The sequence below is a fragment of the Dryas octopetala genome, chromosome 8 (assembly GCF_963921425.1).
Source record: "Dryas octopetala chromosome 8, drDryOcto1.1, whole genome shotgun sequence".
Taxonomy (NCBI): Eukaryota; Viridiplantae; Streptophyta; class Magnoliopsida; order Rosales; family Rosaceae; genus Dryas; species Dryas octopetala.
The window spans coordinates 20,672,858-20,738,065 of NC_141373.1; the positions used below are offsets into that span (position 1 = coordinate 20,672,858).

At 37.4% G+C, this 65,208-nt stretch overlaps 5 protein-coding genes across 10 annotated transcripts; 3 read left to right on the forward strand and 2 right to left on the reverse strand.

The window, feature by feature from the left end:
* Positions 1-210: 210 nt before the first annotated feature.
* Positions 211-15,108, forward strand: LOC147277926 (putative DEAD-box ATP-dependent RNA helicase 29). 2 transcript variants are annotated; one of them, XM_086254918.1, is made up of 12 exons: positions 211-701; positions 823-1,205; positions 1,556-2,717; positions 2,886-2,943; positions 3,747-3,851; positions 4,912-4,957; positions 5,889-5,965; positions 6,157-6,209; positions 6,701-6,782; positions 6,865-6,921; positions 13,454-13,583; positions 14,634-15,108. In XM_086254918.1, exons 2-12 carry the CDS (start codon positions 839-841, stop codon positions 14,852-14,854), a joined length of 2,358 nt encoding a protein of 785 aa, XP_086111044.1. In that variant the 5' UTR covers positions 211-701; positions 823-838; the 3' UTR covers positions 14,855-15,108. The 2 variants fall into 2 exon arrangements, with proteins under 2 accessions (XP_086111044.1, XP_086111045.1); XM_086254919.1 differs by having other exon boundaries at positions 211-513.
* A 1,260-nt stretch (positions 15,109-16,368) lies between these two features.
* Positions 16,369-21,667, forward strand: LOC147277927 (DNAJ heat shock N-terminal domain-containing protein). The gene is made up of 10 exons (XM_086254125.1): positions 16,369-16,662; positions 17,265-17,324; positions 17,686-17,768; positions 18,263-18,416; positions 19,021-19,150; positions 19,947-20,105; positions 20,235-20,413; positions 20,541-20,621; positions 20,975-21,118; positions 21,384-21,667. The coding sequence occupies exons 1-10, from the start codon at positions 16,576-16,578 to the stop codon at positions 21,462-21,464; spliced, it is 1,158 nt and encodes a 385-aa protein (XP_086110251.1). The 5' UTR covers positions 16,369-16,575; the 3' UTR covers positions 21,465-21,667.
* A 1,723-nt stretch (positions 21,668-23,390) lies between these two features.
* LOC147277928 (serine hydroxymethyltransferase 3, chloroplastic-like) lies at positions 23,391-28,949 on the forward strand. The gene is made up of 12 exons (XM_086255172.1): positions 23,391-23,550; positions 24,213-24,465; positions 24,913-25,108; positions 25,201-25,375; positions 25,461-25,578; positions 25,685-25,797; positions 25,960-26,082; positions 26,303-26,407; positions 26,560-26,646; positions 26,726-26,833; positions 27,317-27,389; positions 28,393-28,949. The coding sequence occupies exons 2-12, from the start codon at positions 24,246-24,248 to the stop codon at positions 28,665-28,667; spliced, it is 1,593 nt and encodes a 530-aa protein (XP_086111298.1). The 5' UTR covers positions 23,391-23,550; positions 24,213-24,245; the 3' UTR covers positions 28,668-28,949.
* A 322-nt stretch (positions 28,950-29,271) lies between these two features.
* Positions 29,272-33,893, reverse strand: LOC147277929 (F-box protein SKP2A-like). Of its 2 annotated transcripts, XM_086255174.1 has the most exons (6): positions 33,774-33,847; positions 33,063-33,116; positions 32,406-32,749; positions 30,784-31,132; positions 30,566-30,707; positions 29,272-29,863 (listed from the first exon to the last, which is right to left on the reverse strand). In XM_086255174.1, the coding sequence occupies exons 3-6, from the start codon at positions 32,669-32,671 to the stop codon at positions 29,490-29,492; spliced, it is 1,131 nt and encodes a 376-aa protein (XP_086111300.1). In that variant the 5' UTR covers positions 32,672-32,749; positions 33,063-33,116; positions 33,774-33,847; the 3' UTR covers positions 29,272-29,489. The 2 variants fall into 2 exon arrangements, with proteins under 2 accessions (XP_086111300.1, XP_086111299.1); XM_086255173.1 differs by lacking the exon at positions 33,063-33,116 and having other exon boundaries at positions 33,774-33,893.
* Positions 33,894-39,651: 5,758 nt separating this feature from the next.
* ACR3 (ACT domain repeat 3) lies at positions 39,652-45,679 on the reverse strand. 4 transcript variants are annotated; one of them, XM_086254011.1, is made up of 11 exons: positions 45,259-45,679; positions 45,066-45,129; positions 44,866-44,887; positions 44,664-44,724; positions 44,028-44,125; positions 43,383-43,428; positions 42,919-43,033; positions 42,277-42,344; positions 41,318-41,938; positions 40,718-40,822; positions 39,652-40,119 (listed from the first exon to the last, which is right to left on the reverse strand). In XM_086254011.1, the coding sequence occupies exons 5-11, from the start codon at positions 44,096-44,098 to the stop codon at positions 39,799-39,801; spliced, it is 1,347 nt and encodes a 448-aa protein (XP_086110137.1). In that variant the 5' UTR covers positions 44,099-44,125; positions 44,664-44,724; positions 44,866-44,887; positions 45,066-45,129; positions 45,259-45,679; the 3' UTR covers positions 39,652-39,798. The 4 variants fall into 4 exon arrangements, with proteins under 4 accessions (XP_086110137.1, XP_086110135.1, XP_086110134.1 ...); XM_086254009.1 differs by lacking the exon at positions 44,866-44,887; XM_086254008.1 differs by lacking the exon at positions 44,866-44,887 and having other exon boundaries at positions 45,066-45,141.
* Between the last annotated feature and the right edge of the window lie 19,529 nt (positions 45,680-65,208).

A 65,208-nucleotide genomic window follows, 5' to 3' on the forward strand; every position in this document is an offset into this window, starting at 1 on the left:
CCCTAAACCCTAAGCTTTATATAAATGAAAAAACATATATTTGTTAGATTATATTTTAAGTAAATTAACAAATATATATGTTTAGGGTATTAATATGTATTTTTGTTAAATGTATTAACATATATAAATGTATGTTTGTTAAATTATATATTTATATATATGTTTTAAAACTTCAAACTTCCAAACCCCAATACACCAAACCCTAAACACGAAAAAAAAAAAAAAAAAACACTGTGATCTAAATTATCTAATCTCTCACTCTCACTCTCTATCTCTCTCAGTCACTGGGTCTCTCTCGCAGTCTCGCGCAGTCGCGCCGCCCTCTCGCCAAGTCGCCAGTCGCCACCATCTCGCCAGTCTCCACCATCGAGCCGCTCTTGGAGATTTCGCCAGTCGTCCCTCTGTCTCGCACTCTCTGTCTCGCCCTCTCGCCACCATCTCTGTCTCGCCGCTCTCTCGCCACCATCTCTGTCTCGCCGCTCTCTTGCCACCATCTCGCCCCTCTGTCTCGGGGTTCGCCTCTCTGTCTCTCCCTCTCTCTGTCTTATCTCTCCCCCTTTCTCTGTGATTTTTTTAATTTGGTGTTGTAGTCGGCACCCCCACTCTCCGACCGATACCGCCACTCTCTTCGGTATGGGTGTTTCGGTACGGTACTTCTTCTTCTAGAAATGCTAGGGTTTAAGAAAAACGAAAACTCAGTGGTAAATGCTTCAAAGTTTGACACTGAATTCTGTTTTGTTTCTTCAATTGAAGTTCTTGGTTGTAGAATCTGAACAAAATCTTGATCAATTTTTGGCATTGCAAAAAAAACCTGAAACCCAGAAAACAGAGAAATCCAATGAGTCATCCATACGTGAGCTCGAAAGCGGAGCTGAAACGCAGGGAGATTCAGAAGAAGAAAGCCAAGTCCGGAGGGTTCGAGTCTCTGAACCTGAGCCCCAATGTCTTCAGAGGAATCAAGCGCAAGGGCTACAAAGTCCCCACTCCCATCCAGCGCAAGACCATGCCCCTTATTCTTGCTGGAAACGACGTCGTTGCCATGGCCAGAACTGGTTCGGGCAAGACTGCGGCGTTTCTGGTTCCCATGCTTGAGCGCTTGAAGGAGCACGTACCTCAGGGTGGTGTTAGGGCTCTCATCCTGTCTCCCACTAGAGACTTGGCGCTTCAGACGCTCAAGTTCGCCAAAGAGCTCAGCCATTTCATGGGTACGTACCCATATTGTTTTGAATTAGTAATTTTTTTTTTTTCTGAAAGAAAGTTGAGGAAACTAGAAGAATTTTAAGTACCCAGTTCATGAAAACTGTTGGTTTTACAAAGGAGTGAATTTTATGTTCTGCATTTAAGGTCATAGACTCATGTTAACTTGGTAAGTATGAACCAATATTGTTTAAGTAGTACTTTTATTTATTTTTTATCGAAAAGTGTAGAAAATGGAAGATTTTGAAGTACCTAGTTGATGAAAACTGTTGGTTTTACAAAATAGCGAATTTTAAGTTCTGCATAAAGGTCATAAACTCATGGTAAGAATGAACCAATATTGTTTTCTTTGTTGCAGATATTCGTATTAGTTTATTAGTTGGTGGTGATAGCATGGAAACTCAGTTTGAGGAATTATCCCAAAACCCTGATATTATAATTGCAACTCCCGGTAGGCTGGTGCACCATTTATCTGAGGTTGATGACATGTCATTGCGCACTGTGGAGTATGTTGTTTTTGATGAAGCGGATAGTCTCTTTGGCATGGGTTTTGCTGAGCAGTTGCATACGATCCTTGCGCAGCTCAGTGAGAATCGCCAGACCTTGCTTTTTAGTGCAACATTGCCCAGTGCTCTTGCAGAGTTTGCAAAGGCTGGTCTGCAAGACCCTCGGCTTGTGCGTCTTGATTTGGATACTAAGATTAGCCCCGACTTGAAGCTTATGTTTTTCACCTTGCGACAGGAAGAAAAGCATGCGGCAATACTTTATTTGATACGGGAGCATGTTAGGTCTGATGAGCAGACTTTGATATTTGTGTCCACAAAACACCATGTGGAGTTCCTCAATATCTTGTTTAGAGAAGAGGGCATTGAGCCTTCTGTATGTTATGGTGACATGGATAGTGATGCTCGCAAGATTCATATATCAAGGTTTAGGTCGAGAAAGACTATGCTATTAATTGTCACTGATATTGCAGCTAGGGGAATTGACATTCCATTGCTTGACAATGTTATCAATTGGGACTTCCCCCCAAAACCTAAACTTTTTGTCCATCGAGTAGGCCGTGCTGCTAGGGCTGGTCGGACTGGTACTGCATTCTCTCTTGTGACATCTGAAGATATGCCTAACCTTTTAGATCTTCATTTGTTTCTTTCAAAGCCGATTAAGCCTGCACCCACAGAGGAGGAGGTATTACAGAATATGGATGGAGTAATGGCCAAGATCGATCAAGCAGTTGCAAATGGAGAAACTGTCTATGGGCGTTTCCCCCAGACAGTTATTGATCTTGTTTCTGATAGGGTTAGAGAGATAATTGACTCTTCTGCAGAACTCAGTCTTATGCAGAAAACCTGTGCAAATGCATTCCGCTTGTATTCAAAGACAAAACCCCCACCTTCAAAGGAATCTGTTAGAAGAGCAAAAGATTTACCATGCGAAGGGTTGCATCCAATTTTCAAAAATGTACTGGATGGTGGAGAGTTAAAGGCTTTGGCATTTTCTGAGCGGTTGAAGACATTCAGGTTCCACATTAAAAGCATTGGCCTTTTTTTGTTATTTTTTATTATTTTTTTAATTTTTTTTTTTTTCTGTGTATTTCAAATAACATTTCCTGATATCCTTCTATACTGTTTCTTCTTATGGGATTTGAAGTTTAAAATTTTAACCATTCAATGGCTGATTTATTCTAGACCCAAGCAGACTATTCTAGAAGCTGAAGGTGAAGCTGCTAAATCAAAGAATCTGCAGGTAACTCTCCACTTTTTCTGCAGAATTCAATTAATTGGAAACTGCATGGTCTCTACTTTAGAGAATTTTCTTTATATTTTTGATTTGCTATTTCTTTATTGAATTTGGGAATTTCCTGTTGGCATACCGTATAGAGGATCTGAAGGAAACTGTCATAATTGTCTGTGAGGAAATGCTGATTTTACTTCCTTTTTATGAAGATTCCTTTTGTTTTGTTTTGTCCTTTTTTTTTTTTTTTAATTTATGTAAGAAACACAAATTTATTAGAGTAATTATGAGGATTACTTTCATTGAGAGTAATTCAACAGGTAAGCTGAGTGGTGAGAAGGTATCAAATAGTTAAACCCTAAGAGCTGAACTTTAAATACTAAGAATGGTCAAATAGTTGAAGAAGCATATTCTTAGTAATTGTTTGTTTGCATCTTGCATCTCTTTCCCAGCCTGTTTTTCCAATTACTAGGAACTTAATTTCTGGAAATTTTCTCTGCTTGCCTGAATTCATTGTTTCAATTTAATATTTCACCTTTATATATTGCATTCACATTTGGAATCACCCCCCTCCCTTTTTCTCCCCCAACCAGTCCACAATGTATGTTTGTGCTCCTGTCTGTAGATGTATGTTTTTTCTTTGAGCAGAATATGTGTGCTTGAAATAACTTATGTTCTGTTCAATATGATATCAACTATTTTCTCCCTAGATGTGTATTGCTTACCTGAATATGTGCTATTACTTGTGTCTTCTTTTCACAATATTCAGATGTGGTCGTATATGGTTTTATATCAAGTATATGGCTTATTTGCAGGGTTCTTCTCGTCAATGGGTTGATGTAATGAAGAAAAAAAGAGCTATTCATGAAGAGATCATTAATTTAGTTCATCAACAACGTTCTAATAATCCTGTGGAAGAGGTAAAGCTTTCAATATAATAATTTATGGTTTTCCTGTTTTTGAAATGCTACCTTGACTACAGTTTTTTTTAATCATAATCGCTAAATTTTGTTGCAAACAACTATGTTGATGGCATCATGAAATGTTTATAGCACATGTAGGAATGACTTTCTATTGCCTGCTGCCTAGTTATTAACATGAAGTAGCTTTTGGTAACAAGTTCTATGATGTGCATCACTTTTGAGACTGCTGCAAGAAGTGATCTCATTCTATGGGAATTAATTTGAAAATCAAATATTGGCCTTGTATTTCTGTTTTCTCTACAAACCAAGGGTGAAATGTATAGGGAGTTTTACTACTATGGATTATCATTTATAGTGAGGTCAATTTGGAATAAAGACTATCTTTTCAATAAACTACTTCTCCCGTATATTTTTAGAGGGTTCTCTTACGTTTGAGTGAACATTGATTTCACTATAATTTAAGAGAAATAATACTGATAAACGATGAGGAAGTGAGATTTCACTTAGAGTACTCATTGATTCTAGCAAATGTGAAAAGATTATCTTCTCTTGTTTAATTTTGGAGGCTTGTATAATAAGTTTCTATGGGTTTCTCTACTCATTACGGTGATATCTTCGTGAGTCACAGAGAGAGAGAGAGAGAGAGAGAGAGAGAGAGAGAGAGAGAGAGAGAGAGAGAGCTGGGGTTGCAGTGTAATATTAATTAATGTGGAAAATAAGAGTTAGTTTTCAATGAATTATTTATGTTAGATTTCCACTTGGTCAAGTTTTGTAGGTGATTGAATCAGTGATGAATCATAAAATCACCATCGCTGGGATTGGCTGGGGTTGAATGTTCACTGTCCAGCTTGGTCGAAGCTAAGTAGGACAGCGAAGCACCTCTGCCATGCAGCTTTCTTTCTATTCTTGCTTTATACTAATTGATGACGGTAATTTCCGAATAGTGTAATTCAAGGTTTGCTCTCAATAATCAATTAAATATGATGCTTTCCAGGAGTATTTTATTTTGAATTGTTTGTATTGCCCATTGGCTAAAATGAATTTTGGGTACTCACAGGAAGTCGAAGATGAGATTATATCTTTAAAGGGAAAGGAGAAAAAAGGTATTCCTTAGTCCAGTTTTACCATTGAATTAGATCTCTCTCTCTTTCTCTCTCTCTGTATTACATATTTTTTGCTCACTTTTAAACTAAGAACTGATAAACAGTATGGGATATTTGTTCCACGCATGAGCTGTTATTCTAATACTTAGAGAGGAACTTATCATCCTGATTGCGGAACTATTCTATACTCATTTTAATGAGTAAAGTTGTGAGTTATCTACTAAAATAACTTGGTCAAAGGTGTGTGGCAACTGCCAATTTAATTCTGCAGTTTTTGTCATCATAAGTTTGTCCCATTGTTCTGCTTCGTTAGGAGTTGTTTAATTGAAATTGTTACTGAAACCTGGTATTGTTATGAGTATATTTTATGATACCTTTTGCTCTCTCTCTCTCTGGAAAGATATGCTACTTTTTGCTTATTTATAATTGGAAAAATTTATTTATAATTATTTTTAGAATCTTAGTGCATTTCAGATATAAAATGTTTTAGAATTAATTGTTCTAGAATTCTAGTAATTGAACTGTTTTAGTGGAAAGTTATATTACCTTGTAATCTCAAATGAAAAAGGAACTTACATTGAAGGAAAATAATTTTAAGAACAATGTGAAAGGTCTATTATCTTCCCTCCTTCTGAAGTCTTTTCTGTAGTGCAGTAAATGAACTTATCTAAAGAGGGAAGATAGGATCATAGGAAATAGGACAGGGTCAAGGGCAAAAAGAAACCTACAACCTTCGAAAAACAAGACATACTCATTTAATTGTCTTTTTAACATGCTCCTTAATTGTCTTGCTACCCTCACTTTTAAACATGATGGGAGTGATCCAGCTCCTTTTTTTTTTTTTTTTTTCTTTTCTGTTACACATTTATGCATGTTTATGATTGGTTTTTGGGATTGTTAATACTTTTTTTTGTTTTCTCTTGGATTTTAGAATCTTCAGGCTCCAAAAGAAAGGCAAAAAGCTTCAAGGATGAGGAATACTTTATAAGTTCAGTACCAACAAATCATGTAGGTCATATAACTTTTATAATTTCTCAAGTTATGCTGGTATATTGCAATATAAAATTCTTCACCTTGATTTTAAATTCAATAATTGTTACATCAAATAGTTGTGTGTTTTAAGTTGTGCTGTGGATTTGGATCACAAAAATTGGAACCTGGCTGACCTTCTGGACTTATATCCTGGTATTGTTGTGCAGCATACAGAAGCAGGACTCTCAGTAAGAGCGAAGGATGATTTTGACTCAAATAGGTAATATTCGATTCTACTTTAGCTTAATGGAAATTGATTTAACTAATTTTTAACTCATCTTATGGTATTGGTCTTCAAGTGTTGCTATAAATAAATGAAATCATTTGGTTGGGGGGGGGGGGGGGGGTGGGGTATTTGCGCGGTTTCTAGTGTATTGTCTGGAAGTTCTTTGACAATTCAATGTCTCATGTATGCCCAGTTTTTCTGGCAGTATGCAATTCCAATATCTCTATGCTTTTATCTCTCTCTCTCTCTCTCTCTCTCTCTCTCTCTTGCTCGTTGGTGAGTGTGCTTATTTGGGGGTTGGGTGGGAGGACAGTAATATCTTCCAGCTGTACCCCCAAATCAGTGTGGAAGAGTCCTCACTTTCAACCCTAAGTTTTATTAGCTGAGGGGGCTTAATTATCTGAATATTTTTGTCAAGTTTAGATATATGCAGCATTGTCTTCTCTTATGGTCTGGGCACCAGTTGACCCCATTTTTCTTTATAGGTTGGATGGTGCTGTTTTAGATCTAGTTGCAGATGATAATGTGGGCATGAAGAGACAGAAATCTGTTTATCATTGGGATAAGGTACTTTTAACTGTATTATTATTTTCTTGTTATTTTGTTTAAACTATTTTTCTCTTAACCTCACGAAACTGATGGGTGGCAGAGGGGGAAAAAGTACATAAAGTTGAATAATGGAGATCGTGTGACTGCCAGTGGCAAGGTAATTTTTTTATTGCCTATTTTGACATCCATAAGTAATTGTACTTGTGCTTTCTTTTGACAATTTGATGCAGTAAGTTGTATGAGAAAATTTTGGATTTTGATGGGTATGGGGCTATTGAGTTAAAGGAGAAAGAAAATTAAAGAATTGATGATGTTAGGCAATCACACCTAGGTTTTGTAGAAGCCATTGGAACTCATAATAATCCGTGTGATCATTTTCAGATTACATATAGGCCTTATATATAGGCAATATTCCAAATTCTTTCCTGTTTTTCATTATGGACTAGAATTCCTAAGTAAAAAGAAAAGGAACTGCTAAACTAACTAGGAAGCTACTATAACAAATTGGAAGGTACTAAAAAATTTAGACTCACGGACCCATGGTACAGATAATTCAAGCAAATATGAAATTTACTGGAATACCTGGATTAATAGAACTTGAGAGAAGTTAGATTGAAATAAATAGCATGAAATATTATACAAAGGCTTAAACCAACCCAAGACTAAGTCCCTGAGAAGATCCTAAACCGTCAGACGCATCCTAAATCAATGCTTAGGCCTTTTTTCAAATAAAAAACAAATTTTATTACTATCAAGATCCAATACAAAACTTAGTGAATGAGATGTCCGCTACAATCATGGAAAACAAAAGCTACCTCAAACTGTACATCTATAGAAATCTCAATTTCAAGCTGACCCAAAATTTCCTAACAAGAAAATGTAAAAACTAGCGCCAAGCCACAGCTCCTTTCCAGTCAATAAGAATAGCCGAAGAAGATACCTCCCGAAATTCAGAGGATCCTGAAGTCCAAAGAGAAGACCAAAATCTTTCTTTCTCCCTGTAGTGAATTAACACCCCCTGTGATCTTGTCCTTGATGTATTCTAGAGTTAAAACAGATATAGCAAACAACACACAATATGGCAGCAAAAGTAAACACAAAGAACACCAAGATTTGTTATCGAGGTTCGGCTAACTTTGCCTACGTCCCCGTGTGATCCTTAGAGAATCACAGCTGCACTATGTATAGAATAAGAGTACAAGAACTTATTGAAACCCTATACTACCCAACTCGCAGCCGCTCTCTTCTCTCTTGCACAAATAGCTCTCTTGTGTTTTTCCCTCTTGAAAAACCCTTCCCTTGAAGTCACTCACCCTTGAGTCTCTAACCCGAGTCTCCCTTTGAGTTTCTTCCCTAGAAGTCTCTAGCTATATATATTTTTTTTTATGAGACTTGCAGCAGCCTATTTATAGAGCATAGACTTACCTCTTACAATATGGATTCCTAATCCTAATAGAATTAGGTAATCTACTTATTAGCTAATTCTATTCCCTTGTACACAAGGAAAACCCTTTAGAACTCCTTCCCACACTAAGAAAGTCTTGTGCAAGTCCTATTTGTCTTCCAAAATCGTACCCCACTAGGAAAACAACAAACTACCTCACTGCCCAGTCTCCCTACTGCTCTTGGCCAGAACTGTAGCTTCCTCCAGAAATTTCCGACGAGACAAAACCACAACAATCTCCACCTTGGCGAGTCGGAACCAAAGCCATGAATGTTGTACCTTCGAGATATTCTCTAGTCTTGAAGTAACCTCGAACAAACCTCCAAAACCCCTTCACATTGGCAAAAAACCTATTGCCTCAATGCACCTTAAGTGAGAAGGTGCTCCACCTCAATCAACTAACTTTGAAGATTGAGCAAGCTCAACCCGAGCTTGTACCTTCGAATCTTAATTGCAGCCTCAAGATTCTCTTCGCCTTTTGTTCCATAAACCCATTCATAGCCAACGTTCTCCTTGGATTTAGGAACTAACTTCCAACTGAAGTTCCTTTGTAGAGACAACCTAGCACACCTCCGACGTTCCCATTCCTTACTCTCACAAGCCCCCTTGAATGTAGCCGGATTTCCCTTACTAACACTATAGTAACCTCTGTCCTTTTCCCACCAAAACTTATGAGTTAGCTTGATGGTACTTTTGGGCTTGGACTGCCTTGTGCTCTTTTTCTCCACCTGTTCTTGAACCTTTGTTGATTGTTGTTGCTGCCCAAACTCTTCAACCCTTGTGTTATGCTCCACCAGCTCAGAGTTGGCCTTCTCTTGAACTGGATTTACCTTCATAACCACCTTGATTGCCTTTATGGTTGCATCTTCCTTAACAACAATCAAACCTTCCTCATCTTTATTGACTTCCCTTGCTGCATCCTTGAAGTCAATCTTTGATGAATAACTAACCAAGCAACAATCATGATTTGTTGCTTCTTCTTCCTTAGCCGTAGCACTTATTTGATGAGACTCTTCCTTTGTGAGATGATGCCCTTGCTCTCCCTTGTTACAATGCTCCATGAGCTCAACATCCAAGCTCTCTTTGGTAGACGCAGCTGCTCCACCTATCACTGTAACCCCGGAAAGCTTGTAGAGATTATTAGATTGCACAACTCCCTTCAGGATCACACTTAATCCTTTTGAGACTTGGAGCTTCCCTGCTCTAGACTTGAATGCATACCCATTCTTCTCTAGAGTTCCAAGAGAGATAAGATTTCTTTTCAATGTAGGAATATATTGCACATTCCCAAGCAACCTAACAATTCCATCTTGCATCTTCACCTTGACTGTGCCGACGCCATGAATCTTGCACACAGAGTTATCCCCCAACAAAACTTTGCCCTTACTAGATTCCTCATATGTATGAAACCACTCCTTGTTTGCACACATATGAAAACTACATCCGGAGTCCAAATACCAAGCATGTGGAGTAGAATTACCTGAAGATACCACCAAAAGCTCCCCATCGTCGACCACGACGTTACTTGAGTTTTCATCCCTTTTCTTCTTCTTCTCCAGCCATATCTGGCAATCCCTTTTCCAGTGGTCTAGTAAACCACACTCGAAGCAACCACCTTCTTCATCGGAATCATTGGACTTCCCCTTTTTGCTAGATCTGCCCCTCCTTTCCTTCCCTCGACTCTTCTCCTTGCCCTTAGCGTAAAGGCCTTGTGATGACTGAGTGCCTTCAGTTAAATCATCTAACTTTGCATATGACTGGAGCGCTTGCACCACGTCATCAAGCTTTAGAGTCTCCTTTCCAAACATCAAAGTTGTTCGGAAGTGCTTGAAAGAAGATGGCAGGGATCTCAGCAAGATGATAGTCTTATCATCATCCTTGTAAACTTCTTCGACCTTGTCGAGATTAGCTATGCAATGCTGAAATTTGCATACATGATCCGCTACATCTCCACCTTCTTCTAGTCGAAGCCCGAAGAGTTCATCCTTCAAGAAGAGTTTATTGGACACCGTCTTGCCCATATAAACACTCTCTAACTTGTCCCATGCTTCTTTTGCTGTCATCGCCTCTGTGATGTGAGACCTCACAGATCTTGTGAGGTGGATCTCTATTGAACTCTTGGCCTTCTTGAGAACCTTGTTCCATGTTCCTTCTGACGTGGTTGTCGGCTTCTCACCAAGAAGTGCATCATCCAGATCCTGCTGCACCAGCACGTTCTTCATCATCCGTTGCCAATCTGTAAAATCATCCTTGCCATCATATGGCTTCAAAGCAGGCCTTAAATCCCCTAAGTCCATGCTTCGACCTCCTCTAGACATCACGGACACCTATTACCAACCTGGCTCTGATACCAATTGTAGTGAATTAACACCCCCTGTGATCTTGTCCTTGATGTATTCTAGAGTTAAAACAGATATAGCAAACAACACACAATATGGCAGCAAAAGTAAACACAAAGAACACCAAGATTTGTTATCGAGGTTCGGCTAACTTTGCCTACGTCCCCGTGTGATCCTTAGAGAATCACAGCTGCACTATGTATAGAATAAGAGTACAAGAACTTATTGAAACCCTATACTACCCAACTCGCAGCCGCTCTCTTCTCTCTTGCACAAATAGCTCTCTTGTGTTTTTCCCTCTTGAAAAACCCTTCCCTTGAAGTCACTCACCCTTGAGTCTCTAACCCGAGTCTCCCTTTGAGTTTCTTCCCTAGAAGTCTCTAGCTATATATTTTTTTTTTTATGAGACTTGCAGCAGCCTATTTATAGAGCATAGACTTACCTCTTACAATATGGATTCCTAATCCTAATAGAATTAGGTAATCTACTTATTAGCTAATTCTATTCCCTTGTACACAAGGAAAACCCTTTAGAACTCCTTCCCACACTAGGAAAGTCTTGTGCAAGTCCTATTTGTCTTCCAAAATCGTACCCCACTAGGAAAACAACAAACTACCTCACTGCCCAGTCTCCCTACTGCTCTTGGCCAGAACTGTAGCTTCCTCCAGAAATTTCCGACGAGACAAAACCACAACACTCCCATGGTTCCTTAAGTCCAGTTTCAGCATGATCTTCAAAAATCCTCTCACTCCTCTCCCACCAAACTACCCAAAAAATTGCTAACAAACTACATTTCCCTAAATTTTTGCCTCCTACTCTTCCCAAAAAGCTTGTCTTTCACAGAATTAGCATGCACATCTTACATTGCCTCTAACAATCTCAGCCACAACTTTAAAGCTACTGGACAGTGAAGGAACAGATGATCTACACTTTCACTATGAGCTTTACCCATTATATACCACTGAGGGAACATACATACCTTTGGTATTCTTCTTTGAATCAAAGGGCATGTTTACTAACCAGGAATGAGAATGGATAAGGGGCCCACATGAAATCAGGAATGAGATTCCATATTTTTGGAGGAATTGGATTTTTTTTTGGGGGGGGGGGGGGGTTTCGAATTGGGAGAGGGGCAATCGGAATGGAAATCTTATGTCCAAAATACCCTCACCTATTTTTTGATAATCCAAAAATACCCTCTATAGATAAAATCCAAAAACATAAGATGACACCATGTTCAATTTAGATGAGGTTAATATTTATTTTTTTGTATAATCAGGGTCTTTTTTTTTCTTGCAAAATGAATGCCTCTATTATTAGCATTTTAATAGAGGTGTTACAAAGAAATATATCAAATTTCTATTTGTTATATATTACTATAAAAAAAAAAAAGTTTAGAGAATATAGGAAATCTATTTTTTCTTTTTACACCACAGCAATATTTCCAAAATATTATAACTTATAATTAAAAGTATAAGAATTAATAAATTTTTTTTTCAAAATGTTGTGGTAGGATTTATTTTTAGTAAAATGAATTTTTTTCATTTAAAAAATTGTGATTATTTAATAGTTGACATAAATATAATTAAGGCCAAAGTTCACTTTTAGTTAGTTATTCAATGACTTATTTAACAAATTAATTGACAAAAATGTTAATGTGTCCTTGAATTGCAATGATTTGTAAACTACAGGACTAAAGTGGAACCTAACTCAAACTACAAGGACCAAAAGTGAAATTAAGCCTGTAATTAATTTGTATGAGGGCATTTTAGTAATCAAACTGGTTTTGATTCCGATACCTGCCAACTAGTAAACACGTCATCAATTCTGGTTCATGCTGATTCCGATTTTTACTCATTCTTATTCCTACTCATTCCGATTCATGTTTTTTTTTTTTTTTTTATTCCTGCTCATTCCGATTCCAGTTTAGTAAACATACCCTAAGATGTATTAACTCTGCCTTGGGTGATTAGTCAACTCAAAAGGTAAAACTTTGGGGGGACCTTAGCTTTCCATAATGAATGTCATTTAGAAAGGTAAATCCATGGTTCTATGCAGATTTACATGTTATGTTGGGCTGTTAAAGAACAGTTTCATGTCAGCATGGAAGTATTATAAAATGACATAGTGTGGAGGGTAGAGATTGAGTAGTGAATGAGGGGGAAAAAAGAGAACGTAAATTTGTGTTGAAGGTTTTGACAAAAGGGGCAAAAGAAATAAAGGGGGATGCAAATGACATTGTTTCTACGGATGTGCCATATTTGTTCTTTGTTATAGAAACATGGAATTTTCCAAGATTGAGACCATATGCTTATTTTTGGTGAATCTTATTTTTGAGTTAATACACTAAAATTCCCTATGTTAGCGTGTTGACGACTTAAAACGGTAAACCTTACATTTTCAGAAATTACAAAAGGACTACTTGAGGTTTGGTTTTGGTTTCGCAACACTCTCTCCATTGGTTCACCATCAGTCAAATGTTGACATCAGTTTTAGAAAACATTTTTTAATACCAAAATTGACCTTAAACAACAATAATAACCAAGATTAAGATATCTTACACCCAAAATAACATCTAAACACACTCTAAGAGGGTGGTGGCTCTTAGCTTTGTGAACAATTCTGTTTTTGACTAAAAAATTAGTTTGCGAAGAATGTTTTACATCGTAAGGGTATTTTAGGCTTCTACCGATTATGTCATATTTGTCAATTGACTGTTATTGGGGGTGTCTGTAATTAAGTGCGTGTAAGTCATAATTACACTAAACCTGAGGGGTGTTTGTGTAATTAAGCCTCTAGTTCCTTTAGGTGATTTCATTGTATTTTCTAGATGCTAGCCTGCAATAACTATTGTTTGCTTATTGGGTAGTTCAGAACTTTTGATGCTATATTTTTATGGTGTATAGATAAAGACAGAGAGTGGTGCGAAAGCAAAACTTGAGAAAACTGGGATATACAAGAAGTGGAAAGAACGTTCACACAATAGAGTATCTCTCAAAGGAACAACTAGTGAAGGGAATGCTGAGGAAGCCACAGGTAATGCTCTCTTTTGCAAATTTATATTCTTTGCTCTTCTTTCTCTTAAATTTGATTGATTTTTATTTTCATAATTGTGTTGTGGTATTACACTATCCAACATTGGGTGGTGCCCAGATGTAAGGACTGCTCAAAGGATTTCTTCCAGTACTTGTGAAAGATATCAAATGCATTATTTTATTCATAATCCTCCTCCCCCAAGTTTCTGTTTTTCTTTCTATATAAAAGAATCTCTTACTATAATAGCCTTAACACTTCATCTGATTAAAAGTTGGAGAATAGGGTCATCATGAAAAAACTTCTTTGATGTATATTTCTGAGTTATTAGTTACCTATAATGATTGGGTAAGTGCTGTTAGTGGCCTAAGCCACAGTAACTGATCATATTGCCTAGTTTTGAAAGAGAATGATGTTTCAGATAAGATATTCTTACTGAGGAAATGTCATTGGTTGCAAATTAAACCATGTTTTATTTGGTAATTGTTTGATATAATTAATAATTCCGCATTGCATTTTTCCACAAATGTTTTGCTGATTTTATACTGGGTAAAAGGATCAGTTCTGCACCATCCTGCTTATCATAGTCCTGTTATTTATTTTCTGATAGCCTTACACCCATCTTCTTCAGTTCCCATTTTGGTTTTTTTTTTTTGGTGTTTGTTTGATGCAATCAGATTTTTTTGTGCGGGTTTTAATCTTTGGTGCCTTTCCATGTTTGCTAGCTGCTAAAATGGGACAGGCCTTCCTGTCATAAACTTAACTGTTCAATGAGATAAAGCTACGCACTCAATGTATAGCAAGTAGGACAGTCGATGTAAACTGTGCACTTGCTAATTTTCTGGTAATGTTGAAATATAAAAGAAATTTGTACACATCATCCTAGTTGGTGCACTGGTGAAGGTCTATCGTCGTGCTTCCATTTTGTTATTTTTTTGTTGTTGGTTGTATTAAAGGGTACTGCAATAAAAGCTGGTTGTCTCTTTGGATGAGCTAAGAAGTCTTGATTAGATGGATGTATTATATAACTGAGCATGCATGTCTCTTTTGCAGGTAACCGTCGGTGGCAGGGGCAAAAGGGCAAATTTCGGGGAGGCGGAGGCAAGAAGCAGCACTCTGTGCCTAATGCTCATGTGCGTTCTGAAATCAAAGACTTAGAACAAGTTCGGAAGGAGAGGCAGAAGAAGGCAGACAGAATATCTTATATGAAGAGCAAAAATACTAAGGGTAAAAATTCTGGTAAAAATGGAAAAAGAGGAAAGCCAAGGAGGTAAAGAATTGCCCGATATGAGTCTTGTGAGTTTTTCCTTTGTTCCTTCAGTAAAAACAATTTTTAGAGCACCATATATGGGTGGGAATGGAAGTTTAGTGTAATCACTAAGAAGGAGAAAAAGAAAAAAAGAAAAGATGAAGTATTGTTATCAAGTCACTGTACTTACAAATTCAGCCAATTTTGTGCTTCTCTCAAAGGATGGATGCTGTTGTGAATTAATTTGTTGTGTAGAAAAGTTCATTTATTTGCTTTTCAGTATTATTCTTGATCAAACTCTCAAAACTACTTGCAGTCCCAAGCTATACATGTGTCATTTTGGATGGTAACCAAACTTCACGTCGAGGGTAGTGGTTGGGTGATGGACTATAACTCGGACAAAAACTAGCTACTTAGTGGAAACATGTTTGCAATTGCATGTATACCAGAAGGTGCAATAACATTTTTTCAAAACCAATTATCTGTAGGAAATTTTACTAGAACCAGGACCAAGTGGCTAATTAGGCACATAATAGCCTGGCCAGTGACAAATGCGTTGCGCATCAAGCTTTAGGGTTTTACAGGACAAAGTATCCCTAATGTGGTTTAGATATCCCGCAATCAATGAGGAATTCTCCTATAAACATGAAAAATGTATGGTTTAGATATCCCGTAATGAATGAGGAACTCTCCTATAAATATGTATACTCACATTCTTCCATGTTACTCCTGGTAGCAAATTTCTACTAAAAGAAGCATCATATGTGGTGCTATGAGGGAAATAGAATGTTCTTGTTTTCTATGCTGATATTATAACAAAAAAGACATTTGAGTTTTCGGTTAAGTGTTTTGGATTTAGAATTTAGTGTTTAAGATTATATTAGAAAAATAATTCAATAGAAACTTAAAACAATATAATTTTAGATATCTTGGCACACAAAATTTAAGCAAAGCATCATCCAGACCTGAGCACTTTGCAATCATCTTAATCATTGACATTTCTTGAAAATAATTACACTGATGAATCATTTTTAAACATGGTAACAGATACGTACTAACATTCCTCGGTTTTTAGGTGGCTGACCAATGTTTTAAATCTGTTAAACAATGAATTCCTTGTTGGAAATAAGGCAGACTAAAGAGATCAGGTCTATTGTACTTTTTTTTTTTTTTGGCCAGGGATCAGGTCTATTGTAATTAATTACTCAGAAACCAGATCTTTAAGTTAAATCAGCTTAATCAAATACCCTAACATATACATCGGTGGTATACCTGCGTTTGTCTCAATAAAATAACAATACAAGACAATACACAGTTTTCTCTTTTCACTTTGGAAAATAATCCAAAAATATAATCCAATTGTATTTAAACAATCAATTACTCTAATCCCTGAAGGAATTCGGCAGCTAAGAGCCCAACCCAGTGACAGCTCCCTGGAAGGCTGGAACCTTGAAAAGCAGTTGAGAATATAAAAAGCTATCTATTGCCGAATGCCTATCATAAGCGCCACTATGGGGACAGTTAAAAAAACTGTTGTGCTCCCGCGAAAAAGTGGTTTCGAGCATTTCTTTATTTCTGTGCAAACTGGAAAGGCAAGTGCAAAGTGCAAATCAGTCAGTCTGACCATCTCTCGCCCCCACTACTCTTTCTTTCTTTCTCTCTCTTTTTCTGAGCCTTAACTTTTCACATTCTGAGCTCTGTGAGAGTTAGTGAGTCCTTTGGCAATAAGCAACTTAGCAAGAAACAATGGTGAAAGAAACTGAGTACTACGATGTCCTCAGCGTCAGCCCCTCGGCTTCCGAAGAGGAAATTCGCAAGGCCTATTATCTCAAGGTTCATTATTTCATATATATTCCTCCATTTTTCTGAATTTGATCAGATTGAAGTTTGATATGCTGTACATTTCAATATTTCATAATAGTTTTGCATTTATTTTTTAACTTCTTTTTAACCCTTTTCTCAGTTAATTTTGGTGCATTGGTATGATTCATATGCAAGAATGAATAAATGAATTTCAACCATTAATTCTAAATTTATAATAGATATATTTTGTTTAATGTTCTTACCTTTCTTATGACCTTAGAATGGAATTATTTGGTGGTAGATCCCGCTTGACTGATAATGGGCTGCCTTCTTTTTGTCTATTTTGAAACATTAAGGACTGAGTGAAATGGGAATCTGATCGAGCTTCAGAAGAATATGAATATTTTGATTGCTAAATTATTAAGAGACCTTAATCACTTTATTGATCTTTGATTACTCATACTAACACATTTTTTGAAACTTACATGTCATTTATGGGTTTATGCTTTCTTTTGTTCAAATCTTGGTGAACTATTTAACTTTGTTTAATGAGCGTTTTTATGAACTGGGAATCTTTTTCTGTATTGAAAACTCAAGAATCTAATAGGGAGAAGCTATATGTATTGGTGCAGGCAAGGCAAGTTCATCCAGATAAAAATCCAAACGATCCACAAGCGGCTGAAAGATTTCAGGCAAGTCCACTGCTTCTAATTCTTCTTGGTATGGTTTGTAATCAGCCCTTTTATGAATCAAAAGGAGGCTAAATAATTATTGGTTTCCACCCTTTTAATAGAATCGGAGCCATTTTTCTTTTTCTTAAGCAATAAAATCAACTCTGATTCATTGCAGCGTTGCTCTGTCATTTGTTTGCTCTGAAAATGGGTTGCTGCATTTAAGTTTCTGTGAAGACACAGGCGCTATTATATTGTCTTATTAACTTGAGCCGTTTTATGTTGTATCACATATTTGTATGGTCTGTTACCCTTCTTTTTTTTCTTTTTTTTCTTTTTTTTCTTTTTTTTTTTGTGGGTATAAAAATCTTAATATTTGCAGGTACTAGGTGAAGCTTATCAAGTTTTGAGTGATCCAGTGCAAAGAGATGCATATGATCGAAATGGAAAGTATTGCATATCTAGGTAGAATACTTACATTTGCTTGTGCTCGTACACACACACACACACACACACTATATTGTCCTATCACAGAATTGTCACTTGAGCTCTTTATTGTGTAAAGGAAATGAAAATGTTACAGTTGGTTATAAAATTATACTTGCTTACAATCTTTGTGTCTTGCCTTTACTCATCTACACATTCTTGACATAAATTATGGCTTCATTTGGTGTAGTTGCTTCTGACATCAGACTGAATCAACTTAACTTTGTTAAATGTAAACAGTCCAGTCCATATATGTACAGGAAAAAAAAAATTCCATAGTTGTGATTGCACAATAATAGTTAAAACAATTTGTTGTTCACAGAACTTTCTCTACATTATTTGATGTTTGCTATGTGCAACACATTTTAAAATATTGTCGTTTGTTATGTCGTTATGAAGTCTTAATTTGTTGTGCATTAATGTTTTTACTGTGTTTTCTTGATATCCTAACAAGTCAATGTCTTTCTTTCAAGGGAAACCATGCTTGACCCCACAGCCGTCTTTGCTTTTCTTTTTGGAAGTGAATTATTTGAGGACTACATAGGACATCTAGCTGTAGCATCAATGGCTTCTTCTCAGTTAGCTGGTGAAGGTGAAAACCCTGAGAAAGTGCATGATAAATTGAAGGCAAGTAAACTCCAGAATTCATTTAAGTACCTGAGTCTTTCTCTTTACCAAAGCATGCTGTTCACTGTGCTCATGTGAATAAAATGACAAATAAATGTCTTGCTAGTTATACACAACCACAAACACACATACATATACATATATGGGGTGGTAGAATCGTAGCATTCTGCTCCCGTAAGGAAGCTCAAGATGAATTGATTCTACCACTCGTTGACCACTTCTCTTCTGTTTTAACTAAATTTAGTATCTTCAGACAATCTTAAGGCGTGGTGGTAGAGCACATTTGCTGGTTTTCAGATTTTCCCCCTATATGCATGATGTGTCACTAAATGACCGGACTATCAGAACTATTCCTTATCATGGTTATGAATATTGGTGGTACTCATTTGTGAATCCTATCTAGCATGACATTCAATCATGACTCAACTTATGCTTCCTTTCAAAGTATCACAATGGTTATGCTGGGTGTAACTTTAACTTAATGTTATCATTTCCTCAATTTTTCATCCTTTTATGCAACTGTAATTCTATACGTTCTATACTTCTACTTGGTCCATTTCTTTCAACCTATAACAGCATCCTTGTATGCATATCTTTAATGCAGGCTGTCCAGAAAGAAAGAGAAGAAAAGCTAGCAAAATCACTCAAAGGTTTTCTAAATCAATATGTTCAAGGTGACAAAGAGGGATTCTTACAGCATGCTGAATCTGAAGCTAGACGACTTTCTGATGCAGGTCAACTAAGTTGCATGTGGCCTATTTAAAATTCCCTTTATTTCTTACTTCATTAGTGAGCATATGAAAATGTTGCACTTATAAAGTCTACTTGTTCTTAAATTCAGAACACAGCTTTATACCACGCCAACTGCAGTGTTTAATCTTTTCTGTAGTTCATAGCTCAAAACTTTATACCTCGTAAAATAAAAGATTCCTCGTGGTTTGAAACTTCACTTACACTTCACTTATTGACTGTATTTACCAAAGTTCCAAAAATAAAAAAAGAAGACTAAAAGAAAAAGTATATCACATTAAATAAATAAAAAATGGGGCACGAATAGTATGGGTATTTCTTGAAATTCTGTCCTGTCTTTTCTTTACAGTAATCTGTAAAAATTATTTGGCTTCATGCTTGATATAAGCATAATGTATAAGAACTAGAGACTATTGATGTATCTTCATATGTCATTTTTAAAGTGATGCACTTACCTGCTTTTTTGGCTTTCTAAATCCTATCACTCTGGCTTTTATTAGGTACTGATTTCTATGCCTGTAGGTATCCACATTATTGAACCTAAAAATTTTATGATAGCAACTATGGGATGAGTTGCTGAAAATGACAGAACTCAAACATTTGTATGCTTTGTTAAATGCAACAGACTTTGATCCTTGTAGGCATAAATTTATATAATTGTGATATGATAATATAGTAGTGCAGACTTTATTAATTTCATCGAAAAAATGAAAAATTACTAAATGCATTACCCTGGCACTACTTGTGCATGCTACACTGTCTCAATTTTCGCACTTGCAGCCTTTGGAGTTGATATGCTACACACTATTGGCTACGTATATTCGAGGCAAGCAGCACAAGAGCTTGGAAAGAAAACCATATACCTAGGAGTACCATTTTTGGCTGAGTGGGTACGGAATAAGGGACATTTTTGGAAGTCACAGATGACTGCTGCAAAAGGTTTGCACATACATAATCGTTTAAATGAGCAGGGACTGTTCCCCTCATTCAGTGTGTCAATATCATGTTTTCTACTTGGAAATTTAATTCCTACTTCCACCTAATTATATTTGAACAAAAAAAATTCAGGTGCTTTTCAGTTGCTGCAGCTTCAAGAAGAAATCCGTCGGCAATTCAAAATGGATGGCAGTGGCCCTGATAATGATGCTGAATCACATATACGCTCAAACAAAGGCACACTGTTGAACTCGTTGTGGAAATTGAATGTGGTTGACATTGAAATAACGCTCATGCATGTTTGTCAAATGGTTGTGGTTTCTTTAACATCAACAATTAAGATTTCAATATTTTGTTCACTAGAAGCTGTGCCTTCTGTTGTGAAGAATTCTGTACAATTACTGGTGATCCTTCTCATGATTCAAAATATGCTTTCAGGTGCTACACGAAAATCATGTTAGGAAAGATGAACTTAAAGCTCGTGCCCTGGCGCTAAAACTTCTTGGGAAGATATTTCAGGTGCAATGTATTACAAGTTTCTGCAAATTAGTGAGCAGAAACTGCTTGCTCTTTTCATTAAAGGATACATATATAATATGGTTTTTGTTTTTTTTGATATATCAGTAGTAGAATGATGCTCAAATATATATGAAGTTAGAAAGGATGCTGAAAGACATGTACAATGTTAAATCAATGATATGTTCTTACATATTATGTAACTTCTAGATTTTTTTTTTTCAAAAAAATTAACGATAGCAGTAATTTGGTGCTGAACAGATAGTTCACTCTTCAGACAAAAAGGGAAAAAAAACAAAAAAAGATATTTCACTCTGATGACCTGCTGATCACACTACAACTTTTTCTGGTTTCAGGAGAGAAAGCAGACACGGAATGGTGGAACTTCAAGAAGGAAAAGTGCTGCTGACACAGATGATGATGATGGAAGCAGTTCTGATAGCAGTAGTGGAGAGGATTCACCACGAGCACTTTCATATAGAACTCCTTTTCTCACTCAGGCATGTTATAAGATTGAGTAATGCTAGATATACCACATTGTTACCGCATCTCTAATATAGATGATTATTAGAGATGTTGTACCAACATGGGACAATTAGTTTAATTTTATAAGATTCTATATACCCAATGAAGTATATTTTGAAAACATACACTAATGCCTATACTTACTTTTAAGTCTCCAAGCACATGCCTGCATGTAAATACACATAGGAAAGAAGATAATCATATGTAGCTGATGTGTTCCTTTCTTTTCTTCACTGGCAGGGTATTGGCAGACTCTTCAGATGCCTTTGCAATCCAGCGTTTGATGTTGATGACGAAGAGATTGTGTACAAAAGCAAATGATATGCATGATATATGTATGTACAATAGCCAGAGTTTACGGTGTGAGATGGCAAAGGATGCAAATGATGTACCAGTTATGGTTAATTAGCTTACGAAGGGTTTTGTATTCATGCCAGGGAATGGCGCAAGCCAGTGTTGTGTGTCACTGTCAATGTATCTATCCATTATTCCATTGCCATCATAATTGTGGAACAACTCCAATTTAAAATATGTTGAAGCACATTATATATAGTTAATCACAAACATTATATCGTTCACAATAATGAATTTTTCTGTGGTTTGTTATGGCCAATTGCTCTAAGAAAACAAACTAGCAATTGCTATGTATCTGATGGTGAGTGTTACCCAACAGTCAAAATGGAGGCGTCCTTCTTTGGTTGGAGTGCAAGGGCGTGCCACTAGCCGGCCACAATATGAAAATGTGTTTTTGTTTTTGACTTAGGTGCAAGGAATTAACTTTCGGATTTCGAGAAAATTTTGAGGGTTAAAAATATGGAAATTTCAAAGGAGTTAATACTATCCTTACCTGTGAGCAAATTGTTTTCATTAATCTACAAAAGTGATTTACAAGAGGTATTTATAATACAAGAAAAATTAGGGTTTTAGTTGTGATTAGACTAGATGGCTCTGGGCTAGGAACCTAAAGCACCAGATTTTCACTAACACTACCAAATAAATTAACTTCAATAAGAATCCAAGTGAAGAACAACATTTTTATTGAAATTAAAGACATATAAGCTTGATTTAAAATAAATGAAAAAATAAAACAATAAACATAAAAATAAAATCGATCACCAAGTCTTGAAATTTACACTCTAAAGTTCATAAAAGTCTTTTCATTTAACAATTTACTTTATACAGACAATGACCATAACAATCAAACCCTAGCCGCCACCCCAAAAGAAAAAACTCTCTCCTCTCCTCAACCACTCCATGGGGAAGGGTGGCCCTTGTGTTCTCACATATTGCTCCTCCCCTCTCTCCTTTGTTTTTTTTTTCTTCTTTTTTTCTGTTTTTTTTTTTGTCCTTTGGGATACTCTCCTCTCAATAAGTGAGAGCGTTTCCATTTCTTCTTGCAAGAGAGTCTCCACCTCTCTTTGTGAGAGTTTTTCCGATTCATTGTCGTGTTGGCAGTGCGATTTGGTTTGTTTTGTGTTTTAATGCTTTCAGGTTTTCTTTGGCGCTTATCACAGGTGTTAGGAAGTCACTATTTTCGCCGATATCGGTTATGTTTTCATCGATTACTACTATCTGCTCCGCCACTTTGAGTTACTGTCAGCCTCGATTTCGAGATGTTGGTAGGATCGTGAATCTAAACGCGACTAATTCACTAATTCCTACGATGCCTCTCTGGCTTCGTTTGGTGGCATGTCGATGTTATGAGATCTTGAAATTTCTGTGAGCTTTTCTACTCCACTTCTGTGTGTTTTTGTTTCTTATAAGCCTTTGGACTCATATTTTTGTATTATCTATCTTTTTGGCTGTTTTAATGTAATGATATATTTTGCGCTAAAAAAAAATAAAATCAATGACCTTTTGAAATTTGAATACCACACAATTTTTATACTCTCTCCAAATCTTGATTGAATACAAAAGACTCTTATAGATTTTTTAAAAGTCTTAGATTGAATAGCACTAGACTTTCATAAACTCTTTAAAAATCATGATTAAATACTACCATACTTTCAATTCCACCGAAATAAAATTCTAATTGAATACACCTCCTAAATGAGTAATTGAAGCCTTTGAGAAAAAATTCATCTTAATTATTACCCTTTAATTCCAAGCCACGTGACTCGTAAGTAGTAAAACCGAAGACGGACTCTGAGTTGCCTGGGCTTGACTATACCCCATAGCCCACAAAAAGCCCATAGCAGCCCAGCCCAGGCAGCCTATAAGACCCATCCCCTCCCTCTTCCTCTTCTTCTTCTATACCGTGCCGCGCGCAGCTCTCTCGTTTATTCCTTCTTTCAGTTCTTCACTTCTTCTTCGGTCTCTCACTCGCTTCCCAGTTCACAAGTCCTCACTCAAGCTTGGAGCCCTTTTTGAGTTCTGGGCTCTCTGCTCTTTCCCATATACTTTTCAGGTATCTCTACTTTTCCTCAAACCCAAAACACCCTATAGCCTATAGGTAGTTTCGGAGAGGTTTTTTTTTTTTTTTTCAATTTTTATTTTCGCAGCTATAAGCACTATCTGCTCTTGCCCTTGCTGTTTCCTTTGGTTCGTTTTTTTTTTTTTTTTTTCTGGGTTATGCTTGGCCCTGTTTGAGTGGTTTTTATTCGCTCTTTGTTTTTGTCTTTTATTTATTTTTGTTGTTTGCTTCAGTTTTGAAATTTGTAAGTACTTTTTAACCAAAAAGAGCCCCTTTGTTTTTTGTGGCCACCCTGCGTATCTATGTTGCTGGCTGTTTCTTGTAGGTCTCTTTGGCCTTTGTTTTTTTTTTCTCTCTCTCTCTCTCTCTCTCTCTCTCTCTCTCTCTCGCTCGCTCGCTCTCTTTTTGGGTTTATAAAATAAATAAACTTCATTTCAAAAGAAGAAGTAAAACAAAAAACTTATTATACAGAAATAAGAGTAATCAAGATTGGAACTAGTAGAGATGAGATTTTGTGAAATTAGTATGAAGGTTTAGCCCACCCCATATTTAAAAACGTTGGTCTGCAAATATGTGTGTATATATGTGTCTACATATGCATTTATATATATGTTCAATCTGTGCTCACTGCTCAGAGTAATGTGTGGAATCTGTAGGAAGCTTGTGAGGTATAGCATTTGGAAGCCAAGATGCAGGCTTGTGGTGGAGCTGCAATGATGGGTTCTCTTCAACAGCCGATTTGGACCAAAGGAACAACTTTCCCAAACAAAGGGCTTAACGGCAGTGGATTTTCACATCAAACAAAGCTCAATTGTGTGAAGCCTGGTAGATCTTATTCTTACATTGAAGGAAGCTTGGTTGCTGGGAGGCCATCCTCTTCTGTCTCTGTGCCTGTGCCTGAAATTGGAGGTAACTATACTACACCATTGAACTGATATCAATTGCTTTTATTTATGTACACCCTTTGTAAATCGTATTGAAATGTGAAATTCCTAATGGTCCTAAAATGCATTTTAAGCATTCTGGGATTTCCTGGGTAACTTCTGATATTGCAAACGTTATGGTGTTATATTAGAACTTTTAATGTCGATTTCACTTTTTTTAAAAGCGGAAAAAGATGATTGCCTTTTTTCTCCATCTGCCAGAATGGTATCTCATTATCTTCCTCTGCATATTCATCTTTGGAGGTTTTGTAATCACTACTGTCAGTATAACTGCAAAACCATTCATCTTTGGAGGTTTTAAATATTCGGCCTATATTTTCCTCACATCTGATGATGAAGTATCAGAGGTATCATTTGCTAGTAGCAGGACTTATGTCTGACTTGTTCACGGATTGAATTATTTGATGTACAGGTAGCGGAAGCAGTTTCGTAGACAATGGCTTAAGTGAGGCTGACCCTGAGGTGCATTCTATTATTCAAAAGGAAAAGGAACGACAGTTCAAGAGCCTTGAGCTTATTGCCTCCGAGAATTTTACCTATCGGGCAGTGATGGAGGCAGTTGGCTCATGTCTCACCAACAAGTATTCAGAAGGGTTACCTGGTAAAAGGTACACATACTCTGAGTTATGTGAGTGCAATTGATACCTTATATTAAAATAATTATGCTTGATATAACTTAGAGTTTGATTATACATTTCAGGTATTATGGTGGCAATGAGCACATTGATGAGCTGGAGACACTATGCCAACAAAGGGCTCTAGATGCATTTCACTTAGATGGAAAGAAGTGGGGTGTTAATGTTCAACCATTATCTGGTTCTCCTGCTAATTTCGAGGTTTATACTGCAGTTCTTAATCCGCATGACCGTATCATGGTAAGTTGTCTCCTTGGCTTTGTTTTATCCTTTCTTGTTGGTGCCCTTGCAAGCATGAATGTACTAAAATGTGCATGTAACTTAGGGTTTGGACTTGCCTCATGGGGGACATTTGTCTCATGGTTTTATGACTCCTAAAAGACGAGTATCAGGCACATCCATTTATTTTGAGTCCATGCCTTATCGACTTGATGAATCAACAGGTGCTGCATTTTGTTTTTCGATAAGAAAGATGCTGTCTTTCTAATTTACTTAGTACAAAATGGTTATTCACTTGGAATGATGGTGGTTCTTTTTTCTCAAACACAGGTCTGGTTGATTATGACATGCTTGAGAAAACAGCCAACCTATTTCGACCAAAACTCATTATTGCTGGGGCTAGTGCTTATCCTCGAGATTTTGACTATCCTCGCATGAGGAAGGTTAGTATTTATGTGTTTATTCCTATTAAGATAATTTTCGTTCACAGCAAATAATATGAAGTTAATTCTTCTCTTAAAAAATATATACGAAATTCATTATTATTTATAAGTACTATGTTCTTCTTTGGCAACTGATCAATTACATCTCATTTGCATCGGAAGATTGCAAACGATGTTGGTGCTTTTCTCATGATGGATATGGCTCACATAAGTGGGCTTGTTGCTACTTCTGTTGTTGCCAATCCTTTTGACTACTGTGATATTGTGACCACAACAACACACAAGGTAATTTTAAAACTTGTGTATTTATATTTCACTAAATGTTATCAAATCCAAGAGGTTCATATAAGTGTACTTGTTGTATATATTTACAAGTGTCACTTTGTTCTCCTAGATTCAGTATACTTCATAAATAGCCTTAGAGTTTAAACATAGAAAATCATGTGCCTTCTTTGTTGTAATCCACATTTGGATTGTTCGAGTAATTTTAGACATTTCTCTTCAGTCTCTAAGGGGTCCACGAGGTGGAATGATCTTCTTCAAGAAGGATCCTGTCCTTGGGGTTGATTTAGAATCTGCCATCAACAATGCTGTTTTTCCAGGTTTACAGGTCAGTTGAACTTGTTGCATGATATGGCCAAAAAAAAAAAAAAAAAGAACTTGTTCATGATAACAAATCTGAACTTTAGCTAATTGTTTATTTATTTCTGTAAGTTTGAATTTAGATATAAAAATAATAAAAGGCTTGAGTACTTTATGCAGGGTGGTCCTCATAACCACACTATTGCGGGCCTTACAGTTTGTTTATACTTTGCACAATCCCCAGAATATAAGGTTTACCAGAACAAGGTACCGCAATTATCCTATGTTCTCATGTAAAAATGGTAAAAGGCATGTCCTAAGTTAGTGTGCCTACTCTACCTTGTAGGTGCTCTCTAATTGTAGGGCTCTTGCAAGCCGATTGATCGAACTTGGATACAAACTGGTTTCTGGTGGAACTGATAACCACCTGGTTCTTGTGGATCTGCGGCCTTTGGTAAGTTTCAAGCTTATTTATTAATTTATTTGTTTCAATTTTTTGGTACGGATTTCTTGTTGCTGCTTATATGAGAATTTGTCCTGAAATGTGGACATTTAGCTATTGTTTCTATTTCGACATATATTTTTTTTAAAAGGTTAGCATTCCAAGGTTATGAAAAAAAATATCATCAGTGAGGTGACTTATGACTCCACTAATTTTATTGCATGGGGTTTGTTTTGGCTAGACAAGTTTTTTTTTTTTTTTAAAGGAATGTTCCTGTGTCCTATTCCTTGCCTGAGCTTAGGCTTTCTTGTTTTGTGGATGAAAATGTAAGATTGTGACATCATAGATCATAATTATTCTCTTATGCTATGTTATCAAATATAGAGTTTATCTGCCAATTAGATAAGCATCCAAATTAAGGTTGAATCCTTTATAATAATTCATAAGCATATATATATATATATATTTAACAATGTTATTTGGCATTTCCTACAGGGTATTGATGGAGCTCGAGTGGAGAAAATTCTTGACATGGCTTCTATCACCCTTAACAAAAATTCAGTACCAGGTGAGTCTAAGAGCAACTCCAATCCCCCCTCAAACCTTTCCCTAAATTTAAATTTGAGGAAAAATAAATCAAAACTCACCTCCAACCCTTCCCCAAACTTTCCCCAAATCAAGTTGGATGGATAGGGAGCCCCAAATCAAGTTGTGAGATTTGAAGGAAAAAATATGGAGGGAAGTGTTTTGGAGGGAATAAATAAATAAATGATATTTTTGGGATTTTAAAAAATATTTGGGAGAAAATTTAACATTACCATTGGAGTACTCTTCCCTAAATTTAACTTTTACTTTAATTTATCAACAAATTTGAGGAATATATAGGGAAATGATTGGAGATGCTCAGGGTCCATTTAGACGAAAATAAAAAGAAAGGTTTGGAGCTGAGAATAGGCTAAAATTAGTTAAGGAAATTATAAAGCATGTATTTGAAATGGATCAGGTTCATGAGCCATACCATTTTACATACCATTTTTACACCCGTTCGGCAAGGCGACGACACGGTGCTGATACGATGTTGCAGTCGACATTTACTGCAGCCAGTTGGAGTCTACACAGTGCCAGCACGATGATTGGAATTGACATTTGCTGGAATTTTGTTTGCCAACATCGTGCCGGCACCGTGTCGACTCCTTGCCGAAGGGGTGTAAAAATGGTATGTAAAATGGTGTGGCTCATGAACCTGACCTGACCCATTTGAAATAACTAAATACAATTATTTGAAATGGATTTGAAGAACTACGTACCAGGAATCATTTGAAATGCATGTGTTTTCTTTTTCTTCTAATTCAAATATGTGTTTATATAGATTGCCATCCAACCAATTTAACTATACAACATTAACTATATTCCTAGATTCATATATAAGAAAGGGTTTTAGGCTATTATTTTGGTTTAAGAGCTACTTGCCTATCTTTGATGGTCAATCTTATTCTGTATGTGTAGTTCTGTATTTATTTGTTTTTCACCCTTTTTTGTTGAACTTACACCTGTAATGTTTAATGCAAAAGGCGATAAAAGCGCCCTAATGCCAGGTGGCATTCGCATTGGAACACCTGCTATGACGACGAGAGGATTCACTGAAAAAGAGTTCATAGCAACTGCAGACTATATTCACGAGGGTGTCCAGATAACAATTGATGCTAAACGTGCTGTCTCAGGATCTAAGCTCCAAGATTTTATGAAGTTTGTAGCTTCCCCTGAATTCTCACTAATGGATCGAGTGTCAGATTTGCGAACCAGAGTTGAAGCTCTTACCACCCAGTTCCCTATGCCTGGAGTATAAAAAGTAGTATACATAGTTAGACACAGATCAACCTTCTCATGAGGATGGAAATGCAACTTTAATTACTTATGTTGTTGCTTTTTATGTATGCACAACTATCTTAAAAGGTAGCACTCCGCCTGGATTACAACTTTCTGGTTTGGCATGGCAAATTGAAAAATTACAAGCTGTTTTTGTTTATGCTAAATATTCAACTTCGATTTTGTTCTCGTTTGAAGATGAGTACGTCAAGTGTATGAACTACTATATAAATATTTAATGCGATGAGGCAGTTATCTTAGAGTTAATGCTCACCTTATAATTCCATGCAGGATAGGGCCTATAGTTGCACGTTCTGAAGCACTTGAATTGGGCTGCAAGAAATCTTTTTAATGGGTTTCTCCTAACAAATGCTCAGCCTCTGCGTTTGTTGCTGGAATATTATTTGGGTTTTCCAAAGGAAACTTCTTATATGGTGTTTAAGTGAATGATTTCGACATAGTACAAAACAAGACTGAAGAAAAAAGGTGTCAAGGCAATTTAACTATAGTTGTATGTTTGTTTGGATGGAAAAAGCCCCGACTATTTTCTCAAAAACTGTATGGCTCGTCTCTTCCACACACGGTAATCAAATATGGTGGTTTCCAGTAACCCAAGCACTGCATAATTTCATAAATCAAAAGCTGTAACATAAGTTAAAGGTATTTCTCAAAGTCCTTGGGTTCCAACAAATGGCTGTCCATTTGCAGCCAATCTTTTACATCTCAACACAAACATATGTACTGTGGCTTAGTGTTCTCAGCCTTTCAAACACAGTTTAGATCGTTGCCCAAATCCTCATTTTTAGTGAGCCGAATGAGGAATAGCGTTGGCTGTACGGTGAGCTTGGACAGCACAGGCACAATGCACAGATGTCAAGTTCAAACAGCCACTCATGATGAGGGAATGCCTTCCAGAGCAGGTATGAAGTGCCGGAAATGAGTCGCACACTGCCTGAACAGCCGAAGGGGTGAGTGCCGTGCATTGGCTTATGTTGAGAGTCCTAAGCCCTTCCTCATCATTCCTGCCTTTCCTGGATTCCCACATTTCTGCAGGCTTGTTTTTCACCAGACTCTGGGCCAAGGAATACATTGCTCTGTCTGTAATGTTCTGACAGTAGTAGAGGCCAAGGGACCTCAGATGAGGACACCTGTTTGCCAAAGCTATTACACTGTCATCTGCAACAAAAGAATAAAGACATCAACAGTGGTTCACTGTAAAATAAACCAGATAATTTACAATAGAAGCAGGAAACTTAATACAACATGTTCAATTGCTTATCATTCAAGTATAATGGCTCCTCTTCGACCCAAAAAACAAAAAGAAAACCCCTTTTTAGTTCAATACTACCAAAGTTCACATCATTTTTATTCATGCTGTTACATCTAGATGAATACAGGTTGATTATTTCGATTGGTAGTAACTTACAAGCATAAAAAGAAATCCTTCAAAAGTTGGTAAAAATGAGAGAAATTTGTATAATATACCACTTTAAATATTTTTTGATTGTTTATACTGACAACTCATTCTCTAGTATCTTGTTGGCACATTTAATTAGATATACACATCAAATTTTATAGGACCCTCCATTTGGAGGCCATGAAAGGTCAGCCTAAGCATCTAATAAATGTTGTGATCAACTCATAAGGCATTTAACTCGAGACAAAAAGAAATGGCTACCATAGGATAACACTGGATAGTAATACTCAGAAACAGTATGGCAGAGACTTAACTCTAAGCAACTTGTCATAATAGCAGCATCTATTCCTTTGCAATGTACAAGATCAATGATTACATGTGCAATATGAAATTGGAGGAATATGAGCACCAAAAACAACTATAGCAGGCAAATTTTCTTATCTCTACTGTATGAAAAATACCTGTTATCTGAACACAGCCACACAAGTCCACAATTCTGAGATCTGGGCATCCATATGCCAAACTCATAACTCCAACATCACTTACATCCTCACACCAACCAAGATTCAGACACTGCAACTGATTGCAGTAACGTCCAATAGCCTGCAGATAATTTTAAAATATTGATAAAACCATCTTAGTTAAGACACATGAAAAACAATCAATATCTCATCTTTACCTGCAATGCCTTGTCTGATGCAGCTCTGACACATCCACAAAGATTTAGAACTTTCAATTTTCGGCAAAAACCAACCAGATATTCAACAGCAATGTCACTGAATGCTGAACACCCGCTGATGTTGAGTTTTGTAAGATTAGGACACCCATGAGCTAAGGCATACAGGGAGCGGTCACTGAGCTTGAAGCTTTTACTGAGGTCCAGGACCTGCAGATCATGACAGAAGTTTGCAATGCTCTGAACAGCATTATCCTCAAGTTGGGGCTTATCCTGACGTAGTTTTAGAGTTTGTAATCTCGTCAACTTAGGAGCAAGAGATAGGACCAAGTTGTTCATGTCCTTGGTGCACCTGAAAAAATAGTTGATAAGCAAGTTATCATTAGATTGGTATTCAGGACCTTACATAAAAACAGTGCACAAACCTTAAACCAATTCATAAAAATCCTCTAGAATTCTTTCATGTCACTCATTTCCTTTCTGGAAACAAAGACAGAGGATTAGTATCTGGGGAAAGTCAACCCCCTACCCAAAGGCCAAAGCATAGTCATATGCTTTTAATACTCTAAATTTCCTAAGATTTTTTAGTTCCCTTCTGAAACATCTTTAATTCAGCATCCTAAAAGAGGTTTTCCTTCGCTTCCTTCCATCAAAGTGTTAGACAACCACTGGCTAGCATGGTATCACGGAGGAAGATCCTGAGTTCGAATCCTAGCAATTGCAAAACCTTCCAATATAAGTTGAATTTCACATGTTGGGTTTTAATGGTGGAAAGAGACCCACATGTGAGGGTGAATGTTAGAATATAAAATACTTTTTGGCCCACATCCTAATAGCTTGACCTTTTGGGAATAGTGGTAAACCAACGAACTTTACCACTAAGAAACTTGTGCTTTAAAATAATTGAACCCATTTTCACCTTAGCAAGCAAGCTTACAACTCTGTCAGTTAAGCATCGTAATTCTACATACGTATCCCCCTTTTGTGTTGGGTTGGTAATGGTAAGGGAAGAGGGAAGGAGGAGGAAACTGAGAAAAAAAAATTGACCCATGATAACCAGAAAATACCTTGTGAGTTCAGTCTACACACATAATTGCCAACAAGTTGGATCTCAAAATACCTTGTGAGTTCACAATAAGATAATGTAGCAACACTTGTAAGAATCTATTTCTTCCAATTAAATCAATTTCCATGTAAGATATTAATGATGAATTTCCTCTATATAGAAGGCACTGACTTTATAGCGGGAAAAAAAGAAAAACAAAGTGAGATCAGTGACCACAAATTCGGGGATATAAATAAAACTCCATGATAATATAGAAGGCTAACTTAAAATTTGGATACGATTGTGTTTAGATAAAAAATGAACTCCAAATAACTTCATTAAAAGCATTTCACCAACTCGAAGAAGTGAGACTAGACTTAATATTTCTTTGTATCATCAAACACAATTTTTCACGAATTTGTATGCCACTGCAACAACAATTCAAGCTTACTTCTTGATGTTATAGGTTATAAATTAACAAACACAAGCAGCAAACTACAATAAAAACAAACAAACAAATTAACAGCAGAAAAGAGATAGAGAGTATTTTTTGGGTACAAACAGAGAGCAAAACATCTACCATGAGAGGGAGAGACGAGTAAGGCCCAAGCAAACAGCATCTCTCCAACCACGACAGACTCCGGAAGCAACGATGACCGTCTGATCATCCACAAGTGCAAGGATTTGCAGAAGGAGCTCCATGGGAATATCCTTCCAATTAGTGATCACCCTTCCTTCCATTTTCACTTTCCCACCACCAATACCAATACCAATACCACCAACCATCATAAGCTTCTCAAAGCACAAGTTCAAGTCCTCAGTCTTGAAGTTTTCTTTTCCAACCATTTCAAACCCTCCTCAGTCCAAAACCCACCACCGCCTTTCACAAAAGAACAGAGAATTCTTCCTCGTTTGTGTCACCAGCTAAAGAGAGAGAAACATGGATAAGTAATTGCAAATTCCAATACACCTTCTTCTATTAAGACTTCAGAGAAAAAAGGTGTGTGTGGTCACTAGTAAAACGACAATAAACTAAAAAACCAACGCAAAGCCCATGTGTCAACACCTTAGGAACTTGCAGAGATGTAGCAGAGTACACTAATCACAATCAAAAACCATCATTGCTTTTTAAATATATATTTAAATAAATAAAACCCACAAAGTTATTTTTAAGTACAAATTAACAATCAAATATACATAGTTTTTTTTTTTTTGCCAATCAAATATACATACTTACATACATAAATTTTTTTCACCATGTGCTTCAGTGCTTGTACAAATTACACCTGAGCTACACAGCAGAGAAACTACAATTACAAACAAAAAGGACATTTCAACAATCAAAGAGACCTGTTTGCATTTATTTTTTAACTTTTGATTAAAAAAACCCATTTCAGTCCAAGAAAGCTCAAATTGAAATCCCTTTTTTTTTTTTAATAAAAAGTTTGGCACAAATAATGAAATGAAATATGGAACCTCAACTTCCAAGAGTTAAAATTTGTGACAAAAAAACAAAGATTAAATTTGAACTTAGAACATATAAAGGTACAGATTTTGAGAGGAAAACAAAACAATATCCCTCAAAATGACACCAATTTGCTAAATTTAGAAAGAAAAAAAACAGATACTGAGAAATGAAACCAATTGATTATCAGAAACAAATTTGACATAGATAATGAAATGAAATATGGAACCTCAACTTTCCAAGAACTAAAATTTGAAGGGAAAAAAGATTAAATTTGAACTTGGAACATAAAAAAGCTTCAAACTTTCAGAGGAAAACAAAGAATAGCTCTTAAAATGGACACCAATTTGCTAAATTTAGAAAGAAAAAAAGAAAAACAGATACTGAAAAAATTATACGAATTGATAATCAGAAACAAATATCTATAACAAAGCAGAGAAAACTACAAGAATTTTTAGTTAAAAAAATGTTTTGATCATATACCTGAACAAGGTTCTTGATCAAAATACTATGTGGGCTTGTTTTTCTTTGGTCTCTCTCTCTCTCCGAGATGTTTCGTGTAGCAGAGAAATATAGAAGGAAAAAGAGAGCCTTTAAACAAATTATAAAACATTTTATAACAGTGAGTCAGAGACAGAGTAAAGAGCGGAAGAAGTGTACCGGCAGAAAATTGGCGACGCGTATGAAGCCACGTGGCGGTATCTAATGAATATTGATTGAATTGATGGTGGGACCCAACAGTGGGGCCCAAAGAAGTGGTCATGATTTGTTTGATTTGATCAAAATTCCTTGGCCAAAGAGAAGATGACCCATCATGAGTTGGGAGGGAGGAATTTTAAAAATGGAAAATGTTGTACTGAAAATTTTCTTTTTCATAAGGATTTTTAAGGCTTTAATTTAGAAAGAAAAAGATATAAGATATATGGTGAGTTGGTGACAAAGAAAGAATATGAAAAAAATGCAAGGATGGAGTTTTCTAGAGCAGAAGTGGAAATAGAAAAACTAGGAGGTTCCATTTGTTTAGAACCGAAGCCGCACCCAAAAGCAATCCCACCCGAGAATGAATTATGTGATCATGTACATGGTTGGCTTTTGATGGTACCCTCTTTTTGGGCTTTTACAACTAGTGCCCTTTGCTATTTATCCTTTTTATTATTGCTCATCATTTTGGAGTAAAAAAAAAGTTACTCATCATTTAACTTGTCTCAACCCACCTGGTCATTCAGAGTGAGTCTTCGGTGGGGCTTGCCCATTGGGGCATCTCTCACATGAGGTGGGACCCACAATCATGTGGGTCCCACCTCATGTGAGAGATGTCCCAATGGGGCTTGTTGTGGGTCCCATCTCATGTGAGAGATGTCCCAATGGGACAAGCTCCATACAAGATTTATCCGGTCATTCATAATTTCGTAGTAAAAAGTAACTGTACTGCCATGCATCAACAGTTTCTCATGCATTTTTAATTTTTTTTTTTTTTTTTTTGAGTTGGAAAAGAGAATTAAATTTGAGTACATCATGAATAATTTTATAATTCTTCAAACTGGATTATCCAATAACGTGACAAAAAAATAGGCAACAAAAGCTAAAGGTCTATATTTGGGGAGGTCATATCCAATTAATGGCTTGTTTTCTGGCTTCATCACCTCAAACAAATCAAATAACGTGAAAAATAGGGAAGTATTTGATATGTATTGACGTTGGCATCACCAATGATATATGCTGGCCATTTTATCAGTTAAGAAGGCAGCTATTATTATGAGACCGTACTATAATATAATTATAATGTGTACTAATATCATGACAATTTTTATGAGCGAAAAAATAAATTTAAAAAATACATAATTGATCATTAAATTTAAGTCAAAATGATCTCAGCTATTCGAATTTGGAAATAATTTAAAAATCATTTTGTTTTATTATATAAATTATAGTTAAAATTTCATAATTTCATACTTTCATTTAATATTTATGCAATATAGGTCTTAATTACCCCTCAAATTAAAACAAGTATAGATCTTAATTAATGTTAAATGCACTAATGCCCTATGAATGTTAAAAACTTGATCGAATAAGGATACTTTATCCATTTAGCTAGGTTATACATAATTAATCCTCATATAACTCCCCATTCCTAAATCCTACAGTTTTTCGTTGTTCCATTTCCCTTCCCAACCTTTTCTTCCTTCGTGCTAATACTCAGAGCTAAGTGAATCATTTACTTAAGATATAGTCTTATAGATAATATGCTCAAAAATCTAGAAGTTGAGCACTTGAATGGATCGACGCAATTGTCTTTATTCTGTCAAGTTTTTAAACAATTTTGTTCTTATTGAACACCCACCAATATTTAAGGACTCAATTGAAAAATTTAAAATTCATAAACTACATAGGAAACCGCTCAAAATTCAGAAGACATTAATGTATTTCTAAATCTTATATCCTATACATATAATTTTAAATTCTAAAATCACCTCATTTTGACTATAAGCACAACATTAGTACATAAATATATCTAAAACGATTATGATTATCCTACTTTATATAGAAGATGTGATTGCTCGAAAATGGTTGTAGACGCGACAAAACGATCAATGTTAATATATAATCGAATACTTGTAACAAGTTAACTTAAGTCCATAATTGCTAGACAAAAGTGACACAAGCATTCTTATCTCCTTTCACTTCACCTTTCAAAACATGCATGAGTGGTACAATTAGTAGTGGGGGGTGCATGTGCATCACGTATCTTTTAGGTTTTGACACTTTCACCCTCTATTTTGTTTCTTTTGTTTTGCTTTTCTTCAGTTTTTCATGCCTAGCTAGCAAGTAGCAAGTAGCAAGTAGCAAGGCTACTATTTTCTATCATATCTTTGTGTAGAGTAGACTTCCTTTTGATAACTCAAAAGGACTTATCTCCTCGATCTCTAACTTGCTCATGAATTCTGCACTGCTTTTCGTCTTGATACATTGTCATCATCTCTACCCCATGGAAAAGTTATTGCATGATTGATCCCATGAAAATTAAATTAATTTTACTTTTTTTTTTTGGGAATTAATTCAGTCACAATAATGGAGCACTTGGCTATTTGCCCATGGTACATATCCACACATCGTACCAATACTTATAAATTTATAATAACTTGCCGGCTACGGCTTGTCTTTTGCTTCAATATCCTATCATATATACAGAATTTGGTCAGACAAAATATAAACATACAGAATTTTGTTTGCTTGTGAAAATTTAATTAACTTAGTGTTATTTTGTTCTTGAAAGTCATCAGCCCTCGGTAATAATGCGTAAAATTCAATGTGCAACAAACAACTAATAAATGGTTATGTAGTCAAGTGCTCTAGTTTATTTATTTATTTAGTATTTTTTTTTTCATTTTTATATATTCTAATAGTTTAATGTATGGAGCATAATGTACTTAATTAATATCTTGAGGAAATAAATCAAACCCTTTTATTTTCTGTTATTAAAAATTCAAATTTGTTGTATTTTATGTAAAAAACAATTTTTGGCTTTCTTGAATATGACACTAAAAATTGGTCCTTCATTTCCATCAATGATATCCTAGTATCCTACCGGGTCTAGTAATTAACGTGAACTTGTAACAAACAGAATATTAAAATAATAAATTATCTCCTATACCAATAAAATTGATGTAAACGACTTTAACTTAATAAGTTAGTGTAGAAGATAGTTTTTGAATTTTTTGCAAATGTATTTGTTATATTTTCATAAATGCACTGATTTTTGCATATACACTTGTTGTAATTTACAAATACATTGACTTTTTTTTTTTCAAATATACTAAGTTGGCCCTTATTTAAAATTTTAACCTTCAGCACTTAACGTTAAAATAATTAGTTGTATAATGAAAGCCTAGCCAGGTTGGGTGCGAAATTATTGAAATCACACTAAACATATCCCTAAATCGTCAATTTAGTTGGGTCGTCCCCGTTCATTACCTATGAGTGTTTGAAGCATTATTTTCTTTTTCTGCATTCACTGACTAATTTTTCATGACAATGATTCTTGTCAAAATTGTTGATGTGCCATTTCGCCAACGCTTCCACTAAATGTTTTGATTAATATGTAGGGGTCATCAATGCAGGTACAAGTCTATGCAATTCAATTGTGATGTTATGCACGTTTACATAAACTGCAATAGTGGGAAAGATGACTCCATAATTTTCATTACAATTACAATTTTTCATTCCATTTAGGGTTAAATTTGTCACATCATTTGCCAAAGAGATGGATGTGATTTAATTCTATCTTATTGCATCTTTTAAACTAGTATTATTTGTGGGACCCACATAAGCGGTTTTGTATAGATTTAAATTGTTTATTTTTTACATTTTTATTGATAAATTATTTCTATAAAAAATCAGGTAAATCAGAAACATGTTTTCTGAACTAAAACATATTTTCTTGTTTTTGAAAAAAAAAAAAAAATTGAATAAGATATCAAACAGGTAAATTTGGCATTTTAATATAAACATAATATTGGTTGCTGTTGCGTGCGCGGTCAAGCTATTATATCAAAAATTGATTTCTCGTGGCTTATCGGTGCTTGCGTTACACACCAGGGTTGGAAATTGCATGTGATAAATACATAAAATAAAAGAATAATTCCAACGGCAAGCAAACCTTTTCTCTTCCTTGCTTGGAGGATTGTTTTCAACATGTCCTAATTACAAGGTAATCATATTCTTGGACAACTCACATGTTTAAGGTGTTACTTGATATGCATTCTTGGCTTTTTTTTTTTTTTTTTTTTTTTTTTTTTTTTTTTTTTTTACACCTTGTAGTTTTGGTACATGATTGCTTGATATGATATCAAAACTCTAGTAAAATTTTCAATTATCATTCTTTATGTATTTGTAAGGTGAGCAGAGCCGTCTCAAACTTTTAAGAGGCCCTGTGCCAATTAAGAAATTAGATCCTTTCTTATATATTGTACTAAAAAAAAAATGGCCATTCTATGTTACCTGAATAAGAACATCAATTAATTGCTTATAAACAATTTATTTACAAAATAATCATTCATTAAACTGTCATAATTAATTTTCTCAAAAAGATCATTTTCAGTGTAACCCACCCTGCCCCCCCAATAGACCCGTACGCCAAAAGCTACAAGACTGATCCAATAGGCTTTCTTTTCTATGTAAAATCAATTTGAGATCAAGATAATCTACTTTTAAAATCCAATTAGGCATCAAAGAACTAAATCCATTCCAATAAAGATCCATCCAGAAAAATATAAATTATTTAACAACAAATAGATAAGGAGACCTAAGCTTTAAGTTCTTCAAATCTTTCCCAACCATAGCATTTTGTTGTATGATTTCATCTTTCTCACTTTCCAACTGCAATTAGGATGATAAAATAGTGATTATTTAATGTATTTTGCACAACTCTAAAATAAATAAACAGAAACCAAAATCAAAGAATGAAAAGATTCATAAGTTAGTAACGAAAATAAATACCTGCAACAGATTTGAGGGTTTTAAATTTTGATCTTCAAGAGTTGAAGGCAATTAGAACTTTAGAAGAAACACAGAAAAATTAGTCCAGAGGGGATGGCACCCAGCTCAGGATTTGAAAATCTGTCTCATGGTTGAGGATATTATGGAATTATCCATACAAAAAAATTGAATATGGGCATCACTGCATCAGATTCAGGGCATGGGTTGGGCTTTTGGCTTAATTAGAATTAAAAAATAAAAAATAAAAAAAGAGGAGTACATGTATGGGCCTGATAATTTGGGGGTCTGTACGATCGCACAGGTCCACCCCCTAATATATGTTTCTCTATATGCATTCATTTGCCTCTCCAAGTATGTGTAGGATGAAGCTGCACTTGAAAACATATAATAGTTAAATATATATTGTCAACTTCATTTCCTAACAACTTAAATTTTTAGATAGAAATTTAACACAGTAAATTATGTATGGAAATATATAGTGGTTTGTTGCCACATTAAGCATTATATAGAAGAATCTATAATATTTAGTTTCCTTCTCTGTTAATTGGTTTGTTCGGTGACTTTTCCCAGAATGAAATTATGTGAAAGTAGTAAGGAAAAAGAGTAAGGTGTTGTGCAAAGTCCAATCTTTAGCGAGAAGAGAATGGTGTGGCCGCCTGGCCGGCAATTAATATTTCACTAAATTTTGTGTTGCAAATCCCAAGAGCCTAAGGGGAGGATCCTTCCAATGCTTGCAATCGAAGAATCTAAAATCCGACCTAAGGTTCAAGTAAAAGTAATCGGTTTCCTACCTCATAGAAAGTGTAAGCTTAATAATGATCAAGCGAACAATCAAAAGCAAAAAATATAAGTAAAAAGAGAGGTGTTGTGCAAAGTCCAAATTAAAGTTACAGGTTACAAGCATACATAGTATACAATTGCAGAAACTCTGTCCAGATAATTTCCTGAACATGTTTATTATTCTGTACATTCTCAATGTGTCTTGTAGCTAGATTCATATATGCACACCTTGTTAAGCCAAGAACTTCTCTAACAAGTTCCCAAGGAAGAAGTTTGTCTTGGCCCATCCACTAGTCTCAGGTGCCTTAGAACTTGTTGGGACTTTGTTCACATTGAACATCATTGTTTGTCCAATTTCTTTGCGAAGTGCTTCTATTGTGTTTATGTCCACTGAGTTCCCTGAAGAATCTCTAACATAAAACACATTCATTGCTTGCTCCCCAATAGTTGTGACACCTGCTCTTGTTACTGACAACCCATTCTCCCTCAGGATCCTTGTTACTTCTGATAGCAACCCTACTCTATCCTTTGCACACAGCTCTAGCCTTAGACCCTGAATTTCATGGATCAACAAAGCATGTTCTTCTTGTATTCAGTATCAAAGAAACTTTACAAATATAAATTAACATTAAATGGAGGCAAGTCAATAGCACAATGTGGTACGTTTGCTTATGAAAGATATATCATTGCTTTCAACTTTGAAATAGAAAATGGTAGCTCTTCTGTTGCAATCACATTCACAGACCTTTTATTGCAGAATTCCAATAGGAATATTGTTTATATTGAATTAAAAGCAGAAGATCCATACTTTTAAGAGGACACTTTAATTGGCAAGAAACAATTTAAGAGGAATTTAGGCATTTCATCTCCTGTGTGCTATTATTGCATGGAATGCATACAACCAGCTTCAGCCCCCCAAAAAAATACAACTAGCTAGATGCATGAAGATCTATTATTCTGCCATGCTCAGTGACATTTTAGTAAAATAAAAGTGTAACTACTAAGTCATCATTGAGCTGTTCATATAACTGCTATTTATTTTTCCATTCTGTTAGGGACTGGAAAACATATTATTATTTGTAAATTGTGATTATCCTATTAATAATGCTAATTAAAATGAGCATTTCCTGTTGGATAGACTTTTCACTAACCTCGCTTACTCTTCTTCGAATTGCAGCATCAATACATTTGATGACCCTTTCCTTCTCTCCTTCAGTATCAAGGGTGCAACCATCCATGTGACGAATAAAATACTCCTTCAATTAATTATATGCATCATTGATCAGTTAGTTTAATCAAATCTTCAAGGGGTTTCAAGACATCTGAATTAAATGGAATAATGGTTTCTGTATCTCATATCTTTTGAAAGAAACCATAACTACTGCTTCAAACAGAAAATTAATTAACTAGATACTTAGCATACATAGTTCAGTCAAGAAATTTATTAGATACCAGATTACATTGGTGAACAGACTTCATTGATCATCAGGGTATCACTTTCTGGCACATTATAGTAAAAGTTATGAGCTTCTGCATTATCCATGCAAATATATTATATATACATTCAGGTCTTAATTAGCATATTATGGAATTTGAAGCCCTTCAAAATCTATGATAGGTTATTTTCCTTTTGTAATCTGGAGAAAGAATTTCAAGGAAATAGAAAAGCAATCACTTAAAATGATTTGCAGGAGAAATTTAAATTGGAGAAGCTGCAAATTGGCCATCAAATGAGCATGAGATGCATGTACCTGTGATGCGTATGGGCCATCAGATGAGATGGTGGCATGGAAAACAACGTATTGCATATCCGTGAGAGTGCACACAATGTCAAACATGAGCTTTGCCCGATCTTTGCAGCTGACACTAACCACGGAGTATCCCTTTTCTTCACAACGCTCGATGGTGATCTTTGGTTGGAAGCAGACCGGATAATCAACCTCATTTGCTAGTCCACCACCGCCCTCATAATCCCTATCTGCAAACAACATTTGGTGGAGTCGCCTATCAACATGAGTGAACCCCATAGAGAAACTGGTGCAACCCACTTTCTCATCATCCTCACACCCTCTTAGGATGTTTTTGAGCTGCTCTTCCATAATAGATAATCTGACTGGATCGTCCACAGGCTGGCACGTAGTATCATCATTCACATACACAACGCAGGCTATTCTTCTATTATGTGTCCAAACTTCTGCAGCAACTACATTGAAGTGAAGGTTGGCAAGGACAGCAGAAATCTCAGATAAGAGACCTGGCCGGTCTCTGCCAATGAGCTCAATGGCTGTGTGATCACCTACGGAGTGCACTCCCACCTGTTTTCCTGGCCAAGTCTTCACTACATCTTTGATATGGCTCTTCGGTCCTAAAGCCTATGCATATGCCACAAATCATAGACAACATTGCTGTTAAATCTTAATATGATCACATGAAACAACCCCTTTAACAGGCTTCTTGGGACAATTAATAGTCAGGCTTGGATAAATTTTCAAGCTGCATTTTGCTAGTAAAGTAAATTATTAAATCCAATTTTGCATGAAGGGACATTTACAGATACAGGTGACGGCTGTCAATTTTAAGTAATGGTGCCAGTGCCACTTATATGGGTCAATTTTGTTCTACCAATTGAATTGAATTGAATGTCCTGTTTTGACTTTTATATAAAAGCAAAGAAAATCATGTGGCAATAGAAGAACACCTAGGGGCTTACCTTGTCTATGTAGTCAATGGTTTTGCTGTCTGTAATCTTTTTTCCTTGTTGATCAGTAACGTGAAATACTGTTTATCAAAGAATACAGAAAATGTCATATATTAATTTGATTCACATTGTGTGTGTGTGTGTGTGTGAGAGAGAGAGAGAGAGAGATTTGGTGCAGGCCCTCTTATTATTACAAACTTATTCCCCACAATGACTAGTTGTAATATATATTTTAAAAAAAAGAACAGAAAGTTCCCATGCACAGGACTTATCTAAGTTCCTACATAGACAGTCCAGATAAACTTCAGGGAATCTGATATTCTGACTATGAGAAGGCCAAATGCATTATCATTTCACATAAGATTTGCTCGTAGTTCCTTTACCTACAGATTTCTCTATCACCTTTTGTGTGCAGCCAATCTAGGCTGCAAGACTTTGACATGCATGGGTGGATAATCAAATTCTAATGTGTTCAAGAGTTTAAATCAAGAACTGTAGATTTGACATAGATATTACATTCTTGCCAAAGAGGAGACTGTCTAAAAAAATGTAAAATCAGACTCTGTAGTCAGCAGGACTAGGACTATCCTACAGTGGATAAACCATCCAAATAGACTAAGAATCATGGAAAGATTAACCCAAAAATCCACATACCGTCCATGAACCATCCGCCATCAGAGGAGATATAGGCTTTGGTGATTATGAGGTCAAGGTCTGTCAAGATTTGCACAACTTCAAGCAGAATTCCCGGTTTGTTGACACTATCGACCTACACATACATTTCATACCCCCCACACTAACTTCAACACGATGGCTAGAATATATGTGCAATGAATGAAAGATAAAAATGAAGCAAATTTGAAGACATGTTTTGGTTCAGAGTTAAGTTTGCCTCTAAATTGCATTTGATAACAACCTATCAATTGGAAGCAAGGCTTTAGAGAAAGCAATTTTTCATACATTGCAGGCACATAGCTAGTGGCTTGTATAAAATGCTTCTAGCTAAGTACGTATTGTGTGAAAACCAGAAAAGGAATTCATGGTACCATGCCATGAGTCATTGCAAGGACATGGTGTCAACAGAAAGCATATTTCTTATGATTATAAGGAAAAATCACCTTGACTAGAGTGCAGTCACTGCAGCTAGAGTTGTCTACGGAGACCCTGCAAACACAATTCATATAGAGATAGGAAATTATTAGAAGAGCTAGTTCATGATGATATATATATATATATATGCACAAATGCTAGTTAGTCTCAGCTGTTAAACACATGGATATAACTTATCCTTGCAAAACCGGCTTACAAAGGTAACATGTGCTTATATACTATATATTCTGAAGATATCCATGCGATGTGGACTTTGTTAACACTCCCCCATGCAAGGATAGAGATACAAACTTAATCCATCCCTGTGGTACACCTATTCTGATACCATTTTAAACGCATGAGTAGAATTTATCCTTGCAAAACCCGCGTACAATGAAAGGGTAATGGATCAATTTTACACATAGATGAATTGTTTTCTCTAATACCATGTTATCAAATTAGAACATCAATCCAACACAAAATCAAAGGGTAATGGGTGGAAAGGCCAATGTTTAAAATGCAAAGCCGACATAAGATATGTTATTCTCAACACATACTGATCAATTAACACTGTCATTCCCACTAAAATGATGGCAATGCGACCACTAGCTCACTGAAACTGTGAAAAAACAACTAGAATTGTGATTAAATAGTTGATAGAGAGACAGAAAAACCTTGGGGGATTGATCCTTGTGCTAAGGTTCTCATACTCAGGATCAAAGTATGGCCAACAAATTCTTGCCATTTTCTCCAATCAACCTCAAGTGCCTTCCTGTGACACAGGAGAATTCAGACTATGAAGTTAATTAATGAATTAATATGAGAATCAGTAGCACCAAAATATATATATAGGTGAAGGCAGCCAGCATAATCAATTTTAGGTCTTCTGTATATATGATGGTACTTAGTTTAACAGTCTTTGACTCTGCAGGATGTCTGTTGCATATATTTTATAGCTTTTTTTCACATCACCTTTTGATCTTATTCTTAATACTTTAGGTATAAATTATCAATTGAGACCCATTATTCAGTTTTAACTCCCATTTGAGCTCCCATTCTTGAGTTAGATTTTAGGTTTTAACTCTCGAGTTGGCTACCCAAAACTCAAGAGTTAAATAACTAGACATCTTGTTATGACAGTAGAAATATAACTGACCACATGCAAGAAAAAAATAAAAACAAACTCCAAACAAACAAATTATAAACACAACCAACCTTTGGAGCAAAAACAAAGAGAAAGGCAGAGAGATGATCAAAAAGAAAAAAAATCCCAAATGAAGATCTAATTTATATAAAGAAACTCAACCAACCTTCATGTAATAGACGAAGAATCACCTCCTACGGCTAAAGCTTGCAAATCTTTAAGGACATCTGCATATAAAACATATTTATATTAGAAGTTGTAACATAAAATAAAAGTAATGATGAGTCTATTTAAAACAAAATCTTAACAATAACAGGCAGCAACCAGGTATAGCAAGCAATAACAATGTAATTTACTAAATTACTCACAAGTTAGCAACCATGTATCAACCTGCCAGAAATCAAATCCATAAAATTAAGCAACCAAACTCACAACTTAGTTTACTAAATTCGTTTAGAAACAATTAGCTTTCTAACAGGCTTATGTAGGTAATTTCTTTATTATTTGTTTTTTAAATCCCAAAAACAAATATAAGCATATCTGCATATATGATATATCGAAATCTTACATTGCTTCTGTTCTGAAACCAAACTTCAACGTGTCTTGGCTTCAGGTTAAATTGCTGCAAGTGCCTGTATATGAGCCTGCGTAAATTAGTCCAAAATCCAAATATAAAGTTCATGAAAGAGAGAAAGAGTTTGACATATATATATATATGAATAAAACTACAAAATCAAATGTAAACAAATTGAAGCCCTAACCTGGGTGAGAGAGAGAGACAGAGTCTATGGTTTCTGGGAGATCGAAACTCGGTGAGAAAGAGAGTCTGAGTAAGTTTTCTGGGTTTCTAGGTTTCGAAACTCAGTGAGAGAGGGTCTGAGTTTTCTGGGATGATGGGCAATGGACGTGCTAGGATGGGTTTCTGAGTTTTCTGCGTTTTTGGTGAGAGGATGGCGAAAAGGGTGGCGAGAGGGTGAGGATTCAGCGAGAGGGCGAGGACGGCGAGAGAGAGTCTGAACTTTCTGAGTTTCTGGGATGGGTTTCTGAGTTTGCGGTGAGAGGATGGTGAGATCGAGGGTGGCGAGAGGACGAGGATTCAGTGAGAGACTGAGAGGGCGAGGGCGGGTTTTGAATCGAGAGTGAGATGAGACTGTGATTTGTGTTTTAATTTTTTGTTTTAGTGATTTTCTGTTTTTTTTTTTTTGCCAAACTGATTTTCTGAGTAGGAAACGAGTGAGACCTAAAGACAGAGAAAATGACTAAGATTTGTGTTTGTAGGAAAGAAGTGAAACCTCATTCGTTTAATCTAATTTAAACATAATTTTTTTTTTGGTAATAATTTAAACATAATTCAATGATAGAGAAAAAATGTTTAAGAATTTTTTTTAGGAAAGGAGGAAAACAGAGAAAAAGGAAAATTATCCTCTTTCTATATACAATAAATGAGTAGACAATTTGAATTTTTGGTTTTATGTATAAAAGAGGTTCAGATCCTCTACTTGTTTTATCTCCTATTCAACCACTAGGGGTATACACAAGAATGGCTTTGCCTATTAGAAAAGTGTTGTGCTTAACATTTCTTGTGATGTTAAGAACTACATGTTATGCAGAGATTGTCAACCCCATAACCCATCTCAAGATCACTAATCGTTTGGAAGATCCAGTTTTCGACCTTACCCTTCACTGCAAATCAAAGGACGATGATCTTGGTGTTCATGTACTGCATTTTAATGAGACTAATGAGTTTAAGTTTCGACCAAATTTTTGGAATTCTACACAGTTTTTTTGCAAATTTGATTGGCAAGGTGAATCTCATTGGTTTGATATATACATACAACTGAGAGACAGAAGTCAATGCAAAAAGGAGTGTAGTTGGATCATAATAAAGAATGGTGCATGCAGATTAATAGAAGGCAACCCTCATGAGGTGGACATGTGCTATCCTTGGAATGATGTGCCTCCAGGCCCTCCATCAAGTGATTAACATATATATGATTATTATTATGTAGTTTTGTTTTATTGAATAAGAGCTTCTACCAGTTTTGTTCCTAGGAAGCAAGATTAATATTTAAAATTATTATTTCTCTTCTTAATTATATAGTTCAAGAATATATGTTTTATTTATTATTAGCCTCTTGACATGTACGCCTCTCACTTGTTTTATATTGTACATTCACAAAAAAAATATATATATATATAACTTACAAAAATGTAACAGATGTGTATACTCACTCTCTCATAACATGTCCTCATATGTTGGTCATGTGATAATTAATTGTGAGAAAATAGGTGTATACATATGTTACATTATTACATATGCAAGTTTTTCTCAACAATATTTAAGGAAGAAACTATGATTTCTTTAAAAAGAAACAATTATATAACAAATTTATTTTAGAGATAATTAGGTTTAAATTTTTTAGAAAAACAGTTTTTAAATGGAGATTGAAGGTGTTTTAAAATTTATAAGAAAATCGTTTTAATTCATAATAATTTATAAAAAAAATCATTTTAATTCATAATAAAGTCATTCTCCGATTTGAAGGGTATTTCCCCTCCTATGGTGTATAGTAGGTTTTATAGAGGCTGCATGTTAGGTTTTAACTCCGAGATTTTAGGCGGAGCCTAAAATTTTGGAGTTAAATCTAACATAATGCCGTAAAAAATAAAAGGAAAAATAAAAGAATTTAATTAAAATCTCTAAATCACTACCGGTTTTAGTTTAAGAAAGACTCATAAAATGAATTGAACTCTAAGTCTCCTTTTATTTTATTATATTATCCTTCTTAAATTGGTTTTTCAAACAAAAAGAAAATTAAATGGTTTTGTAACTTTTGTTTCACTTCTTTTTTCTTTTTCTTTTTTTTCAATAAAGGCCATATTTGGGTTTTCACCAAACAAATTAAGGGCATATCTTAGAATTTTGTCCTTCCGTACGTGGATGGTTGGGGTTGAATGAGGTAACTCGAAATGACAAAAATGTTCTCACACACATGCTTCACAATATACCGTCCAATAATACCCTTATACGTTGAATTGGTTACACCACGTAATGATGTATCAGATACACTTAATAATTTTTCTTTCACATGACTCTTTGTTTACTAATATAATGAAAGATTGATTTGTTCTAGCAAACAATAATGATATAATTGTTGAAATCAAAACTATAGGTAAGAAAGTGAAAAGTATATTACAAAAATGGAAAGGATCGGCCTATTTTTTTTTTTTTGTCCTTGGTCTCTCGAAAGCTCATCATAGACCTAATCAAGGCTATTAAACAAGAATTGAGAGACAATAATTATCCTTATTATGTAATCAACCTTAGATGTATCTGATTTTTCCTTACCATAAAAGGTCGGTGGCTTTAATGTTATGCCATAAATATACCCTTCAACGTACCAACATTCAATGTACCAAAAAATATTTCATTCAACGTACCCAAAAAAAAATACCATTTGAAATACCCAAAAAGAATACCATTTAATGTACAAATTAAAGACAAGTAAATTAATGATTGAAACTATCATAGAAACAATTGGACAATTTCAATATAGCCCTAGAAACTCTCCAACGATTTCTATATGTCAAGCACTTAGAGCCAGTACTGATCATTTGTCTCATTGAAAAGTGGTTCAGGTTGTATTAGCAACTTTCGTGGGTCCGTTTTATGCAGAGTGGCCTTCATCTGACCATTTTTTTGGCCACTCATTTGCTCTTTTGAAAAAACCAAAAAACCAAAAAACATACCATATATGATCATATATGCGATGCCCATATTTTGATTTGTCTTTGGTATATACGAAAAGCGTTTAACACCAAGACTCATCCAATAAGAAAAAATCACAGACAAGCATAACTGCACGCATAAGAAATAATGTTGTTAACATTTCTTGTAATTAAAGGTGTCAAATAGGTCAGATCAAGATGGTCTGACCCAAGTAAGTTGGTCTCATTCGTACTTTGTATTGTGGTAATTCTAATTTATTTAATAATCATGTAATGCTCATGCCAGCCTAGATAGCTAAGACCTAGCCTAGCATGACTCGCTGACCATTCCTCCTCATGTCGCCCCTTCAAATATTATTACTTTTATTTCCTTCATAATTAAAAAAAAAAAAACAAACAAAAATTAATATGAAAAAAAAGGAAAATGAAAAAGAAGTCAAAGCTATTTTAAAATCAAGGGCAGCTCTTTTAAAAAGCAACTAGGAGGGTATTTTGCAAGTTGATGCCACCAAAAGGAGTTCATTTTTCTTAGCAAAAAACAAAGCAGTTCTTTTTTAATGAAAATTTGATTATGAGTTGTTCTGTAGTTGTTGGATAACCCAGTTAGAAGAGCTGTAAAATTATCCACAGTGCACCCAAGTTCGATTCTCCCTTCCCCCAACTAAAAAAAAAAAAAAAGAGGTAAATGCTTTCATATAATTTCTCCTTCTCTACTCTTCTCTTTCTGAAACTGACTTTAGAAGCCCTAAAAATAAATCAAAGGAATAATTTCTTGGACTTGAAACCTCACCTGAAATGAATTAGGCTTTGTATGGGATGGACTCTCTAAGTATTTCCAATTTTGGATGATTTTAAGTAAGGGTATTCATCAGTTCTAAACGGATAAGTTTTAGTAAATTCGCATTTGATTTAGTATAGATTTAATTTTATACAATCCAATCCAGTCCAATCTAAGATTAGAATCTAATCTGATTCTATCCAATTGACATTGAATTGGATGATCGATTTTTTAAAGAAGTGAAAAAAAATTGAAATATAAAAAAAAACTTGGGTTAAATATATTTTTTGTCCACAAACTTTGGGCGGTTTCTCAATTTGGTCCACCAATTTTAAAACGTGACAAAAATAACCCCGAATTATCCAATTTGTGTCAATTCAAGATCTTCCGTTCAAATATCTAACGGAGGCTGATGTGGCCGTTAAACGCTGACGTGGCGCACATTCAGTGCGCCACATCAGCTTCCGTTAGATATTTGGACGGAAGATCCTGGATTGACACAAATTGGATAATTCGAAGTAATTTTTGTCACGTTTTAAAATTGGTGGACCAAATTGAGAAACCGCCCAAAGTTCATGGACCAAAAACGTATTTAACCCAAAAAACTTTCATCAATCAAATGTAATGACAAAATTTTAATAGAATTATATGTGATTGAAGCTTGAATACTAAAGAGAAGTTTTTGATATATATATATATTTTTTATTAATCAACTGTCGCCTATGAGATTCGAACTCATGATCTACTTTGAAAAAAGAGAGAATGAGTGTCATTTACTAGACCAAATGAATATTGGCAAGTGTTGTGCTATTTAATATTACCAAACAAAATTTTGTCAAATGATAAAAATTACTCATTATTTTCATAACCGTTAATGACTATAAGACCATAAAAGTAAAAACCAAACTACATTGGATTTCATTGAATTTTTATGGATAATTTGTCATCCGATCCAATTTTGTCAATTTTTGAATTTAAAAATTTAATCCAATCTGCCAAAATCATCAAAACCAATCAACTTGGATCGGTCATTTTGGACCAATTAGATTGGATCTTGAACATCCCTAATTTTAAACAATATGGAGATATTTTTGTCGAGCAATTGTCTTAGCATTAACTTATGTAATATAAGCCGTTGAGCTTAACCTAAATAGTGAGAGTGGGTAAAGTAAAAAGTTGATTAAGATAAGTCAAAGATTGAATTCCCTCCAATGTAACAGGAAAAAAAAATTATGGAATCCAATTAAAAGAGAGAATCTTCTCTAAAGTCAAAATGGGATTATATTTGTTAATGTGAGTGGATGAGGAATGTTTCTCAATTTTGTAATTTAACGGTCCACTAGATATGTTGGGCATTCAAGATGGGTTGAATCACAATGATGGGAATTGAGAGTAAAACCATGACATTAAGTGGGCGACCAATTATGTTGGGTATTCAAGATGGGTTGGCCCACAATGGTGTGCGTTGAGCATTACACCTTGTCCTAACATTCTTTGTCTTATTTTCTTTTTTTCTTTTTTTCTTATTTCTGGGTGGATAGGAAGCAATGACAAAGAAGCTCAGACCCAAAAAAAATTAACAAAGAAACTAAATTATCGAATAGCCAAAAGTCCAACTTCATTTTATTAGAGAGAGAGAGAGAGAGAGAGAGAGAGAGAGAGAGAGAGAGTACCTTGCTGTGCAAAAGAGATTAATAGGGATGTGTAATCAAATCAGCCCAACAAGAATGTTTCGTTTATAAGCAGTACTCTCACATTGTGGTCGCACATCCTGAAAACAACAAAATGACAAAGAATCAACACTGCAGGCTAAGATCTCAGCTGGATATAATGGACTATTGCTACATATTAATTAAGCATATCAGATCATTAGTTAGAATAAAGTTTTATGTATGAGTTGGTGTCTTGGTGATAGTTTAACGATATAACATTTTACTGTAACAAATAAAATGTTCTAATTATGATTCGTACAGTCTTCTAAAAGAGTGCAAATAACATTATTTGCAATCCTCCAGAAGATCGCAAGAGTTTACTATTGAAGTGTAAAACTATTCAAATTACATTGTTTGCTAATATTAATGCTTTAAACAATTGAAGTACCTCAATTGCAGATCATTTCAAATAGAAATTATATAAATTATAGAAATCTTAAATGAAATATATATATTATTACATCAAGACTCGGATCTAAAACCTAAATTTGTATTATATTCATCAAATGTCACTTGTGATAAAGTAGTGTGGTTCGATATAAGTCATGCACGTGAAATAAATCCGACATAAAAAAATTTGACACAACAATTTACAATATATAAGTGGGTGATCTACTACTAATAGCAATTAGGGCTTTTAAATAAAACTTTACATCTAAATAGATCCACTGAATCGATATTTAATTTTTTTGTTTTTGAAAGATCTAAAAGAAATTAAAGAACACTAGAGAATATTTGAAAAACTACACAAATACCTAAAGATTTCTTAGAACACTCAAGAATATATAGTAATGGGTTCAGGTTAGATAAATGTTGGGCAATAAAGAAAATTTTGACATTATATTTATTAAAACTGAACCAAACTGTTTTAATTCTAAATTGAACCAATCAATACGTTAACTAACATTCGAATTGGACTAATTTTGAAAAGCAAACTTGATGGTTTACAAAAAGCAATCTGTTTGAATTTTTAAGACTATGTCAAATGTAGTGGTAAAAAAAAAAAAAAAAAAGACTATATCAAATATAACAACAGCTTGATTTTAAGAAAATACAAAGCAGTAGTTGATGGGACATAGGACGATAGACTAGTTGGACGGACTATATAATTGCCCTGGAAAAAAAATATTATATAAAGTATAAACCAACAACTGACATTTAACAACCATTTCAATGCTTGTAAAGAAACGGCTCCACTATTTAATTACATGGCTTCACTAAATTAACTTAAAAATATGTATTTTAAACATAATCAGAGGGAAAAAAAAAAAGAAAAAGAAAAAGAAAAAGAAGAGAGGCTATAATTTTTGCTTTTAGAAAATGAGGGAAGCATAAAAAGTAGATGATCCTCTTCCTATATATATCAATAAACATGTCAACATATTTGAATGGGTTCAAATCCTTTCCTTGTTTGACCACTAAAAACACACATAAGCATGGCTTTGCCTATTAGAAATGTGTTAGAATTTTTTGTGATGCTAAGAACTACATATAAGTAGCAATTGTCAATCTCATAACTCATGTCAAATCACCAATTTATACGGGAGACTCAAGTCTTAGTCTTACTATACATTGTAAATCCAAAGACAATTTGAGACCCAAATTTCACAATGTATAACGGATAATGCATAACGTGTAACAACTTTGCACATAGGACCGTTCATCAGCTGCCTTTTAACTTTGACCAGGCAATTGAACAACTAAAGTAAGTTAACCTCAAAGGCAAAGGAACAACTAAAGTTGAGACGACAAATGCTAGCATGATCATGGAGATCAGCCAACAATTGAGAAGTGGAGGGTGATCCCTGAAAGAGTGCCACCACTTCCTGAAGTTGGGAAAGAACGCGCCCACTAACCCACCATGGAGATCATGGTACTTGGACATAAAGGCTGAGCCAACAATAAATAGAGGAATCAGACTCCAGATTGAGGTACACAATCATATCCATAAACTTCAGATATTTACAAAAACATCTTTGTTGACTTAAGCATCAGAGTGCCTTTAATTTGCAGGTACACCACCTCTTTTTTCCTGGAGTGTGGAGTTTGAAGGTTCATCGTTGTCGTCCAACTTTCTAGAGTATCTTGGTGTTAGAAAATTTCTTCAAAGTGAGAAATTTTGATCAAACAGATGATCTTGTTGTTCATGTACTTCCTCTTAATGGACCCTTTGTGTCTGAGTTTTGAGCAAACTTTTGGAACAAAACTCATTGGTTTGATAGATATATGCAATCGAGAGATAAAACACCGCATAGTATCTGTGGAATATATGATGTGCCTTCGTAATCAAGTGATTAACATATTAGTATGTAGTTATTTTAATTTTTCTGAATTAGAACTTCTACATGTTGGGAGGGCTTAGAAGTAAATTTACTAACTAGCCCGTCAAATCCAATCTGGAAAATCTCTTTTCTCAAGTTAAGGTGCAAGTCACATCTTAATATAACCAAAGACTTAATTGTGGTGTGATTCGCACTTGGGAAAGAGGGTTTTCTCGGGTCGGGGCATGACATTTTTAAAATTTAGGCTTGACCCCAAATGCTTTAGGCTTTCTATGGGCTGGACTCCTCAAGTATTTGCATAAGTTTATAAAGACAATTGCTTGACCAAAAATACATAATTGTGGCATCAACTTATGCAATCCAATTAAAAGTTCTCAAAACTCACAATGGGGTTATATATGTCAAGTTTGATAATGCGAGTGGATGAAGATATTGTCAAGTTTGTTATCAAATGGGCCACTAAATATGTTGGTTATTCAAGATGGGTTGGCCTACAATGGTGGCCACCAACTATGTTGGGTATTTGGGTTGTCCCACAAAGGTGGGCTTTGAGCCTTAGACCTTGTGCTGTCATTCTCTGGCCTGTTTTTTTTTTTTTTTTTTTGGTGTTCAAATCCCACTTCTTTTATTAGAGAGAGAGAGGGAGAGAGAGGGAGAACCTTGCTTGTGCAAAAGAGATTAATAGGGATGCGTGTAGATAGCAACCAAATCACCCCAAAGAGGTTTCTAGTTGTTCTCACATTGTGGTAGCACTGTCCTGAAAACAAAATCACAAAGAATCAACATCTGCAACTCAAGATTTCAACTGGGAACAATGGGCTATTGTTAGTTTCACACAAGAGGAAATTACAGATTTAGTCCAGTTATTTTATACCTAGTTCAATTTTGGTCCATAATCTTTTTTAAGTTCTGTTTTGGTCCACTAATTGTTTCACTTGTTCAATAAAGGTCCAGATTTGTTTTCTCAAATTTGGCCTGCTTTTTACCCTATCAAATCTCACCCAAATTCAGCAAATATATACTTGTTTTAAAGCTATGCATTTCTTCTTTACAACCATATAAAGATCATTCAAATTGGAGTTCTAAAACTCAAGATAATTGACCCTAAAGTAGGGTACCCAAAACTGCCAATTTTTCAAATTTCACCAAATCTCAATTCTCTTAGATTATAATACTCCAAATTTGTTTTTATGACTAAGAAATGATGAAATATAACTTATACTTAAATTATAATTGAAGAAAACACAACCCAAAAAATTTAAAGTCACAAATCTGGACCTTTATTGAACAAATGAAACAATTAGTGGACCAAAACAGAACTTAAAAAAGATCGTGGACCAAAATTGAACTAGGTATAAAATAAGTGCACCAAATCTGTAATTTCCTCTTTCACACAAATAGTTTATTTTGTTTGCAATTTTGGTTCATAACGTTAAGCATTCAATATTCTGTTTATTTTTTTGCATGTGGCCCTCACCTGCGAGGGCACTTCAGTCATTTCAAATTCTTATAATTAGTTTAGATAAGTTATTTGATGATTGAAATGATGGTGCTACCCTCACATTAGATGTTCACATGGAAAAAAAATTGGACGGAATTGAATCAATCTAACGTTTTGAACCAAAACTACAAATAAAAGTATACTACATGTAAGAAGATGAATGTGAAAATAAAGGCAAACTACATGGATGAAAGGCGAAAATAAAGATAAACTACAGGGATAAAAAGTATATTTGTCCAAAAAATAAAGACAATGTTATTTGCATTTTTTCATGCCAAAAGGGCACAAGAGAGTTCTAGAGAATTGAACCACTTTCCTTGTATTAATGCCTTAAAAAATTGAAATACCTCAATTGCATATCATTTTAGCTAAAAATTATAAATTTTTTTAATGAAATATATCCTCTTTTAATTACACTAAGAATATAAGACCTAAATTTTTACTCATCTATTTCAGTGTTATTTTAATTTCAATCTTTTAGAACTAACTATCGATTGATATAACTCTCTACTTTGTTATAAAAAGTCTCAAAATTATAATCCTCCTCTTCAAAATGAATGAAAAAAAAAAACACTTAGGCTTCTAGGCTTAATGAAATATATTATGAGAAAAAGGGAAAAAGAACACTGATCAAGTAAACACAACCAAAAACGTTTTTTGGCAAAAAAAAAAAACAACAAACACAACCAAAAATGTTTTGAGGTGACATAAAGATCTTGATTCCAAGCTTTGTCCCCCACCGTCCAAGAATGCTCACTCCACCAATCAAGATGTCAATGGATCAGAAGTTCAGAACATCCATTCCAATTTTCTTAAAAATAATAAAAAAAGTTTTTTCTTCTCAAAAAGAAAAAGAATCAATAAATTTTTGCAAGACAAATTCCACTTGTCCATATTCCTTTTTTCAACAGACTGTGAGGCTGTGAAGGAGTCCGCTCTCTGCACCCTAACTTATAATCAATCCAAACTCATTGACTCAAAGGCTGAAACAACAAATTCAGAGAAAAAACCACATACCAAATACCATATATACATTTGTATTCACTCCTCCAACTTAATCAAAAATGGCCTCTAGATCTTGAAGCAATTGAACCTGAAAATCAAAGAACACAAAAAGTTTAACAATTCTAGAAAGAGTAGAAAGAACCCACTTGATTAAACAACTATTTTGGTTGTAAAACATTAAAACTTCTTTGGATTATACTTGGAAACTAAAAGAGTATACAAAGTACTCATGCAACAAGTCTTGGAATTCTCAATTGACCCATAAACAAAAGGACGTAGGAGGTGCCATGAGGCCCATGAAGCTAAAGATTGATCAAATTCATGAAAGAAAAGTTGCAATAAAATTACCTTGATTTGAAAAGGTTGGTCTTGAATTAGTCCAAGATTGGCAGTAGAGGAGCAAAAGCCTTTTTTCTCAGAACATGAAACACACAGAGAGAGAAAAAGAGAGAGAGAGAGAGAGAGAGAGAGAGAGCTGAGGAGGAGGAGGGTATGTATAAGAAGAAGGTGGGTGCAGAGAGTGCAGAGTGCATAGTGTGTTGTTTGTTTTAAAGCAATGTCTGTTTGTTGTGGTGGCTCTGCTTTGCCTTTGCTTTGCTTTTCTACGTTGGAATACCACACACACTCTCTCTCTCTCTCTCACTTGGGCATGGCGTGTCAAAGCTGATTTAAATATTAATTATTCAATCGTGCACTTTCTTGGAGTTTTATTTGTCGAAATGACGCGGTGACCAAACAGCTGCTTCTCAGTTCTGCTATGCCTAGTGCCTACCAATTTTGTTCACACTAGAAGCACAGTTTTTTTTTTTCTTCCCACTCTTTAACACTTGCGCGCGTGGGGTAGTTGGCTAATGGGTTTCTTGGATTTTGCAAGAGAAATTCTTTTTTTTAGTTGAAATAGAAATAACAACTGACAACCTCTTGTATAATTAGTCCCAAATTGGAAACCATTTACCATACAAACACCTTATATTATACATTCATACTTAATAGTACAAAATTATAACTCTATCAATATCTTATGATCAAGATATATATACGTCTATCACATAGTGTTTGCATGATAAATTTTTCCCAAACATCATACCATAGTGAAAATAGCATTTGGCAGTCCTTGCAAAAAAAAAAAAAATCCATTAATTTCATTGTTATCCCAAAAGAAATTCTTTCGTATGCATTAGAGGCTACTTTTTGTAGTCCAGTTAGTGATTAATAAAGAATAAAGAAATTTTTTTATGTGTTCTTTTTGTTATGTCAAAGTGATAAGTTCGAACACAAATATTTTTGAATTCACAAACATAAAACATATTGATAGTTTTTCTAATTTAGTTATCCAGAATTCTAGATTACTAAATGGGTGTAAGGTACGTTTTACCAAAATATCTTAGGTTGTGTAATCTAATTCTTTATATACTAATTAATGACACATTATAAAACCAATCGACGTGAGATTATAAATATGGCTATACTCTAAGTTACTTTTTCTAACACTTTTTGATTAAATTAGATACAATACAATGCTTAATATCAGATCTTCCCTATTGATATAATTTTGGATGTCGGTATGGCAAGTACTAATGATACTAATAGAGTAATGCAAATACATGAAGATTTGTAGCGGGTAGAGATGGAGCTTGAAGAGCAGTATGAAATTCTGTGTGTAAGATACTAGATAGTGTTGTCAATCCATCGACCAGTCCACAACGAAAAAGAGATTAATTATATTAGGTTGTGGAACTGAAAAGTTAAAATTTTATTTCTCAAATTTTGAGCTATACCCAATAACTATTGACTAAAAGTACTTAAAATTTAACCAATAAATGAGCTAAATGACAATGGATGGGCGAGATTTGTAGGTGAGATTTGTAAACTATTTATATCAATACACCAGATACATACTATAGGCATATATGAATAAGAACACAAAACCGCCATTGCACTAAAGGCTCGGCTTGCCTGAGGTTGATGGAATTCTAGAACTAGGGTTCTACTCTCTCTACAACTTGGTGCAACTGATGTATGGGGCTCAGATGTTTGCAGTATGTATAAGAGTAAGGATTATCTCTATTTATAAGGGCTAGCTCGACAAGGCCTACCCACAATGGACTAAGTGTTATGCTTGAATACTGCCCCCTTATGATCAAAGTCCTAATTCTAATCCAAGTGAGCTATTACATCTCCTAACAAGTCCCTCAATCCTTATGCATTACTGACAGCATAGGTGGCACAAGATGTTTGTGGGAAAATCCACATCTATCCGAACAGCCAATCACGGCTCGACACGTGGTTAGTCAAAACCAACCTCGGTGTTGACTCTCAGTGGTCAAACTTTGACCTCCACATCATCGTTGACCAGCACTTCCTCCGCTAGCTCAGACCGGATCTCCACGCCGGGCCCACCACCCCTGGTCCGAGCCGAACCTATGATCTTCCAGGGAATTGAGTGCCCATCTTTCCACGATCATTCCGGTTCGGCTCGGTTCGACTCGGCATCAAAGTGACCTCCTTTCGAGCTCTGGCGTCGTCCAGTCAGAACTCGGAGGGACCCCTATCTTTTGGATCGGCTCGGTCTGTAATCCCATGCCCGATCCGATCACATATGGACTTCATGCACACGCATAAGAACATCTGTTCGGCTCGGCTCGACTCTCCGCCACCATTCCCAGGAAGATCACGTCGGGATGAACCGCCACACATAAATGCACCTGGCACAAATCTTCTGACAGAGGGAATGTCAGGCCTGCATTCATGACTACTGGGGCAGTTTGCCTGAACCTTCCAACCTTGCATTTAATAGGGCATTCAATGCAGCACTGAATGCTGAGGAAGCAAGCAGCTGAACATGCAACTAGGTCTGGCCAGATGCGTGGGTCTCTGGCAACCATTCATTCACATGCAGGTAACTTAATCATTAAGTCTTCCTTTGCCTATATAAAGGGATCATGTATGCACAAAAGGGGGATCTTGCAATCTACGCATCTACCCACAAACACTTACACAAAATTTCCACTCACCAAGGAGCTTACCCAACTTGCTGAGAATAACCCAGAACATTTGCCTTGTTCTTCCTATTCTCACAAGTTCATCCTCTGTTCTTCCTCACCCACCATCAAACATCATCACTGATTTCATCATCGGAGTGTGTTTGGCTGGTACCACACCGGTCCATCTCCTTTGATCTTGTTTCTTTTGCAGGAGGATCTCAACCAACATCCACTTCATCATCCAGCAAAGCACCTGATCAGCCAGATCAGCTATTCTAAGTTGTTGCATCTATCTCACGGAAATTTGCATCAACAGATTGGCGCCGTCTGTGGGAAGCTGACTTCAGCCGTTGTGTTCATCACCACAAGTGCTAAGCTCTTCCTTCACACAAGTCATCATGGCTACCGTCTATCGGGACACCGGCTCTTCTTCGGGGGCGTCTCAGAATGATGAACAACATCAACCTAAGACACCTGAGAAGAGGAGGGGAGCACAACTCCCCAGGACATCTAAGTCCAAAGGTCCCTCAAAAATCCGAGCTGCTCACAAGCTCCTTAAGGAGAGCCAGCGACATCTAGCCGCTGAAAATGCACTCCTGAAACAGAACAATGAGCTGCTTGCAAAACAGGCCGAGCTGGCCGGGGAGCTTGCGCGCCACCGTGCTCAGCTTGAGAATAGTGGGGGATCGGGTTTCCGATCGCGCCGGACCCGAACCGAGCAGGAGGTCCTTTCACCGTCTCCTTCTCGGCAAAGCACTCCTGCCGAGCCGAACGACCAGACCGATCGACAGGAAATGGATCACATCTTCCCGGGCTTCGAGGACATGACCCCGGCCGAACAGGCCGAGTGCCTGAGCGCCCATCGTCTTCTTCAGCAAAAACAGGCGGCTTTCGGGAAACGTGTCCCCAGGAATTCAGGCGGAGACCGTGCCGACCTGAATACAAACCGGCGACCCCCGGCCCAATCCAGGTTGGGGGCCAACAGTCCAGCCGATTCAGCCGAAACCAGGGTCCCGATTGGGGATAGGCTCGGCCCCATCACCGGCCATGACCCTTCCCCATCAGGGGCTCACTCAGGGAGACGATCGGTGAGCGACCGACTGGGATCGACTATGATCATGTCGGATCGACGACCGGTGAGCGAGAGAATCACTCGCCAGCCGGTGAGTGAGAGACTCGGTAACCAGGCCGAGCGCTCAGGGGAAAATGCGGGTGAGCCGACCCCGCCCAACGTGGAAAATCTTGTCCGGACTCTGGTCCAGGACCAAATCCGGAGCGTCCACGATCGGCTCGGCCACGTCGAGGTCTCCAGGGGGTACACCGGTAGAGCCGACCACGGAGAGGAACTCCCCCTCCCGTACACCAGCAGAATCATGGATGCTGAGGTCTCCCGCGACACCAAGCCCCCCAAAATGGATCAGTACGATGGGGCCAAGGATCCCTACGACCATCTTGACAGCTTCAGATACGCCATGGAGGCCCGCCAGGCGTCTGAAGCCACAAGGTGCAGAATCTTCCCTTCGACCTTGAAGGGCTCGGCTCGGGGATGGTTCCGAACTCTCCAACCAAACTCCATCGACTCCTTCTCCGACCTCCGGAGGGCCTTCCTGGCGAGATATCGGGTTGTATCCGAACGACTCTACAACTTGAACGATATGTCGCTCATTAAGCAGCAGGAAGGGGAGAGCCTCAAGGCCTATCTGATCCGCTTCAACATCGAATATACGAAGTGCGACGATTGCGACGATAGGTCAGCTAAGAACGCCCTCATGCAAGGTCTGCACGCCGGGGGACTCCGCTCCCACCTAATGAGGAATCCTCCCTCCACTTACGATGAGCTCTCTGCCGAAGCCACTAAGTGGGCGCGGGCTGAGGAGTGGGATGCTCAAGTGGAGGCCCTGAATCCCAGGCCGACCTCGGCCAAGAGGAAGGAGGGAGAGGTTGCAAGTCCCAAACCCCAGGTCCAATCCAAGAAGACCAGGACCGAGGAGCCACGCCAACTTCTGGGCAAGGGGCCCAAGTTTGTCTAGTACACGGAATACACTCCCCTCAATGCCGGTCTGGAGGCGATCTTTTCCAAGATCAAGGACCAACTCCCAGCTGCCAGGGAGATCAAGGGACCACCCTCGGACAAAATCAGGGAGGGCGTCTTCTGCAAATACCACTCCAATCACGGCCACGTCACGGGTGATTGCTACGCTCTCCGCGACGGGATTGAGACTCTTGCCCGGGCGGGTAAGATCAATCAATTCCTGGCCGGTGGGCCTAGGGTACCCAAGGCCGCGCCGAAGAAGCCCACCAACACCATCGAGGTCCAGGATGCTGCCATCGGATCAATCGGCGGGGGACCAACCTTCGTGGGAAGCTCTAACCGATCCCAGAAGGAGTATGTCAGACAGGCGGCTCAAGCTCACGAGTCCCTGTCGATCCAAGCGGGTCAGCCTAGCACTTCCAAAAGACAACGGAAAGACTGGGCATCGGTCACCTTCGAGCCTAACGAAGCAAATGAGATCATCTTCCCCCACTATGATCCGGTCGTCATAGTGGCTGAGGTGGCCGGAACTACCATTGCACGCTCCTTCGTCGACGGAGGGAGCTCAGTCAACATCCTCTACCACTCTGCGTTCGCGCAGATGGGAATCGGCGAGGATAAGCTGGAGACCGATACACCTGCCTTGGTCGGATTCGGGGGAGAAGTGGTTCAGCCCCTCGGACACATTTACCTTCCCCTTTCGCTCGGGAAGGGACCGATCAAGAAGACCTGCATGACGTACTTCATCGTCGTCAAGCGGCCGTCAGCCTACAACATCATTCTGGGCAGACCGACTCTGGTCGACCTTGACTGCATCGTCCATTATGCCAACCTCCTCATCAAATGTCCGGTGGGCGACGACTGCATTGTCATCCAGGGAGATCAGTGCTCGGCTCGGTCTTGCTACGCCGCTTCGATCAAACAGAAGGGTCAGCTGCCGAACTCACAGAAACTCGACTCCATCGCTGATTCGGGCAGGTGGCCGAGGGCGGAAACATTCGACTTCACTTCCGAGCCGAACCCAGATACTCGGCCCCTTCCCGCCGAGGCCTGGGAGGAAGTGCCGATCTCGGCCGAGACACCGGATCGGCTCGTCCGAGTGGGGACTCAGATCAGCCCCGAACAACGTTCTGCCGTAATCGACTTCCTCCGCGCCAATGCGGAGGTGTTCGCCTGGTCTTACGATGACATGCCAGGCATATCGTCTGACGTGATCACCCACAGGCTGAACACCGACCCGGGATGCAAACCGGTCCGTCAGAAGAGGAGGTCTTACGATCCGGTCCGATACGCCGCCATGGCTGACGAGGTAACCAAGTTGCAAAACAACGGGTTCATCCGGGAGGTCAATTATCCCGACTGGCTTGCCAACGTGGTCATGGTGAAAAAGAACAACGGGAAGTGGAGGATGTGCGTGGACTTCACCGATCTGAACAGGGCTTGCCCCAAGGATAGCTTTCCCTTGCCCAGAATAGATCAGCTCGTCGATGCGACAGCAGGGCATCAGCTCCTCAGCTTCATGGACGCTTATTCTGGATATAACCAGATCCTCATGCACAAGTCCGACCAGGAGGGCACATCTTTCATAACGGACCGCGGCATGTACTGCTACAAGGTCATGCTCTTCGGACTCAAAAACGCCGGAGCCACCTACCAAAGGCTGGTCAACCACATGTTCAGATCTTCCATCGGCAAATCCGTAGAGGTTTACGTGGATGACATGCTGGTCAAAAGCATCAAGGCGGGCGATCACGTCAGGGACCTCTCAGACATGTTCGGAGTCCTGAAGGAGTATCAGATGCGGCTGAACCCGGCCAAATGTGTCTTTGGGGTTCAGTCAGGAAAGTTCCTTGGCTACCTGGTCAGCCAACGGGGGATCGAGGCCAATCCAGAGAAGATTCAGGCTTTGATCGACATGAAGTCTCCAAGGACACGCAAGGAAATCCAGAGTCTGACTGGAAGAGTCTCCGCCCTGAACCGGTTCATCTCGAAGTCCACTGACCGGTGCCTCCCTTTCTTCAAGGCCTTAAGGGGAGCAGGGAAGGGCATAGAATGGACCCCCCAATGCGAGCAGGCCTTTCAAGATCTGAAAAGGCACATGGGGGAACCTCCCATATTATCCAAACCAGAGGAAGGTGAAGAACTTTTTCTCTACCTCTCTGTCTCTGACTTGGCTCTCAGCTCAGTTCTAGTGAGAGAGGTCGGTGGTGTACAACACCCCGTCTTCTATACGAGCCGAGCCCTCGCCGATGCCGAGACCAGATATCCAAGGTTCGAGAAGATGGCTCTCGCCCTGGTCAGCTCGGCTCGGAAGTTGAGGCCCTACTTCCAGGCTCATTCAATCGTTGTCTTGACGGATCAGCCGCTCAGACAAATCCTGGCAAAACCCGAGACTTCGGGTCGGCTCATCAAGTGGTCAATCGAGCTTGGCGAGTTTGACATCGTCTACCGTCCCAGGACGGCCATCAAGGGTCAGGCTATGTCGGACTTCATCTGTGAGTCGACCACCTCTACGGAGGACCCACCGCGCACCGACGCTATGCCAACGGCGTCCGATCCGAACACAATCAACGAACGCGGCCAGGTTGATCTCCTCACCTGGACCCTCCATGTGGACGGATCTTCCAACGCCATAGGAAGCGGAGCCGGGCTTGTTCTGATCTCCTCAGAACAAGTTGTGATGGAGTATGCTCTTCGCTTCAAATTTCAAGCATCCAACAATGAAGCAGAGTATGAGGCACTCATCGCCGGGCTCAGATTGGCAAAGGAGCTCGGCGCGACCAAACTGAACATCTTCAGCGACTCCCAACTAATCGTCAATCAGATATTGGGAGAGTATGAGACTCGGGAGCCCAGTATGACTGCCTATCTCGAGAAGACCCGTTTGCTGCTCGGGAACTTCCACGAATACAAAATATCCCAAATCCCGAGGGCAGAAAACTGCAGAGCCGACGCCTTGGCGCGCCTGGCTTCGGCCACGAATACTGGGTCCGCCAGGCACGTTCCGGTTGAAATCCTGGACAGACCTAGCACCGCCGAAAACGAAGTCACTGTCATGCAGACCGAGGCCGAGCCGAACTGGATGACGCCGATCATCACCTACTTGGTCTCCGGGATCCTCCCCCCGGAGAGGGACAAGACACGTCTCATCAAAACGAGGTCGGCTCGGTTTAGCATGATCGATGGTCAGCTCTACAAGAGGAGTTTCTCCCTGCCTTACTTGCGGTGTGTCACTCCCCAAGAAGGCCAGGATGTGCTGAGAGAAATCCACGAAGGGATATGCGGCAACCACTCTGGAGGAAGAGCCCTAGCCTACAAGACGATCAGACAGGGTTACTTCTGGCCAATGCTGAACAAGGACGCAGATCATCTGTCCCGCGCTTGTATCAAATGCCAGCAGTTCGCCGCAGTCCCTCATCAACCTCCCCAGTTGCTGACCTCCATATCCAGTCCCTGGCCGTTCGCGCAGTGGGGACTCGATCTAATCGGCCCTATGCCGAAGGCGAAAGGGCAGGTCACCATGGCGGTAGTAGCAGTCGACTACTTCACCAAGTGGGCCGAGGCCGAGCCCCTAGCCACAACCACAGCCGAACGGATGGAGACCTTCGTCTGGAAGAACATCATATGCCGGTTCGGCATGCCGCACACCATCATTGCGGACAATGGCAAACAGTTCGACTGCAAGAAGTTCAGGAGTTTTTGTTCACGTCTGAACATCAACTTGCGCTTCGCCGCGCCTTACCATCCGCAGTCGAACGGACAGGTCGAAGCCGTCAACAAGATCATCAAGAAGACCCTCAAGACTAAACTGGATAATGCTAAGGGGAATTGGCCTGAACTCTTGCCAGAGGTACTTTGGTCTTACCGAACTTCCTATCGCAACTCGACGAAGGAAACACCCTACGCCTTGGCATTCGGAACTGACGCTGTCGTCCCGGTCGAAATGGGGACTCCTTCATTCCGGACCGGCACGTACAATCCCAAGACCAATGACACCGGTCTTCGGCTCGGCCTGGACATAATCGAGGAGAGGCGAACCGACGCCAATCTCTGCCGAGCCGCTTACCAACAGAGGGTAGCCAAATACTACAATCAAAGGGTCAGACCCAGGAGCTTCGGATTGGGTAGCCTCGTCATGAAAAAGAATCCCCTCGCTGTCAAGGAGAGCTCATTCGATCCGAACTGGACCGGACCATACAGAATCACAGGCATAGTCAAGCCTGGCACTTACAACTTGGCCACTCTGGCTGGGAAGCCTCTCAAGCATAGCTGGAACGCTGAACACTTGAAGACTTGTTACCAGTAAAATGTAGTTAGGATCGGGGACTGTCCGACCTAACACCCATTCCGATCAATGAAGAGATGAACACATTTTGACTCATTTCTTCTTATTTTTCGAAACAAACACTGGGGACTCTACTCCTATACACTTTCAACAAAGGGGAAAGATCTAAGTGTTTCCTTCGAAAAAATAGTAAACCTATGTGCCGAGCCGAAGTGCCATTTTCGGCCCGACGCTCGGTACATTACAGACTCATCAGGTCTATAAACTCATGTGTCGAGCGGGCGCGCCATTTCCGGCCCGATGCTCGGCATATTACAGACTCATCAGGTCTATAAACTCATGTGTCGAGCGGGCGCGCCATTTCCGGCCCGATGCTCGGCATATTACAGACTCATCAGGTCTA

Excerpts from the sequence above, each read along its gene's own strand:
- ACR3 (XM_086254009.1), bottom strand. The coding sequence starts at position 44,098 with ATGGCAAGAATTTGTTGGCCATACTTTGATCCTGAGTATGAGAACCTT. Across the intron at positions 43,034-43,382 it reads GTGACTGCACTCTAGTCAAG|GTCGATAGTGTCAACAAACC; the intron begins GTGATTTTTCCT and ends ATGTATGTGTAG. Across the intron at positions 42,345-42,918 it reads TGGCGGATGGTTCATGGACG|TATTTCACGTTACTGATCAA; the intron begins GTATGTGGATTT and ends TTTGATAAACAG.
- LOC147277926 (XM_086254918.1), top strand. The coding sequence starts at position 839 with ATGAGTCATCCATACGTGAGCTCGAAAGCGGAGCTGAAACGCAGGGAG. Across the intron at positions 3,852-4,911 it reads CTAATAATCCTGTGGAAGAG|GAAGTCGAAGATGAGATTAT; the intron begins GTAAAGCTTTCA and ends GGGTACTCACAG. Across the intron at positions 6,210-6,700 it reads GATGATTTTGACTCAAATAG|GTTGGATGGTGCTGTTTTAG; the intron begins GTAATATTCGAT and ends TTTTCTTTATAG.
- LOC147277928 (XM_086255172.1), top strand. The coding sequence starts at position 24,246 with ATGCAGGCTTGTGGTGGAGCTGCAATGATGGGTTCTCTTCAACAGCCG. Across the intron at positions 25,109-25,200 it reads GAAGGGTTACCTGGTAAAAG|GTATTATGGTGGCAATGAGC; the intron begins GTACACATACTC and ends TATACATTTCAG. Across the intron at positions 25,579-25,684 it reads TCGACTTGATGAATCAACAG|GTCTGGTTGATTATGACATG; the intron begins GTGCTGCATTTT and ends TCTCAAACACAG.
- LOC147277927 (XM_086254125.1), top strand. The coding sequence starts at position 16,576 with ATGGTGAAAGAAACTGAGTACTACGATGTCCTCAGCGTCAGCCCCTCG. Across the intron at positions 20,106-20,234 it reads ACAGATGACTGCTGCAAAAG|GTGCTTTTCAGTTGCTGCAG; the intron begins GTTTGCACATAC and ends AAAAAAATTCAG. Across the intron at positions 20,414-20,540 it reads TCATGCATGTTTGTCAAATG|GTGCTACACGAAAATCATGT; the intron begins GTTGTGGTTTCT and ends ATATGCTTTCAG.
- LOC147277929 (XM_086255173.1), bottom strand. The coding sequence starts at position 32,671 with ATGGTTGGAAAAGAAAACTTCAAGACTGAGGACTTGAACTTGTGCTTT. Across the intron at positions 31,133-32,405 it reads ACTCGTCTCTCCCTCTCATG|GTGCACCAAGGACATGAACA; the intron begins GTAGATGTTTTG and ends CTATTTTTTCAG. Across the intron at positions 30,708-30,783 it reads CATCAGACAAGGCATTGCAG|GCTATTGGACGTTACTGCAA; the intron begins GTAAAGATGAGA and ends AATTATCTGCAG.